The following is a 71,351-nucleotide window of genomic DNA, read 5'->3' on the forward strand; positions in this document are numbered from 1 at the left end:
AAGGAAAAGTGGAGCCTCAGCCTCTAACATTCTAAGCTATCTTTGTCAAATTCCACTGCAGGTAACGACCTACCAAAGCTATCCACTGTCCAACTCATAGGCAATGAGTACGGGCATATAAAGGCCTAAGAGAACGAATAGATTTTAATGGCTTTTAGCAGATGACCAACGGACTGTGAATTAAAAGTTTGTGACATTGCCGAGTTTATAAGAATAAGCCGTTTAAGATGATTAGTGCAACTTGCAAGTCGTCTTAGTAATTTGTAATTTGGTTCGTATGAATAACTAAAATTGGATGGATAGGACTACTATTATGCATTCATGCACGGGTAGAGGTAAGTTAACTCTCGAGGCAGTCCAAAATCGCGAGAAAACTTGATGGGAGAGCGGACTACTGTTCACTTCCATTTCAAAAGGCGACTATTCAGAGAATTCCCAGTACAGGACAAATGAATAAATAAAAATATGGATCAGATCATCATATGTCCATATTTTACACTAAATTGTTTGTTAGGATTGAGAAGGTTATCGAATAAAATCGTACAAGAATGAATTAAATAACAGGCAGGGCATTAATTTTTAAATTTATGAGACAAAAAATTTAAATCACGTTAGTTAGTGAGGTTGGTTTACCCAGAACCTCGACTGCTGGATGATTTGGTGTACTGAGTTACGAACTCTTAACAATTTAGATACTAGGGCCTCCAAGTTCGTCAGCTCGACATCACAGTCTCACCTTGTCAACTATGTAGGCAGCTGGGTCCGAATTCAGAGCCAAATTGACACTCGGCTGATGACAGATAATACTCACAGGCGTTCCACCCTTCTACCTATCTAATCGCCTTGTCCATCGCATGGCTATGCTTTTACGGTGAGCTGAAATATAATTGAATAATTTAAAATGGGGAATATTAAAGCCCTACTTGAAAATGAACAGGACTACATTACATTACGATAATTTTCGATATTGAACAAGTTCGGTACAAAGTAGTTGATTGGTGAAAATACGCATACTTGAGTGTGAATGATTTATAGAACTTAATGTAATTTTTATAGGCAAAATGCTCTGCGCGATATTAATTATTTTATTTGAATTTACTGCAATAATATAGAAAGGATGTGAATAAATTCGGCTATTCATACGCCACCTTACACCGAGTCAGGCTTGTGTTTAATTAGGTCTAATGATAACATCACAGACAAAACCTGGCATTCACGGCCGTTGAATCATTAAAATTAAAATTAACAGAATTAACTTAACTATTTCAGTATATAAACCTGTCATCAAGTCAGGCCAGTCGTTGAAATCAGCAATATAAAAGGAAAAATACCACGAAAATACACCTGTCCTTCTCGGAAGGTTAGATTCTTACATTAATTAAATTGAGTATCAATCATAAAGTTAACCAGGACCTTACGGCAGATAGTCATTGACATGAAGGTAATGAACTAACAAGTAACAAGTTTGCCGAGTTAATCTCATACTCTCTGTCAGACAGATAGTTAACGATTAAAAAGTAATATACATGCCTACTTCAACACAATTATGCAAATGCTCTTTCAGTAACAGCTACACGCCAGGCAAATGCCATCCACCTAATGGCAACTTTATCCAATTTTTGAATAACCTACGTTAGCAAAAGAACAAATCACAACTGCATCCGTGATTGTTGTACTGCCTGTGTCTTCACAAGTTGTTTCTGAAGCTGCCGCCTCGGAAAAAGAAGTCTCTAACAAAATCTGGTGTATGCCGAGTGTTGTCTGGAGTTGTGGTTATGGTTCCCCGGTCCATTTTCATAAGAGACCCCCCTCGCGCAAGTACGACACCACCGACAGGGGGTCGCTCCAGAGCTGTAGGGTCGAGGTTGTGTGGTGGTGTTGTCTGAGGTCCTGCCAGAGCGGACATTCCAGGAGAATGTGGTGATTGTGTGGGGAGCTCCCTGGCAGGATGGGCAGGTGTCTGTGTCTGCTTGGCCTATTCTGTTTGCATATGTTTGTAGTGAGGGGTGGTGGCCGCAGCGCAGCCTGGCTAGGCATACTCTCTCCAGTCTAGAGAGCTGTGTTTCTGTGCTGCTTATGTCAGGTGGTGGGTGTCCAAGGACTTAGTTTTTACCGGCCAGCTCCAGCGTTCTAAGTGTCATAATTGTGTGCAAGTGTTTTTTTGTGCTGGTGTTGCCTTGGGGTGGGGGTACTCCCGGTACTGTATTTAGTATGTTGGTGTAGTATCTGTGTGGTGTTTGCGCTATTTGTCTGTGTGTAGGTGGGTGGTTTAGTTTATGGCTGTGGCTATGAATTGTGTTCCTCTCATGTCGAGGTGTGCTTTTATGCGAAGTATTTTTGTTTCTGCATGAATTTGTTCGATGGGGGTGCTTAGTGCGCAGCCTGTGACTATCCTGAGTGCTTTGTTTTGTAGTGTTTGGAGTTTCTGTATGTTTGTGCTGGATAGTGCGGGCGCCCAGGCGGGGCTGGCATAGGCCAGCACTGTTCTGATGAACTGTTTGTATGTTGGTGCTAGTGTTTCTTTGTTTTTGCCGTATTTGGCACCGCCTAGGGCCCGAAGTGAGTTGAGTCTGATGTTTGCGTTCACTATGTTGGTGATGTGAGGGCCGAATGTCATGGAGGTGTTGTGAGTGACCCCTAATATTTTTGTTTCGTGGATGTGCGGGATCGGGGTGTTGTTTAGTGTGATGTTTGGTCTGTATTGGTGCTCCTTTGTGTGGACGTCTGTAGTAGACGTCCTCGATGAGGTCATTAGTGTGTCCGAGGTGGGTTATCTGGAGTAGACGTCTTCGATGAGGTCATTAGTGTGTCCGATGTTGGTTATCTGGAGTAGACGTCCTCGGTGAGGTCATTAGTGTGTCCGAACTGGGTTATCTGGAGTAGACGTCCTCGATGAGGTCATTAGTGTGTCCGATGTTGGTTATCTGGAGTAGACGTCCTCGGTGAGGTCATTAGTGTGTCCGAGGTGGGTTATCTGGAGTAGACGTCCTCGATGAGGTCATTAGTGTGTCCGAACTGGGTTATCTGGAGTAGACGTCCTCGATGAGGTCATTAGTGTGTCCGAGGTGGGTTATNTGTTACGGAACTGCCCAAGCCACGCAGCCAGTCGAGCGCGGGAGCGGACAGACTGTTGTGCGGGACCATTGTGTCCGGATCAACGGAACAGCAGAAGGTCAGCAGCATCGAGAGATACCTGAGTGTAAAGACGAAGCTGCTACTACACGGAATAAAGACGAACAACGCCAGCAGCAAATTTTCAAGAAATGTTCATAACAATCGCAACAGTGCTTCCGGACCACAATTACTCGACGTAAATTACAATAATAACTACTTTATAGCATGCTGCCAGCATCTTACCATACATTAGAAACCTCACATCTTCTTATTCCTCCCCTGCCTAGGCGTCGACTCACTTCTTGCCGTCGCCCACAACTACGGCGTTAGCCACAGCAGGAATTAGCTTCTTGACGGCAGCTTCAATGGGCAGCGGCGCAATATTTTCACCTCCTGCAGTGATGATAATCTCCTTCGCCCTCCCGCTCACGTACAGGAAGCCGTCCTCGTCCATGTGACCAAGGTCGCCCGTACGCATCCAACCATCGTCCTGAATCTGAACAAAGGAGAGTCCTGCTGGCACATCAAGAAGCTTCTCTCAATTCAACGTCTGAATTAGTAACATATTTCCCCTGCTGATAATAATTGTGAAGCTTAGATGCTCTTTCAAAATGGTCTAGTATTACTCTGATTTCCTTTGACGATATGAGAGGCTCAATAACACCTCAATTCTTCTGTTGGTTGTATAGTAGACGGTGAAGGGCATGATAAATATTTTATAGAACATGTGGCATCTCCGTCTCTCTAAGTATTAGTTTCAATGTTTAACCAAATGAGGGCCAAAAATGGGACTCGTAGAAGCGCCTGACGGGTCTTACCATTCACTAAGTGTCAGTAATTAGTGGCATTTTGATGGTCTTGCAGCTACAATCACAGCTCACCAAATGTGCTACCTCATTTGTAACCTGGATTCCCTCACTCACAGTAACCTGGATACCTTCACTCACAGTAACCTGGATACCTTCACTCACGGTAACCTGGATACCTTCACTCACAGTAACCTGGATACCTTCACTCACGGTAACCTGGATACCAGAGTAAACCTGCTGCTCACGGCAGGTTAGTCACTGACAGTTATTGAACAACATAAAATTACGGAGTAAACCTGCTGCTCACAACAGATTAGTCACTGACAGTAATAGTAAAAAAATAAGATTACCTAGTAAATCTGCTGCTCACGGCAGGTTAGTCATCGACAGTAATAGTAAAAAAATAAGATTACCTAGTAAATCTGCTACTCACGGCAGGTTAGTCATTTACAGGATTTGAACAAAATAATAGGATTACACAGTAAACCTGTTGCCCACGACAGGTTAGTCATTGAAAGAAATTGAACAAAGTAACGAGATCGCATAAAATAAACCCGGGCTTGGTATTAGGTTCTCCAAGTTAAAGAAGAAAATTACAACTGACGCAACTGGTCTCATTCTTTCCCACGATACATTCCCTTAGTACGAGTGAATGGGTTCAGTAACGCATCAACACTGCTTGCTCGCGCACGAAGAACTGAACTAAACTCCAGCGAGGAGTCAAGTCATTGTCATCATCCTGAAGGATATAGGCATCTTAAAATAACAAACAGTATCCTTGGCAGGTGAACAGAGACGAAGGCAATCTAACAGGAGGTCTCAGTCACGACACGTCGGTCGAGAGGGAAAACGAGAATTTGAAGTGTCAGGCACTAAACAGGGCGTCAGATACACAGAGCTCTATACTGGGGAGCTCCAGACCGAGCCTCGGAAGAGCACATCCAATGGGTCTGCTGAGAAGCTTTCCGATGCCTCCTGAGGGAGGAAGTTTCTAAATCAAATTCCTTCTATTAATTTCAATGCCTCGACGGCAAGAGAGTTTACGTTCATAGAACTAACTAATTTGCGACGAGTTCTATCAACGTTTCGATGATACCTGCATAACTCGACGGCAATAATATTCGACAGCATTTAGCAACTGCCACATTTTTTTGTTTTCTACCGGCACATTCATTAACAAAGTATATTTACGTCAGGGAAACTATTTCACTCGAATGCTGAGCTACAGCTGCAGCTAACTGTCACGCGTTGTTCAGAACTCTCGTTGCGTCTGCGGAGCGTTATCTGGAGTAGATCTTTTCTATGAGGTCATTAGTGTGTTCGAGGCGCGTTATCTGGAGTAGATCTCTTCGATGAGGTCATTAGTGTGTCCGAGGTGCGTTATCTGGAGTAGATTTCTTCGATGAGGTCATTAGTGTGTCCGAGGTGCGTTATCTGGAGCAGACGTCCTCGATGAAGTCATTAGTGTGTCCGAGGTGGGTTATCTGGAGTAGATCTCTTCTATGAGGTATTAGTGTGTCCGAGGTGCGTTATCTGGAGTAGATTTCTTCGATGAGGTCATTAGTGTGTTCGAGGTGCGTTATCTGGAGTAGCTCTCTTCGATGAGGTCATAAGTGTGTCCGAGGTGCGTTATCTGGAGTAGATCTCTTCTATGAGGTCATTAGTGTGTAGGAGGTAGGTTATCTGGAGTAGACGTCCTCGATGAGGTCATTAGTGTGTCCGAGGTAGGTTATCTGGAGTAGACGTCCTTGATGAGGTCATTAGTGTGTCCGAGGTAGGTTATCTGGATTAGATCTTTTCTATGAGGTCATTAGTGTGTTCGAGGTGCGTTATCTGGAGTAGATCTCTTCGATGAGGTCACTGTACTTTTCAGTGACGTAGCTGCGCTTGAGCTTCAGTGTGTTGTTGAGCTCGCCGGTGGCAAGGGAGAAGTCGTGCGGCAGCACCGACCAGCGCTTCAGTTGGTGGATGCGGGAGATTGCGTGCTCTGAGTTGTACCTGCAAGCATAAATTAGTTTAGTTACTATAGTAGAAATGGATAATTAATTTAGTCCGCTGATATCGCATGTTCACAAAGAATTTAAATGCAAAGAAAACGCCAATTAAATTCACCATACCTTATTTAAAAACAATTTGGAGACCAGCTGCAGCATCAGTGTAAAAAAATTGTATAGAATACACGTACAATGAGAAGGTAAAATATAAGATAAACGAAAGAGATTAAAACCTAAGTAACGATAAACGACAATGGAACATAAAAACCTATAGATTTCCAATTTCAAAAGGATAAGAACTGTACGCGTTATTAGAACAAAAAATATAAAACGACAAATAAAATCCTTAAACCCGAACCACCAGAGGTTCGGGTTCGAGAATAACCGGACTGGCTCCCAACGTCGAAGTGAGACCTCCAAAATTGTGACGTATTACAACGAAAGGAGGGGGAGACTGTGCAGGTTTCCCCCCATTCAATAACCGTTCCGCAGCCAGAGTACAGACTCTTTGTGAGGGATCACTGTCCGTGGTAGGACCAAGGCTGTTTAACACCTTACCAGAGGTGCTGAGAGGAAAGGAGTTTACCCTTGCTACTTTCAAGCGACAACTGGATAAGTTTCTGAAGAAGATCCCGGATTGTCCAGTTAAGGGAAACTACCCTCAGCAAGTGACAAGCAACAGCATCTTGCGTCAGATGGTTCAAAGGAGGGCAAATAGACGGAACATGTCCAACGTTACATCCGGGACCCGAGGGCGGGGTGACCTGCCAACCGACGACTCGAAGACGGAGGACGACGAAGGCGGAGTATCAGCTTGACCTTGGACTACAAAGTCCTAAACTCATCATAAATTAAGGTGGAACCGAGTTACGTTGCACTGTTCAGCATGAAGCCGCCGAGCAGCGTGAGAAGAACTTGACAGGATTAACTTACACGTCGATGGCTGCCTGAATGGCGGCAGCGATGATGCCGTTGGGCTGCTGCTGCACCTCATCCCTGAGCTGCGTGACGGTTGTTACGGAACTGCCCAAGCCACGCAGCCAGTCGAGCGCGGGAGCGGACAGACTGTCATGCGGGACCATTGTGTCCGGATCAACGGAACAGCAGAAGGTCAGCAGCATCGAGAGATACCTGAGTGTAAAGACGAAGCTGCTACTACACGGAATAAAGACGAATAACGCCAGCAGCAAATTCTCACGAAATGTTCATAACAACATGCAACAGTGCTTCAGGACCACAATTACTCGACGTAAAATACAATAATAACTACTTTATAGCATGCAGCCGACATCTTACCAGACATTAGAAACCTCACATCTTCCTATTCCTCCCCTTCCTAGGCGTCGACTCACTTCTTGCCGTCGCCCACAACTACGGCGTTAGCCACAGCAGGAATTAGCTTCTTGACGGCAGCTTCAATGGGCAGCGGCGCAATATTTTCACCTCCTGCAGTGATGAACTCAAACTTGGTCCCGTTGAACTGCATGTTGTTCACTAGGGCCCAGTCATATATTGCAGAGAGGTCTTCTTGCAACCTCTCACTGTCCGTCCAGTCCGTGATGGTCATTTAATATCCTGGTGTCGTCAGCGAATGTCGATGCAGTGGCGTGGTTCACTGCCACATCTACATATGTCGGCGATGTGGATGAGGAAGAGGATTGGGCCGAGTACCGTTCCCTGTGGTGCTCCACTCTTCACCTTAGCCACGCTCGATCTCGAGCCTCTAACAACTACAGCTTGTAGTCTTTCTGTTAGGAAGCTGTGGATCCATGCCAGCAATTCACCTCCGACTCCCAGCAGTCTTAATTTCCTGAAGAGCACTCCATGGTCAACTTTGTCAAACGCTTTCGCGAAGTCCAAATACACCACGTCCATCCCGGCCCCCTCCTCCATCATGGCCACGATTTGATGGTGATGCTCCAGTAACTGAGACAAACAGGAACGATTTCGTCTAAAACCGTGTTGCCTTCTGTTGAAAAGGTCAGCGCCTTCCATGTACTGCACCAATTATTTTTCTGGCAACAACCTTCTCAAATACTTTGATTACGTTTGATGTTAATCATTAATGTAACCGGCCTGTAATTTTGGGGTTTGTCTCTTGCACCTCCTTTGTAGATAGGGGGTAATTAGCAATACCTACACACCTGGATACCCTGACTCACGGTAACCTGAATACCCTGACTCACGGTAACCTGAATACCCAGACTCACGATAAGCTGGTTTCTCCGAACCCCTACGAAGCACTCACGGTTTCGTCGGTTTTCTCTTTGTTGTTGAAGTATCCCATGAAAACGTTGCGTCCCTTCACGCAAATTTCTCCTTCTCCCTGGCGGCTGCTCACGTCAGACTTTTGAATAGAAATTTTTACACCAGGAGCGGCCTGCAACGAACGACATTAAATTATATGTTTAGTATAGTATAGTATCTTCGGCATTGAAGAATAGGCCTGGATAGGCCTGTTATCTCTAAATGTCAGCACCATTCTCTCCTCGGCCGTTCGTGCGATGTCGGTATTCATTTTTACGAAGCTTCTAAAACGGCTTATTTCTGAGTCAGGTAAAATGTTGCTTGAACAATAATTTGTAGATAACGAGAGCTTAATATTACTTTTCAAATAGAGAGACAGAGGCATAATGCTTTGATCCAAGAAAAGAAATTTTATGTTCACTTTCATGTGACAAGAGAAGTTCTCATCACATCGCCAATTACGGCACGAACGTTGTTTTGTTTACATAATCATGAAAGTTAAGAGTGTTAGTGAGTGAAAATAACGTTACCTTGCCAACGCTGCCGCTGCGGTACTGAAGGTTGTTTATCGTCCCAACACCGCACGACTCAGACAGTCCCCACGTGTTAGAGAAGGTCATGTCCAGCGAGGAGAAAAACTCAGACAACGCAGTGCTCAGAGGCGCGGATCCTGAAATAAATTAGTTCTCGAAATACACACTCACAGTCAATTAACTTTATAACTTTAAAAGTTACTCTGCCGGCTTCGCTATGAGTGGTAAACCATTGCTGTAAAAAACGACTGAAAATGAATGCATAGACGAGAATTTATTATAGAACCAAGAGTTTGGAAACGTCGTGTGGTCACCGAAATTTGAAAAAGACAAAAATTTAATAGAGAATGTTCAAGGACGAGCAACAATGATGATTCCTGGCTTGAAAGGCAAGTCCTATGAGGAAAGATTGAAGGTTATGAAGCTTCCAAGCCTCAGTTATCGACGTCTGCGTGGGGACCTAATTGAACCATAAAAGTATACTTATGGCTTATACAAGGTCCCAAAAGGATTACTAGAATTTGAAACAAAAACCAACACCAGGGGCCACGGCTATAAACTAAAAAAACTGCGTTGTAACACATACATGCCACAACATTTCTTCTCGCTTCGAGTCACCGACATGTGGAACAGCCTCCCTGATAGCATCGTTGACGCTCCGAGTATGAACGCCTTCAAGAACAGACTAGACGAAGCTATGCAGGAGCATATGTTCAGTCTTAAACTGTCTAGCAAATTACGGACCAGGCAATAAGTCCAGCAGCTATCTCAATCAATCGTCAGTTATGGAAAGGTCGGGTTCCAAAGGCCAGATCCCTTGTGAATCAAGTCACGAAAAGTACAAGAATTGGCAACAGGCCATGGGCCTATTTCTTCAGTGCCGACACTTCTATTCTATTCTATTATTGAAGCTAAATGATAAGATAAGCAACTCTGTCTTGATAGATATAGAGCACACGATGGGATAAGGCTAAATCGTGATTAATTGATGATGGGCGCGGGGGAAGGGTTAAATTTTGAGGAATTGATGATAATTATTGAGCCCATGGAAAAATGGTGCTAATCGTTACTAACTGACGTAAAGTTTTCCATGTATCCATGTTGAAGATTCCTAACATTGAAGCAAATAATGAGGCACTAACCATTACAAAGAACTCGACCTTTGCTGAGACCCAGAGCGCTTCTGACTTTATTGAAGACCAGCATTTTGGCGAGGCTGTAGCTTAGCAGCTCAAAGGGTGTCAGTCTCCTGTTATGGATTAAATTAATAGAAAATAATGACACTTATTAGAGAGAATTTAGTAATGCTGGCCGTAGTAAAATGACGATGATGGAAAATAGAGCAAATATTATTCGTTGTTTATTGCCTAAAGATTGCTTTTAGTTCAAAATTATTAAAACTTATGACCGTCGCGAGATAATTTCGATCACAATCCGAGTTACCTAAGGAACTGGTAGGTGCATGCGAGATATCATCTAGACAGCAAGGTTTTTGGTATTTACAAGACTTTTTCGCCACCGACCGCTTAAAAAAGATAAATCATCAATCGCTTGATGCACTCGAAGCAAAATTGTCCGCTGATGCCGTATGAGTCCGACCAACACAGGGATAGGATCAATAAGACGGAACTTTAGATACCCTTTGGCCGGGACTGGAGACGCTCAATCCACAACAGTTAGCCGGCAACAAACCTTCCTTGCAACAGCGCCTGGTGGTGGTTGGTTCCCTGCTTCTTAGCCCACGAGACCACGGCTCTCTTAGCAGGAGAAGACTTGGCTGACGTCATCGTGAGCTGCTCGTGTATCTTCTCCAGCAGGCGAGGCACCGCCAAGAACTCCGTGGGTCGTGCCTGGAGCAACTATAGCCTATTATAGGTAACTAAAGGTTGAAAGATTCTGCAATGGCCAATCAGCGAGCTCCTTGTGTTAAGGTTTTATTTCAGTGCTTATATCATAATCCTGCCTTAATCATAAGTTAACCAATGATTTTAAAGGCGAGAAAACGCTAAATAAATTCACCATATTTTCATCGAAAGCTTTTCGTAGACCAGCTCATTCATCAGTTTAAAAAATCAAAGAATTGAAGTTCAGTCAACAGAGAAATGCTATGTAACGGTAGAGCATACGATGATATCTGATACAGAACACAAACATATACGATACTTCCCACGAATTAAAAAATTATTCGATAGAAGTTATTGATGGTCTCAACGTCAAGGGCTACAACCATAACAAAAGTGGGGGACAGTCTAGGGTTCGGCCGAATAGTTGCTACACTCGGCGCAGAGTCATTCTTTGTCTACTTGGCCATCCGATCGAAATTAGTTTCTGGTCAGAATCTCCTTTCTGACTTTATAGTCGCCTCAGAGTATGAGAAGAGTTGGCCGAGCCGAGTCATATAGTGAGCTAGCAAGCTGCCCATAGGCTGGCTCTTCGAATCCTGAGCCGAAGCGGACATAGGGAAGCTAATTTACATGCGGTCCGAGTCCTAGGCGGTTCCTAATTAAGGGTCGCATCCAACTCAAAATTTTGATAGGAAAATTGTCTGCAGTTAAAAAATTGACTATAACTCCTCATCAATTCAATTCAACGGTTCTACTATTATAATTGTTTCCACTATTTCTACTAGTAAATATGTTATTTTTCTTTTTCAATTATAAGGAAATTCATGACTTCAAGATGGTGTGCACATTGACAGCTTAGTCAATTTCAGTTTTAAATCCTACAAATCTTTAATTAAAAATTTATTTATATCAGCGAACAATAAAATTTAAATCGTTAACTCGAATCAAAGGTGGGAGATGTGGAGAGGAGGCGCAAGGCTCCGTTAGTCTGCAAACAAAAATATAATCGTTACGCTTAACTAGTGTTTCTAATTCACTAATTGTACTTCCACCTCTTTGAGGGTGTCGAAGAGTGAGCCTTTGAGCGCGTCCGGCTTGGCAAAGTAGACGGTGCCGGCAGCTGGCATGGCCACGTACAAGTCCACCATCTGCGCCGCGATGTGGTTCAGCGGTAGGTAGGATACGATCGAGTCGTCTGTGGACAACCAAAGTTCATCAATGAAACTGAAAATTATTACTTAATAGACCAATAGTATCGTAGATATTATAATGAAAGTCTACATAGTTTAGTCCTGCCTCGCACCCACCGTGCCTGAGGCTGATAGACCAATAGTGTCGTAGATATTATGATGAAAGGCTACATAGTTTAGTCCTGCCTCGCACCCACCGTGCCTGAGGCTGATAGACCAATAGTGTCGTAGATATTATGATGAAAGGCTACATAGTTTAGTCCTGCCTCGCACTCACCGTGCTTGAGTCTGAAGAAGTCAGCGAAGGCGCGAGCGCTCCAAGTGATGTTGTCCTGGGAACACATCACGCCTTTAGGAGGACCGGTCGTGCCTGTTGAGTACAGTAAATTGTTTAGTGAAATATTTGTAATCAGTGTCCACATCGTTTGTCCTTTTTACTTTCTTATGTACGAATGTTTAAGGGGAATTGACTTCGCTATCATGAGCTAGGGACAGATCACCATTATTGAAGCAGTGAGTTGAGGGTTCTCAACGCACGATATTTGAAAAATTCTGGTTGAAATCATCAAAGCGATAGGGTGGTTAAAAATCGGCAATGGGCCAACACGGCATAAACAACGCTGTCACCACAATATTATTATCTACCTAACTATGTTAGAAAAAAAATTTTCCATTGATATCTCTCCTGTTCATGGTTCACCTGGTAACGTGCTCCAGGCTTACTCTTCTCTGTTATATGAACTTAACTCGTCTAGATCGAAGCGCTACTTGGAATGCTTTAATTGTGGTGGAATAAACATATAATTTATTTGTACTTCTTACAGATATATATCGGTTTCTACCGTAATTTTTATATTCCTCGCCCTAATTTCCTTAATGAGGAAGCACCCGCTTCTCCCATTGATCTCTAGTTTCTTGTCTTCGGCTTGAGCAGGTTCTAGCCGCTCTTACGGTGATAAAATAAAATAAATGAAGGCTGAGATCATACAGAGGGCGCGACCTGAAGTGTAGATCAGAGTGCAGCACTGGTTGACCGCCTGCAGGCTGAGTCGTTGTTGCAGTTCGTCGTCGGGCGTCGAGGCGCCGAGGTGCATGAACTCCGCCCAAGACATCACGCCGCGCTCCCTGGGCTGCCCAAGCCACTGCACGATCGCCTGCAATAGTCAAGAGTGTCAGCAAGTAAACTAACCTAACCTACATCACGCCGCGCTCCCTGGGCTGCCCAAGCCACTGCACGATCGCCTGTAATAGTCAAGAGTGTCAGCAAGTAAACACAATGAATGGGCATTGATAGGTGTACATTTTTGATTGCAAGTATCCTAGTTTTGATGCCAGGTAAGGAGACAATGGTATGTTTCACGAGTTTTTTCAAGTTGATCTAACAAGGCAGCAATTAATTAAGCAGATAAGTTAGCCGGAAAAACATGGGCGAAGCATGTGCTCACCTTGACATGCGGCAGCTTGTGTCGGACGGTCATGATGCTGCTGACGGTGTGGTGGTTGTCCAAGACCAGCACCTGCGCACGGCAGTCGTTGGCGATGCCACAGCTCGCCTCCGCCGAGTTGTTGTTGTACAGCCCCGTTGACAGCCCCCCCGCCATGATGGCCCCTGAACACCACCAAAAAATTGTACGTAGGTAATAGGTTCAATACAAATCACCCTAATACACTCACGGCACTGTAGATAGAACTGTTAGAGAACTATACTTGTACTCGATCATTTGTTCTTCAGTTCCACTCCACAGTAACGGCTTTTGGCTACTTAACGTTCTTGGCATTGAACCACTTAGGGCTATTGGCACCCTGGATGTTATAGCTACTTACTGTTGTTGGCAATGAACCATTCGGGGCTGTTGCACCCAGTGACTATACATACCGTTGTTGGCAATGAACCACTCGGGGCTGTTGGCACCCAGGAAGTTTTAGTCACTTACCGTTGTTGGCACTGAACCACTCGGGGCTGTTGGCACCCAGGATGTTTTGGTCACTTACCGTTGTTGGCAATCACCCACTAGGGGCTGTTGGAACCCAACATGTTGCGGCTACTTACCGTTGTTGGAAATGAACCACTCGGGACTTTTGACATCAAGGATGTTTTAGTCACTTACCGTTGTTGGCAATCACCCACTCGGAGCTGTTGGCAGCCAGGATGTCTTAGCCACTTACCGTTGTTGGCAATCACCCACTCGGGGCTATTGGCACCCATGATGCACACGCTGTGGAAGCGTTCCAGTCCCAGCCTGATCAACGCCTTGGCAGCGGTCGCGCTGGCTGCGTAGTACTCCGCGTAGTTCCAGTACCTGGTAAGCGGAGTCAACTCTCATTTGTATTGTCACTTGCCACCCGTTCGCTTGCAGTCATTGAGAAGTTTCGATCCTGACCACAGACTGTATATACCGGCACGTTTCCGATGTATCAGAGTTGAAAACCTCTACGAAACAAAGGTCCAGAGATTTAAACAGCTTGAGTCATCTACTTCTGTAGACCAAAAATAATTTAATAGTATTTAGGAACTCGTGGCCAAGTTAGAAAACAGATAACAGGAGGTTTGTTTGAGCCAAGACGATTTCGAAACAGAGCTGGGTGCGAGGGTTGGGATATACGCATGATAAATTTGATATCATAGAACAAGTTGGACGAAGTTTAGTGTTGAGATAGTAGCGTTGTCAACGTGCTCACTTCCAAGCATTATCTCTGTGGACGGCGAGGGCAGGCTGTTGGGGGTGGGTGAGGGCTGCGGTGTGCAGGACGCTATGGACAGACATGGGCGCCCGTGCCCCTGGGCCTTCTTCGTCCATTGTGATGGTCACGGCACAGTCAGGAAGCCAACATTTGTGTGACCTCGCAGGCAGCACCTGACATCAGCCCATTCAGTGGCATACACTCGCGTTCCGTGTCAATATAACACGTGCAATGACAATAGAAAACTTTGAGACATCCAGTTCATTCATTATTATTTTCATTGCAATTGGAATCCAGAAAAAAGAGCTTGAATAATAGAGGTTCAGTGACAATATTAGAGTTAAGATAATTCATGAATTTATTTTTGATAAAATACGATGTTAATATACCAACTTATTATTATATCATACACATTGATATGCACTAGGCAATAATGATAAGCAACGTACTATATATACAGCACACCAGATTACCGCACTGATAAAGAACTCGTACCATGAAAAAACGAAACTCTTGTAATATGTTTTGCTGATCACCTGACGTCTATCAGTTGGCTTGCAAAACATGGAGAATAAAATTTCAATATCCAAAATTGAATGTCCTTATCAGCTCAATTTGTTTACTTGTATAGCTAAAGAATTTTATCTTCAAGCCACTTGATGATATGGAGCCGTGTTATCACAGATGTGTCCTCGAGATTTCTGCCTAAATCATTGACCAACAAAATGTAACATATGGTAACATAATAGCGTACGAAGATAACGGTTTTGATTGGTCCAAGATGGCAAACGAAACCTTGAGATAATACGCATACTGAGGCAAAAATAAGATTATCGCTCCCAAAGAGGCTGACTAAAATAACTTACTTACTTTGTTAAGATACGGCGCAGCACCGACGAAGGTATTAGCGCCCTACTAAAATAACGACCGGCGCCTTAGTCTTGCTTGCGCATTTTAGTTTGTATCGTCAAAAAATTGTATAAGTTAGGAAATTATAGTGAGAGGAATTTGATCAAAAAGAAAACGCACTGGACGGTGAAATTAACTGCGAAGCCGCTCGGTTTTGCCTCCACGAGAGAGATGACAAAGGTTTCGCCCGCAGCAGCATGTTTTTTGCTCTCCGAATTAAAGAATACGGCAGAAAATCTAAGTGCAAAAGTTCAAGCAAGTATGAATATCCCATTATTCGAATACCAAATAGATTTACTTTAAAGTACAATAGGATATCAACATACCGTGACGATGACGTACGTATGTCTTGCTAAAAGTAATAAATTCGTCCAGATGCGTGACTCGTTCACATGTGACCGAAGCCTCCAACCATCCCATGAAACTACGAACTAATATGAATAAAATCTTTTCATAGCTATTATTAAAGTCATCGATAGCTTTATTTTAGGCGCAGGGAAAAGCAGCCACGACCGAAACCTTGCACCCATACCCAGATACCGTCGCCTAAAGCTCGTTACCGCGCGGCCCCTAGCTGCACTCAAAAGTTATCAATAGTCAACAGTTACTAAATGAAGCAAGATGGATGGCCTTGCGCCTTCAACATTAATATCAGAGCTTGGGTTGTCAACTTTTGCTGATATTGAAGATCGCGGCTCTCCTTTCAGACTATTATGTCCTACCTGTTCGCGCGGTAGCGGCAAAACTTCAAGAAAATATATACTAAAACTAGTCATGTTGCATGTTGTTATAACAGCAACGATAAAAATGTTCTCCAGTGTGGTGAAGCTCTAGGTTACAATATCATGTAAACATAATTTGTAACTAACCTGGTCCGGACCGTGGGATGGTTCAAAGAGTTCCTCCTCCTGAGGAGTAGCTAGAGCGGCGTGCACTCTCCTGTGGGAGGCTGGGGACCTGAAGGAGGTTATGGTCTCAGCGTTGAGGGGCGTCGACCCCGCGCCGAGGCCCTGCAGCGCTGGGGCCCCGCAGTGCAGCGACTGCAGCCCAGCGCCCCGCTCGGGACCCACGAGGCGCCCACTCGGGGCCGCATTTCTGGGAACATCGGAAAATACAAAATGAAGCTGTAACATGGGGAACATTTATATTCCTAGTTTATAGAATAGAAGTGTCGGCACTGAAGGCCCAGGTCCATGGCCTGTTGCCGATTCTTGAATTTTTCGTGACTTGATTCACAAGGGATCCGGCCTTTGAAATAACCCGATCTTTATATACAGTATAAGTAGCTAGTATTCCTGCAAATCAAGCGCACGCACGGTGCGTAAATATCATTTTCTTAACTCTGAATTAAACTCAATGAAATACATTTTCTTATTTCTTTAATAATCTAGCGTCGAAATGAGAAACTTGAGCTAGAAATATATAGGCAAATTTTAGTTCACAACTGGACTCACCTAGTAACTTTAATAAGCTAGCGTCGAAATGAGAAACTTGAGCTAGAAAGATAATAGTTAAATTTTAGTTCACAACGGGACTCGCCTACTAAAGTGGTGAAGGAATCTCTTGACGAGATGACTGTCAAGTTCCTGGACGAGCAACAAACTTCTCGCGACGCTCATGTTTGTCGTCCGATGGCTGACACGATTACACGTAAATTAAATACCACTTCTTCGCCCGAGTTCCTGCGTAATAGATTAATTATCAGTCGACGATAAGCTAGGTAGTCACATATTACTATTTTACCCTACGCTAGCTCAATGTATGGATATGAAGTTTGGGTCTGTCGACTCGTAGATCAAGAGGTTTTCGATTTTCAACGAATGCTTGGAATGCACGAGAAGGAATGACTCAACCATATTTAACAATTAATAATAAGAATAGTCGTCAGTAACGTGGATTAGGACTTTTTATTTCATTTATAATCGTAACAAATTTTTAATGTTTTTTACCAGTCAGAACTTGAGTGAGTGGCGCAAAGTTTGATGATGATTAATACATTTTCTTAGAAGATGACATAAATGGAATATTATCCTTGACTTACAAATCAAATAGCGATGTCGTATGGGACTTGCCAGTGCGCCTGCTCACTACACGGAGGGCAGCAACTCACTGAGATCAGGAAGAGGAACCTCAACCACCAGGCAGGCTGCAGCACCTGCTGCTGATTGGTTGGTGTCACGCGGCACCTCATCGGGGCCTCATGTCATGCTGGGGACATTTTTTTCATCCACATTTGTTGGAATTAGTTTTTAATTGTTTACTCTGCATTTTTTTCATCCAAATTCGTTGGAATTAGTTTTCAATTGTTTACTCTGCATTTTTTTTTCATCAAGATTTGTTGGAATTAGTTTTTAATTGTTTACTCTGCAATTTTTCATCCAGATTCATTGGAATTAGTTTTTAATTGTTTACTCTGCATTTCTTTTCATCCAGATTCGTTAGAATTAGTTTTTAATTGTTTACTCTGCATTTTTTTTCATCCAGATTAGTTGGAATTAGTTTTCAATTGTTTACTCTGCATTTTTTTCATCAAGATTTGTTGGAATTAGTTTTCAATTGTTTACTCTGCAATTTGCTGGTCGAGTTTTCATCGAACACTAGAAGTGTCGGCGCTGAAGAAATAGGCCCATGGCCTGTTGCCGACTAATGTAACATTACGACAAATCTTGAAGCTGGCTTACACCTCGAATACAGACAACGTTTCAGATTGGTTAAGTGGCTTCTCTGCATTGATCACCATACTAGGTGATGAATAATATTCAAGATATTTAAAATTCAGATAAATAATGCATTTTCAGAAATTTACTTAGCTCTGATTAACTTTAATATTTCGTGAAATTTAATTTGACAATGCTATGTTAGATTATTTTAATCACGTATTTTATTGAACAATTAAAACAGGTTCGGCTTTGAAAAACAGAATAGTGTTTTCATTTACATACCCTTATTCCCTTGTTCATATATCAAGTACGATGGTTTTTTAAACAACCTTGACGTAATCCACAAACCTAGATATTAATAAGCCAGAAATAATTATCAATCTGAATATTGTTAATTATATCTGGCTCCTGCCTGAAATAATTAAAAATTCTATGATTGAGCAACGGCACTTATAATTTTTGTGACCGTTATTTTACCTCTTCCAAGTTTCAGAAGCTCGACAAATTATCTGGGTTCAGACCTTGTCAAATTCGTCTCCTTAAACTAATTTACTCTGAAAATGTCAGCCTTGTTTACCCAAATCGTAATCACACAGGGCATTAAGAACTCAATTTTATTTCCATTGTTCTATAAAGTTAAACTGAACATAAGCAGTTCGTTAGAAAATGCTGTAGACTGTCAGAGCAGAGATTTGGATCACCATGAGAGCCTAGAGTGGGGGATTGTAGCTGTCGAGGAGTCAGTCTGTCTTTTTGATTTCTTTATTTAAAATTAAAAATGATCTTAAAAATCACTTAACATCAAATCCTATCCGAAATAAATTAAATTTTGAAAGATCCTTCTGCAATTATTCTCGTCCCCATACGTCCAGCTGTTGATCCGTTGTACAACCTTTCCTGGAACCCCACAATTTGCGCCACATGTAACCTAGCCACCCTGCACCTATGGCTTCGTGCTGCTGAGGTCAAAGTAGAGGCTATTGTTGAAATCATTATCCACATTATTGACCGAAACGAAGTTTTCTTGAGAATTTCCATTGCTTTCGGCAGAAAAAAGTCGAAGGAGATTCGTGTGAAAGAAAATTAGAGAAATAGCTAATGTAGGCGACCGTTTACGCATGCACAGTGGGCGATCTAAGGCTCAAGTTAGGTTGGGAAGCGCAGGCCCAAATCTATTTTGAGTGACGCGTTGATAAGTTAGCCGCCAACTAGTCCATCCTCCTTGAGATTGAACGGTTTGCGTGATGATATGAAATAACGATATAGACGAACGCACTATTGTTAACTCGGGCATATTTTCTGATGTTAGGTCACTGAAGACGTATTTCTAAACTTCTTAAAACACGGATTTTTAATTTGTCATAATTATTAATTTCTGATAAAAGTCTATCGGTTTTTCGTTGCTAAATAATTAGAACGTTTTTCTAAGCGAAGGTCTTCGTTGTTGCAGCGCGAGTTGATTTTCCGTAATCGCAGACCTTGAAGCCGAGGTAACACAAGTAACGCAAGTCACGGACTCACGGTGTGGCATCACACAAACAACACAGTTATGATATATCGTCACACGGTCTTAACCTCTAGTCCACATTCATTTTACTGGTATCAATTCACAGTTACTGGTTGTAGTACCTTTGAAGTTCTGCCAATCCCAAGCATTCCATTTTCTGAAACTTCCACAACGCTTTTCGCAGAGCAGTAAACTTCAAAACGTGTGTCTGTAGAGGATCGAAATTAAGTCTTGGCGCGATTGGCAGCTCCAAAATGACAGTCCTTGACGCGTTATCGACGATCTTATACTAGCCAGCCTGCATCCTCATCTCCAAGACACGCATTTCACTGAAGTTGAGCAGGTCATCGGTCTGTGCTACAGCTTGGATAGGCAAAGAAGGGTAACTCGGGAAGTACAAGCGAGCATGTTGAACAGTCAGCATGGACCTGTGATCGCCCTCGTCTAACAAGACGTGCATTCTCTGCGGATACTCGAAATGCAACGCGGCGTCGCGCTGCGTCATCACGGCAAAGCGGATTACGTCCCCGCAAACGGTCACGTTCTTAACTTGTCCTGGCAAAGTTTTGATCCAGTCAATTTCTTAAAATAAATCTTGATCGGGCCTGCGTACAGGTTAGCTTTCCATCATGGCCTCTCGGTGAAGGTTTATCGTTCTACGGGACTTACACTCGCACGCTTATCGCTCCACTTCCATGATCAATAAAAAAAGAACAAGCTTCACCGAAATCCTAACTTCAAATTTCATATTGACTGTTTTTTTGCATCACTTAACTCTCAATTAACGAATGTTGTTCAAAGATCTATGTTATTACCAGCAAACGCTGACATAATAAGTGGCAGTGCGTATCATGAATACAAGTGCAGCGTACGCAAGGTTGGTGCGAACGCAACGGGTTCCCAACAGATTATTTGAATGCACCTTACATAAAATAGAAGTGTCGGCACTGGAAAAATAGGCCCAAGGCCTGTTACCGATTCTTGTACTTTTAGTGACTTGATTCACAAGGGATCCGGCCTTTGAAACCCGATCTTTCCATAACTGACGATTGATTGAGATAGCTGCTGGACTTATTGCCTGGTCCGTAAGTTGCTAGGTAACAGTAAGTTTGAAAATGTACGATAAAATTGGGTTTAACCAACAGGGAACAATCAAGTAGATCCGAAGCGAGAAGTATTTCAGTGGGACAGTAAATCAACTGCAGAAAATACTCACAAATATTTAAATGAAGTGATTCATAACTGACTATAGTACTGTACGGATTCGCATAACAAAGCGTTAGATGACGGAAGTTGATGCAAATGAAGGGAAGACTGTGGAATTGGTGTTCAGATAGAAATAAACGACGTGGAGTTTGTTTATAATTAAGAATGAAAATTAATAAGCCATTGAACAGAAAACAACTGATAAGCTGCACTTTCAACGTTATGAAATGAAACAATTCAGTTATTCAACAATCCTGAGTACTTGTCAATATATATAAAAGAACTCAATAAAACATTGTCGTTAAGTCCGTAAAATTCAGGGACCGGGGCTTAGTCTACCTCCGGATTTCTCTCTTCTGCCCAACGTGTTAATTCTGTAGCGGCCTCCTTCTTTTAACGTCGCCCATACGCCGACAGCATTACCATCTTCGTCTCCTCTCCAAGGCTCGATACGGCAGAGGCATGATTGACGGAGCTTTTCTCAGTTATTCACGTCTGGTATCCTGTCGCCTCTTGCACTGTCATCCAAACTCTCCAAACCATTCCCATAGAACTACGTTGTGGCTTGCCACCGGCAGCCTCAATATGTCATTCATAAACAAACTCCGTCAGCGCCCTTCGGAAACTGCACTGCTCAGTTCCACATGAATTTACCGAATATTGATGCTAATTTACGGCGCTAAGTGAGAGCTGCCCTTCATAATTCAAACCATAGTGTAACTAATAAAAAGATAATGAAACAAAATCAAAAGAATAAATCAATAAATATTCTAGAAAAGCTGAGCGATGCGTTAAATAACACAGAAGCAAAAATAAATTATGCATATATTGACCGACGACACCCACAGAGCATTATTATCATATAGAAAAGCTGAAATAAAATGGCAATAGCATACATACGATGCAAGAAGTAGACAACATTGGTAAGTACCTGTAGAGTAAGCACCTCTACCTATACCCGCAACAAAACATTGGCGTGATGTTCGACTAAGGTGACCTGCAAGGAAAAACCCACAGTGAGTATAAAGTTATGCAGCGCACCAGCCTAGAGAAAATGCAAAGACCAATGAGGTTTCTTTCTTACGAATCGCAGAGAGGATTGCTTGGAAATTTAACATAATGTTAACAAATTTCATAACTCAAAGAGGGTTAAATTAGTTCTGTTATAATCTTGACGAAGAATAGAATTGACGATTTCGGTACTTCTTTAGCAGAAATCGGTTTTATTAAAACAAATATACATAAATAAGAAACTTTCAGCCAACAGTAATAAAGATAGTCACGCCAGGAACAATGCATAAAGCGTTTTTAAAAATTCAATAAGTTCTAAACACACAAAACATACTGGCTCTGAATAGGATGTGCAGCATGGCGAAAATTCTGCAATAAAGTACAGATATTGGGCACCATCATTTGAGTTGAATAATCACGACCTAAAACATGAAGCAACGCCTGCTTGGGAGAAGACGGCTCTGGTCAGTCATGGACTCGAGTATTTTACCGCTAAAGGTCCCTAATAATCAATTAGTACAAAATATATTCAATACATAAATGTTGAAAGTCGTAAATTACTCATGAATTACATACGAAAGATAGTCAACTAGTTGACCAACTAGCCTACAACTTTATTCTAAGAATATAATTTCTAAGGCCATGTTCATACATTTAGACCTAATTATCATTGCAAATTTATACCAGCATCATAACTGTTTTCATCTCCGTTTATAATAGGAGCAGAATATTTCATGCATAGATAAGCTCTAGGGCAAAACGAGTGGCTGTCAATGATAGACTTAGCAGCAGAGCTGGCGGGTAACAATGTAGGTTACGGTATCAAATAAATGTGAAGTTTTATCACTAAAATACAAATACGTTGTCATTGCAATTATTGAGGTAATTCTTGCGGGATTAGTGACGCACATAAATCACTTGCCTTATCTCAAAACTTAGTTTGCAATTTTACAAGTGTTTTTATAAAGTATTATTTTTCTTTACGGTAGGTTCCGTCATATCATAAACAAAACGAGTATTCAAAAGAAACATAAAATGCTTACTGTGAACGCGTGAGAACATTTCCACTCAATCACAGGAATATGTTGGAAGACATATAATAATTTAGAATCAAGATAACCATTACCATAAAATCATTGAATGAGGACATGTAATTGGCCTTATAAAATAATTGATCCTAATTTGTACCAAAAAATTCAGTCACGAAAAGAGCAGTAGCTTAAAAAGCAGTGAGAGTTTAACTGAAAGTTTATCTAGATTAAGGGCCCAAGCATGTTATCCTATTACAGCTAAGGAAAATCTTAGAATGCATGATCATCATAACATGATATCAGCAATGACTACATATATTAAGGAATTCGCTTATATTTGTGAAAAGTTATCACTTGGATGGCAGAATATTAACTGAAGATTCAATTTTGAGTTCGAAACTTGAAAAAAAATACCATAAACTGTGTCAAAATTTCAGTCCAAATATGTGAATAATTTTACAACGAACTAACGATTTACCACATGTAAGTTAACATGAAAAATGTATTGAGAATGAAGGACAACAGGAGAGTTGGAGCAGTGAAATGCATCAGGAATTAACTGATGCTTCAGAGAGTTTCAAGCTCGGCTGGCAGAGGGATAGAGTTCTGGTAGGCAAAAGTTTTGAGGGCTTCATAGTACTGATAGACTTTATCAATCTCAATGCGCATGCTGGTGTTGTCGGAGGCCATCTTCTCCATCTCGCGCTGTTCATCTGTCTTCTCAGACTCCAAGTCCCCTACTTGCTCAATGCGCTTAACACGGCAACTGCAAACAAAGACAGAGCTCACTACTTGTAAGGGACTAAGAATCATTTGTTTAGTGAGCCACATCAGCCCATTTACATACAATAATAATTAAACTTGTATTTCATGATTAAAAAGATATTGCTAGTTGACAGTGACTAGGGAAAATCGTTTGGTAGTCATAAGACTCCTATTCTTTTGGTGAAAACGAATCCTCTTGACCAGTAATACAATCTGAGTTGCTTATTGAGATGAGGAAAACTCATCAGTTGGTGAATTAGAAGAACTTATTTGCAGTGAACAACAACAAATGTTTGTTGCAGTGAGTTATAATACATCCTATTTAGTGATGAGCAATAAAAACTTTCTGACACTTGATTTGTTAAATCCTACCTGTGAAAAGGTCAAAAAACCTTTCATTTTAACAAGATGCAAGTACTCTCTCCATGAAGAGGAATAATATGAGAAAGGGATATAAAAATGTCATCATCCTAAAACAAATGTGCAAGTCTCATTAAGTAAATTATTAGTTAGAATGACCAGTTATGTTTTGAGCATCTCAGTACTAATTAGTCATAATTTGTCTTTGTTCCAAGAGAATCACAGCAAGCACTAATGCAGCAGTGGAAAGTTAGTCTATTACCATTTTAGAATTGGCCACCATGAGGTGACTTTTGGCATTGATTCTTTCATTGTGCAACACTTGACACAAACCAGTGCCTTGCTGGCTTCCCAAACACCTCAGGTTGCAATTGTAGACCACACAGCAAACCAAACCACAACTACCACAACTATCATCATTGTTAATATTCCTTCTAATTAAGAGATGCATACAATAATACAATAAGAACCAAATGTTCATGGGTAAAACATCTTCAATTCTAAAGAAGCAGTATGAAGGGCCCGGAAATACAATACAATACTTAGTAAAATAAGCTATAAAAATTATCATTATCCTATGATTGCCATGACAACACTATGATTAGGAAACTTGAGTATGGGAATGCCTTTTTTAATGATCACATAACAAGAACGTATAAAAATTATATTATTTCATAGCAACTACATATTTGTGGCCATTCTACAAACCCTGTGAATTACCTGGCAGCATATCCACGATTTTTCAGAGTTCGCCTCCTCTGTTTCATCTTCACAATATCCTCCCGGTTGAGACCGCGCAGTTTTAGTTGTCTGTTAAGGTCTCTCACAGAGATGGTGACCAGCTCATCATCACTGATATCCACTGGAGGTGGAGACAGAGGCAGGTCCTGTTTATAAGACATTTTTTAAATGAAAGATGAATATAATTGCTTGTTGCAATCATTTTCATTGTAAGCAAAATGTATCTGCTAGAGTTCAACTACACAGGTCTGCAACCAAAAACACGTCCTCAGTTGCATCCTATGTTGTCCTTAGTTGTATCCTTTTTAAATCAGTGCAATGTTGAAATGCTTATCTTTAGTAACAGGATGTTATACATTTCATGGGAGTCTTGTTTTATATTAATGCATTCATTTTAATTGGTAACTTTCTGTTTTATCATTATTGGACTATCATTTGATAGAGTTATATACCACCTTTGTTGTCTGAGAAGCTTCTTAGCTTATATGGGAAGTCACAGGAAAGCTTTCGAAATTCTTATTATTTTTTACTTCTTAGAAAGAAAGTAAATACAATTATTAGAGTAGTTTAACTCTACAATATCAGATTTTGTGAAGATTTATTCATGGCAATCATTCTATATAGGTACTTCAAGGAAACACACCAAAAATTTGAATGGGTTTTATAAAACTTTCAGTAAAATTAAAAAATGATTTTTTGATTGTTATATTTAGTCTTCTACACTTCTCTCTCTGAAATATTCACATTTATTAGATTTTACACAAAATACTTGTAATTTACCATACAAGAATATTATATTTTATATCAAATGCTAGAATTCAGATACCTGCACTGCTGCACAATATTCTCCATTACCTTTGGATCTTAGTTGGAAACAAGCATGGAAAACTTCTACCATTAGGGCTGCCACTTACGACGACTAGAGCTTTCCTGCGATTTCTGGTCTGGAACCGCAAGATTTCCACCAGATGAATTAACTCCTATCCAATTTTTAACAAAAGTGCACGATCAGGCCACAAGATTCCAAATGTATTAAAAATTTGTGATGTTGGAGCCTCAAGATTTCAGAAAAAGTAGGAAAACTCTAATCCTGGTTAGAAAAAGTCCTACTTCTTTCCATAGTGGCAAAGCAGAGAGTTTTTTAGACTCTCCTTCAAGTTCAATTTTGAGTCCTATAAGTACACCAGCAAAGTATCATGGATACCAGCATCATCATACATAAGATATTGATTTAAATCATGAGTAAATGGGCAAATTAAAAATGAACTGATTCTAAAAAATCACTGGTTTGCCACTATGCTTCTTTCTGAAATATTGTGGCTCTAATATCACATAATTTCAGAAGGTTAGAAATCTCACAGTTCTAATAAGATGTAGCTATTTTTGTTTGATAAAAATTTTTTGCAGTTAACTAATATGTCATTTTACAAAATTTTTAACTTTTGCAGTTCAGTAGTCACTAGTCAGTAGGACTGTAGGACTACAATAGCTACTCTTGCCAAAATATCCTGCATAATGATAATGATAATGAGTGAACTTAAAACATTTTGTTGGTGATTTGCATACAGGCAAACATGGGATTTTTTAGACTAAGTTCAGCTCAAATTGTAGTAAATACTAGATTTGTATACCAGATTACCAGGGAGCAGGGATGGTATTATTGCAGAATAACTACATCCAAAAAAAAGGGTGGTTTTTTTTTTTTTTGAATTATATGTTTTTTGGGGTGTAGATTACGAATCTGAAATCCATTTTTGGCGGTCGGCATCGGAAAACCGATTTTTTTCCGAACCAGGTTCCTTTTAGATCAAAATGCTATCTAAAAAAAGGAACTTGGCTGACTTAACCCAACCTAAGAGCTTTTTGTAAAATTTCGATGAACAATCCGACCCTTTATATAAAGGTGAGTGGGTAACGTAACTTACGTAAGTTACGTAACCCCCATGTTAGTAAATAAAGGCGAGTGGGTAACGTAAGTTATGTAACCCCCATGTTAGTAAGTCGCGAAAAAAATCGGTTTTCCGATGCCGACCGCCAAAAATGGATTTCAGATTCGTAATCTACACCCCAAAAAACATATAATTCAAAAAAAAAACACCCTTTTTTTTTGGATGTAGTTAATCTGCAATAATACCGCAGGGATAATACCTACTTTAATAGTTTTTAGCAACTTTAGTCTAGGCATCTAATCTGAAGTTGTAAGTTAAGACTTAAGAGAACATTAACCATTATTTCACTCACATTCTTCCCCATTTTATCGATGACTTAAAACAAGGCACCGCAGCTCGTCACTGAGCCAGTCAGTATAGAAGGCAACAATTCGACGCTAACGATCGAGCTCAAGAAAGCGCTGAGTCATTGTGAAAATCAGCTTGAGATCTGCTCACACGGCTGCGAGGCTACACTGCGAGAACCAACGTAAACATTGAAGAGGGCTATAGATAACAAAAATATGTCAGCTAAAACTATAGATACATGAAACAAAATGAATTCTTAATTTTGAACGAAAAGATTCTGGCCTTAGTCTTATTGTACTGTATGCGACATGCGTACTAAACTTCTATGTATATAGTTAAGCTGTAATAAAATATAGATGAATATTTTAAAAAATAGTTGAAAAGAGAAAAAGTTTGCAGGCGAGTTCGGAGAAGTGTCGATTCTGATCAAACAAATTTTGAACGGGATCGAATTCTTATGTCGCCAGTTGTTCACGAATCACGACATGGACAGATAAGATAGATAAGCGGTCAGTGGAGTTACTGTTACTACGCCATTGACCGGTTGGTGCCAATCGACGAATCGTTTTGGTGCCTAGTGTCTTGTGAGTTGTGACCATGTCACTGAGTCAGTTTCTGTTGTGTGATGAATTGATGCTCGCTCTATGATAATAGAAATAATGATGAGGAAAAATGAACGTGTCCGGTGTCATTGTGTAATTTTTTTTTATCATTCAGAACTTCTTTTATATTGTTCACTCTATATTTAGGTATATTGTCTCTATTCATAGCGTTTGCTTTCAACTTTTCAAGTAGGCTAGCCCGTAACAGTAGGTTAGGTTAGGTTGGATGTGGATTTCTATTTCTAGTAGGCTGTAGTGTAGGCATAATGCCACTACCTACTACCTAGGTATACCAGTCCAATAACCAATTGAATGGTGGTTTAATTACTTTAATATGTGTATAAGACGAATCAGTGTCTGGTCTGCAAGTTACTGAACTCTGAAGTTCCTTGAGTTCCAGATTTTTTTACCATAACATAAGTCCTTTCATAATAGAATTTTAATAATTATAAATTAGTCATGAATAGGCTAGGTATTGCTAACCTTCTCTGATATAGCCTATGTCTGACAGTCTGATCATCTGATGGGTTCCAGATTCAGTGCTTTACAATAACACTTGATTAAAATTTTGTGTCTATATTTAGTTTTCCTCTACCTCTAGTCTAGTCCTCTTACTCCTCTACCATACTGGCATATCCATAGCTGCCTGTAGAACAATCTTGCCTCAAATGCAGATTGCAGGATATAAAATTAATATTAAGGAATAAGGGACATGTGTCAGTGATGTGTGCAAGTGCATAGTTATGTTTGTTTTTTAATCTGTGAGACTGTAAGTGGTATAGGTATATTTGTTAATAAACATTCTAAAATCATTTAAACCTTGTTTTAGGCCTATGTGTCATTTTTCATCCACAATGCCAAATATAATATGACATATTTTAATCATGTTAGGTATGAAAAAACAGCTCAGTTTTGTTGGGAAAATAGATTGTTTCCTCTGAAGTCTGGTGAGTAACCAGACTTCAGAGGAAACCACCTTCACTAGTTCACCACGACACCACCAGACTTCAGTGGTGACTGTCAACTGTCAAGTGTCAGCTGTTGCCACTTGCCAGCCTAAGCCTTCAAATGAAACAATCTTTGACAAAAAAATCCATAGCACTTATCATGACTTATGTGTCACAGTTGCAGTGCAACATAAGTGCTGTGAGTGTGGTGTAGTTAGTGGCATTGAGGGTCTGGAGAATGATAATCCTTAGCACAGGATTGGAATTTTTCTACTTTTTCCTGATATCTGGCAGCTCCAATGTGACAAATTTTTAATACAATGGGAATCTTGTGGCCCGATCATTCACTTTTGGTAACAATTAGACAGGAGATAATTAATCTGGCAGAAATTTCATGGTTCTGGAAATGGACAGAGAGTTCTAGTTGCGTCTCTAAAGGTAGATGTTTTCTACGCTTGCATTAGCAGGTGACAGAACAGTCACACTTGCTCAATGAACTCCACTTAAATTCTTACTTTCGGCACAACTCCACACAAGCTTGTATTTTTTGTAATAAACTTGTATGTCAGGATTTTAAGGGTTAAAAATCATTATTTCTCTAAATGAAAGGCATTTAAGTACATGAAAATGCATTGCCTAAAGCAATCTGAGCACTGCCTGTGCTGGCGCAGCTGCTATTTCAATGAAGTGTTGCCTTTTGAGTTGAGCCAGTCTGGTCACTGTAGTATTTAATGGATGCTGTAGCAAAGATGCCACACTACCAGCTTTAAACTTCAGTTTGATTCAGGGGTTATCTCAAACTGAAACCTGAGAGTCCATAAATTTGGAAAATGATGATCCTGAACTTTATTTTATTGTTTTTTTTTTTTCTTGCAGGTCAATGTAAGAGACAAATATTTACATCATTTGTCACACTGATTAGCGTTTTTAAAGAAGTCTTATTATAGTTGCTATGGCAAACTCAGAACTCATGCACAACATGGGCCCTGACCAGGTAAGTGGAAGTATTAGCGTGATGGTGAAATAACTTTTGTCATAATTAACTATTCAATGTCTTGACTTTTTATGTAGATGCCAGACAGTGTTGATTAAATGCTTCTAAAATGTATTAGGATTTGGATTATTATATCCATTCTATTTCAAGCTGAATTCATGAAATATCATTCATGATAATTTCTTGGATTCTATCAATATAATAATAGTTTATTAAAATTTCATATGAAGCAAAAACTTCCTATGAAGTAATTACATTTATATTACACAGATTTTGCCTGCCAGCAGTCACAAAGGTTGGGAGGCAAATTCTGCCGTGACGCTGCAGATGAAAGCGTCTGGCCCCACGTCAGCCAAACCTATCTCTGTGTACAGCTTCCTGCATAAAATAGCTGATCAGTACCCCACTCAGAAGGCCCTGGCAGTCAAAAGAGATGGAGATTGGAAGTGAGTTCCTGTGTGAATTGTTGGATTCTTTGATTCAATTTTTTATTTTGTTAGTTGAAAAGAAACCGCTCGTCCTTGGGTATGCTCAGGTTAGGTCAAATGCAAATGACTAATTAGTGCAATTATTTTCTTTTATTTGTCTTGATTTTGCATGTTGAAAATCACTTGAAAGCTGCAACTGAAGAAGTAGGTATGCTATTTAAGATTCTTGTCCCAGGTACTGGACATATGAAGAATACTTCAGGGACAGCTGCACCATAGCTCGAGCTTTCATCAAACTGGGGCTCGAGCAACATGGCGGTGTTTGTATTATGGGCTTCAATGCTCCTGAGTGGCTGCTTGCTAACTTTGGTGGGTAACTTGTTTACTGTGAATATATTTCTTTCTACCAACCAGGATTTGTATGTGATACACGGTATGGTACTGGATATCTCTACAGAACTTTAAGGTCTAACAAATTTTTTAATAGAAATGTGTAGATGATATAAGTTCTATTGTCATATTTGAATATTCACCTGCCATGGCTTTCTGAAGTTCAAATTAATGTGGACCAAAAGCCGAATTTTGGCTTCAAAGTTGTGTTGGCTCAGGAGGTTTGCCATATTTATTGCTATGCATCTGGTACAGAAGCCCTCAATTGTCCTCTATATTTGGAACAGTTGAATTTTATGAAGTAGTCATGTGTGTCTGAAGAAAGCATTTGTTTCTGAATTTGCCTGTTATCTCTCAGAGATGTAAATATGTTACAAATAAATAACTGTCAGGATTCTGTACATTCTGTATTCCTGTAATCTTTTTGAAGTTCATTTTATCCTATACTGCACGAAATTTTATTTACCGAATTTATTTCTTCAATGATATCTTTGTGTGCAGGAGGCATTTTTGCTGGAGGCATCACTGCTGGCGTGTACACCACCAACTCCCCTGAGGCGTGCCTACACCTTGCTAAAGATTGTCGTGCACAGATCATTGTTGTGGAGAATGACAAATATCTGGAGAAATTCCTGGCTATCAAGCAGCAACTTCCTGAACTCAAAGTGAGTGTCTGCTCACCAAGGTTTGGGGGGAGAACTTTTGGGTGAATAACTGCAGGGGTGAATAAAATAGAACTGCTGATCTATGTTATTACATCTTACTTGAAAATTAACAATGAAAATGTATTGTAGTACCGGTACTCTGCCTGAATAGCTCTACAACTACCTTGTTGTTTCAATGCCTACAGTAGGTATCAATTGAAAGGGTATTCATAAATAAATGTATCAGTTTTTTCATGCAGATAAGAACATGATTACATCAGAGTTTAGTCTGTTCATTTACGCTGTGGAATGCTCTTTATCTTGTAAATTGACACTCGCAATGCTTTATGATGCGCAGGCCCTGATTCAGTGGAGCGGCACCCCCACTGCCCCTGGAGCGCTGTCATGGCAGGAGCTCCTGCAGCTTGGCTACGATGAGCCTGAGGAGCCGCTGCAGGAGCGACTCAAGCGCATGGCGGTCAACCAGTGCTGCACTCTCATATACACCTCAGGTATGTCACGTACTGCAACAGCGTTTAAAATATGTCAACCAGTGCTGCACTCTCATCTACACCTCAGGTATGTCACGTACTGCAACAGCATTTAAAATATCATGTCAACCAGTGCTGCACAACCTCAGGTATGTCACATACTGCAACAGCATTTAAAATATGTCAACCAGTGCTGTACTCTCATATACACCTCAGGTATGTCACATACTGCAACAGTGTTTAAAATATCATGTCAACCAGTGCTGCACTCTCATATATGCCTCAGGTATGTCACGTACTGCAACAGCATTTCACGTACTACAACAGGTCGGTCACGTACCTCAACAGCACAATATTATTAAAATATCATTAAACTCAGAATTCATTCAGAATTCTCACGGAAATAAAATTAATAATATTCCACGGTCCACGTGGTCCACGGTCTGTGGACAACGTTTTATGCTCCCTTGAGTAGAAACATTTGCTTGAAAAATAACTGCTTGCGCGGTGGACAATTTGCCCGCGGCGTACAAACTTCTTAAGAAGTACTGCCAGCGATGGATAATTGTTTCATTTCTTCCAACGAATTTTTAATGTGTAAAGTAAATTCTTTGTGTGGCTGTGGTTGATATGATCAATGCTAAGCTCTAATGCTTGTATTGGGAAATACTGTATGGCCAAAAAAGTATTTTGGGCATTGTAGTTTGGGTCATTATTGTCATGCAGCCCAGCCATTGGTTTTAGGAATAAACATTTTGGGGCTCAATATTCTGGCATTTGATGCATTGTAAAGTGTGTACTAGGGATCTTTCCAATCAATTATAAAAGAGCAGTGCTTTTTAACGTTTTCTGTTATCTCTGCGATGGGTAAAGCTTCAGCTTTCATTTATTTTTTTGTCCACTCAGGAACGACTGGCCCTCCTAAAGGGGTGATGTGCTCTCATGACAACCTCACCTGGACCGGCCAGCAGTACGGACTGTTCACTTTTGACCTCAAGATATGTGGTAATATTGTCTCCTTTTCCTTACTTAATATACCTAGTTCTTGAATTATATTCCTGTGGTCAAATTGATTGGTTGGTCTTAATGGTTGGTCTTAATCTTAATTTCTTAATCCAATATGATGGCAATAAATAATCATATTATTCTTTTTAAAAATGTTAAAATGTATTTACTGCAGTTGTTGAATATCATTTTCATGCTATCACTGCGTTAATAAGTTGAAACAAAATTCTCTGCTAGTAACAGAATGCAGACTTCAAGCGAGCGAAAAAAAAAAATAAAATAAAATAAAAATTTTCACCAATTGTCATCTTACACAATTGTTATCTTAATATTTTGAAATGAGAATTAATTAATAAGTAATGATATTTAAGCATGTTAGGTTTTAGTACTTATGTGATGTTGTATCAACAGAGGAACGCTTCGTGTCATACCTTCCGCTGAGTCACCTCGCCGCCCAGATGACGGAGATCTACATGGCTGTCAGCATTGCGGCCACCATCTACTTCGCCCTCCCTGACGCACTCAAGGGTTCCCTGGGCGTCACCATGAAGGAGGTGTGCCTGAGTGATGCAACTTGTTTTGGCTTGTTACAGTGGCTGTCAAACATTTTAATTTAATTACTGATATGGAATCCAGGACTTGATTTCAAGCAAAGCTAACTTGCGTTGAATTTGTGGGGTTAGTTTGTATCCTGCCCTCTCCTGACTGCCATAACTCATGCCTCGCCTCTCCTACTGGCTTCCTGGGGGTGCATCGCGTGTGGGATAACTGCCCATCCTGACTGTCGTCACTCACGCCTCTTGCCCCACAGGTGCAGCCCACGGGGTTCTTGGGGGTTGCCCCGCGTGTGGGACAACCGCCCATCCTGACTCGTCACTCAATCCCTTCCCCCCACAGGTGCAGCCCTCGGGGTTCTTGGGGGTGCCCCGCGTGTGGGATAACCGCCCATCCTGACTGTCGTCACTCACGCCCCTTCCCCCACAGGTGCAGCCCACGGGGTTCTTGGGGGTGCCCCGCGTGTGGGATAACCGCCCATCCTGACTGTCGTCACTCACACCCCTTCCCCCACAGGTGCAGCCCGCGGGGTTCTTGGGGGTGCCCCGCGTGTGGGATAACCGCCCATCCTGACTGTCGTCACTCACACCCCTTCCCCCACAGGTGCAGCCCACGGGGTTCCTGGGTGTGCCCCGTGTGTGGGAAAAGATACACGAGAAGATGGTGGAGGCTGGGCGCTCCAGCGGGGGCCTGACGCTCCTGGCCGCAGGCTGGGCTAAGTACCACGGCCTCAACTACTACAAGGCCCTGCAGGCAGGCAGGTGCGCAGCGCACGTGTCTTAACGAGAGTGTCGAGCGTCGAGGTTATCCGATGCTTTTAGCTCATTTCTTTTGAGTAAACGTTGCACCGCTCGTTTCTAGCTGGGTATGCAATTGCCGACTGATGACTTAAGCTAATTTTTATATAATATTGCTTACTACATTATACTTACTATATTATTACTATTATATAATACTATATTAAGTTATGGTATTTCTATTATAGTGTAATATTATAGTATTCCTATAGTAGTAGTATAGTTGTAGTATCTATAGTATTTCTTCATTTCTCCTATGAACAATTGCCTAATTCACTTATTTAATTGTGGTTGTTTGATCTGACTGCGCATCATAGTTAGAAGCAATCTTACGAAACAGGTCCTAAAGTCAATGGAGGAAGTCCCTATGCAATAACATAATCAGAGGTATTATTTTATTTCTGAGAAATGGTATAAGGAATCGGTCTCATTGTAGTTACATGTAGGGTCCTGTAATGTCTTGTGTAATTTTTTGAACACTGATGAGTGATGAATGGAGCAGCCTGCAAATTTTCTTGCAGGATTGCTCATTAAAAGCAATGCAGAAACTTGCACAACTGAGGTCCACTTATCTAATTTGCACGTCTCTCCATTAAAACCCTTTATTCCACCTTTAATATGTAGGTGTGTCAATGTTGATTGAATCTCATGTTCAGGTCACTCATGTCGCTCATGTGTCGCCTCATGTCGCTCATGTACCGTCTCACGTGCAGGTCGCTCTCTTGGTACGAGTGGCTGCAATACAACCTCGCCAGGACGCTGGTGCTCAACAGAGTCAAGGAAGCCCTGGGCCTCTACCACGCGCACAACTTCGTGTCCGGTGAGCTAAATTCTGTGTTTTTCTTTGTGGTGTTCAAAATAGATCTTACATTATCTTCACAATTATCAAGATATTTCTTATATAAGCACGTCTACTGCGGAGAACAATACTTCTAGATAATTAATTGGGGCTCCTCCCTGAAGTGGAACTCATTCGTGGTCTCATTGTACTGGTTATTACTTGAATTTTAAGAGGCATCAAGAGGTTTTCCTTGTTAATGTTCCAGATGTTGTGGGGGTTATGTACTTGATTGCTGTGTGCACCATGCTGTGCTGTGGTGTGTGCACCATGCTGTGCTGTGGTGTGTGCACCATGCTGTGCTGTGGTGTGTGCACCATGCTGTGCTGTAATTTGCATTTGAAGAGAAGAGTTCCATGATATGAATGCAAAGGAAATTTACACAAGACTGCGGTATGTGAGAAACTAGCGTAGATTTGTGTTCGTCATACCCTAAGGAAAACGGGCCGTAAAGTACCCAGCATTCCGGGAGATCAACAAATAATAAGAAAACGCACACGATTGAATAACCAATTAGCTATATCTACTAGTAATCTAAGGAGACAGAGACTAGTAGTGCTTCACAAGGAAACTGAACGCAGTATACTGGACTAACACAAGACTGAGGAATTAGCTACCAAGGAACGAGTTCTTATGACCTTATGAATTAGGACTTCTCAGTCCATGGTTAAGCTGATGCTTCGCCTTCGTCCTCCTCCGTGTCCGATTCGTCAATAGGCAAGGCCATCGGGTCCCAGATGTAACGTTGTAATTGAGGTCATCAGAGAGAACCCTAAGTTATTCTTTAAATACGCCCAGTCCAAGGCTAAAATAAAGACGCCAATGAGCCCGCTGAAGGATAACTATGTCCTTGTCGTAGATGACCAGGACATGTGTGAGTTACTGGGATCACAGTTTGAATCAGCAGTCTTCAGTAACCCCCGCTACTCAAGGGAGAAGAATGAAATCGAAGTTCTCCGGGAGCTGCCAGGGCAGCCAGGCAGAAGTCCTTTGTGTCAATCCACAAAGGAGGTCCGAATGACGGACTCCATAATTAGAGACCTATAACCTTCATCACATTGGTGATCAAGGATTTTGAAAAGGTAGTGGCCAGGAGGCTTGTCCATTATATAGATTAGGCTGAACTGTAAAATAATGGACAACATGGTTTCCGGCGAAATCGTTCCTGTTTTGTCACAGCTATTAGAGCACCATCAGCGCCTTATGGCCCTACTGAAGGAGGGAGCTGGCGTGAATGTAGTATACCTGGACTTTGATAAAGCTTTTAACAAAGTTGACCATGGGGGGCTCTTCAGAAAGCTGAGGCTGTTGGAGGTAAGAGGAAGCCTGTTAGGGTGGATCTTCAACATCCTTGCAGAGAGAGTACAAGCTGTCGCAATTCGAAACTCGAATTCGAGAGAAAGGGAGGGTAGTTTTCCACCGAGCCCCACAATACTCGGTGCTTGGATCGATCCTCTTTCTCATCCACATTGTCGACATCGACGCGGAACGACTACATCTACATCGCATCTACATCGTCATCTACATCACGCATCTACATCGTCATTTGCGGACGATACACGAGTGCTGATGAAGATCATAGATGACCTAGACTGCGAGAGGTTACTGTATGACTTTACAATCTACGATTGGGCTTTGATGAATAATGATTCAATTTAACGACACCAAGTTCGGAGTAATGAGATACAAGGTCGGTACAAAGACCAGGATTCCATATCGCTACATGGCATCGGATGGCACAAAAATTTAGGAGAAGCAACTTGTTCGAGTTCTTGGAGTGTTGCTGAGTACCAATACCAAGTTCCACATCGTGGAAATAGTCGCGCGCAGCCGGCAACGGATGGGATGGATCTGGCGGATATTTCGAACGTGAAAATCGGCATCAATGATTACATCCTTCAGAGCCCTTGTGCTCCCCAATCTTGATAAGTCCTGCCAGCTTTGGGCCCTGCTCAAGGCGGGCGCGGTGCGGAAACTGGAGTCAGTCCAGCAGACCTTCACGTCCAGGATCAGCGGTATGAGGGAGCTGGAGCTGAACTACTGGGGCAGGTTGAAACACTTGGGACTGTACTCACTGGAGAGGAGTAGAGAGAGATGTATCATACTGTACACTTGGAAGATGATAACCGGACTGGCTCCCATCTCTAAGAGAGAGATCTCCAAAATAGTGACATATTTACCACGAAAGGAAGGGGAGACTGTACAGGATTCCCCCATTTTAAAACACCGCCGCGGCCAGAGTACAAATTCTTCGTCGGCCTGTTTATTGCTTTGCCAGAAGTGCTGAAAGGCGGGAAGTTCACCCTTGCGACATTCTCCCTTGTTGACGCTTGCGATAAGTTTTTGAGCAAGATCCCGGATAGTCCGGTTATGGGAGACGGTATCCTCAGCAACTCACGACAGCAAGTGACAAGCAACAGCATTTTGCATCAGCCGTTCAAAGGATTGCAGATAAACGGAACACGCCCAACTTTACATGCACCCAAGGGCAGGGCGACCTGGCTATCGACGACTGGAGGTGGAGGATGACGAAGGCGGCGCATCAGCATAGCCGTGGGCTAAGAAGTCCTAAACTCGCCATAAGGTCATTAGGTCCATGCTGTGCTTAGGTGAGGTGCAGATTACTTTGTTGTGTTTGCCTTCGTGTTTGTGGAATATCTTTACGTGGATTGGAGTACAAAGCTTGGATTGGAAGTGATACAATTAGATATTTCTTTTATCTTTGAGATGCTCTCGCTTTAGAATTAATTAATCCGAGATTAATTACATTTTAATGCTGTTCTGACTTGCTTGATCAATAATCAGTTAAGGCTTGCGACAGTTATGCTGTGGATGCTTGTGGTTTGTTCGTAGCTGTAGCATCCAAATAATCTGGACCTGTTTCTGTATGAATGTTTGGCTTTACGCAGCGCTTCTCTAAATTCTTTGTTCCACCACAAAGTACAGGGAGGCTACGAAGCCCTATATGCATATGTCCATGTCCATGTCCATGCACTTGTATGAATTCTATACATCTCAACTTTCCCTATCGTTTGTGCTCCTGTCACCTGCAACATGTCGGGCACTCCCCACTCTAGCAGGACTCTTGTCCTCGTCCCGAATACATTAACAAATTATATTACAAATTCCTTAATTTGTAATATAATAATATCTAATGTAATAATATAATTTTTATAATATAATAAAATATAATATAATTTTCTATTACTTTCCTTGCCCCGCACTTTGAGAAGATCAGCGTAATATTTGTTGATGTATGGCAGGCAAGATATCGAAAGCGCAGCCTCCAACCTGTATTTCATCAACTGATCAGCTGGTCCGTGAATTTCTCTAATGAATTTTGTAGCTTATGTATGCTGGATTGATGGGAGGTTATACGTGTTAAGGATTGTCTTGACATCAAGTAACTTGAGCAATTGTAATCCTAAGATTGTTTTAATAATCATTTGTGGTGATGATTGCTTCCATTTCTTGCTCACAGGCGACGTTGTGTAGCCACTGCGTTCAGGTGAGATCCTGCATTCGCTGTTGGGTTTATTGGTGCAATGGAGTGGCTTCATTTATGTGTGTTATTTTTATCGGTTTCATTTAGTGGTGTAATTTTCTGTTTTTGTTAGTGGCAACTTTTGTTTGTGTAGCTTAGTGGCTTTACGAATTGGTATAATTTTGTGTTTTTCTTTATGTAATTTGGTGGTTTTCTTTGTTGATTTTGATCGCTGGTGTTACTTGCCTGGTCTATACTTTCAAAAAAAGTTAAGAGATCGTAAGTTCATCCGCCAATCATTGATGGCCTTTCAAGCCAAATCCACCAATCATAGATAAGAAAATAGTGCGTAAGTAGTTACGTTCACTTAGCGAGTTTTGAAAGTATTGCCCCTGGTCTCATCTATAAGCTCTTCCCCGCCCCGCACCTCTTGTGTTGCCGTCCTTCACGTCACTTGCTTGCTTGTTGCCAGCCTGCGCTGTGTCAGTAATTTTGTGCATGATTTTACTTCTTTGTTTTCATTGAATTCATGACGAGTGTGATTGCCTTTGTCACTATGTGTCACAAGTGTGATGCATTTTTTGTCACAAGTGTGATTGCATTTTTTTGTACATTGCTTCTTTTATTAGTACATGATTTTTAAGCAGTAATGTTTTGTATGAGATGTATTTTCCCTGTTTTTGTTGCTCTACATCTCATCTCTATTGTTGCAGTATTTGATTAAATTGGTTGTTACATCAGTAATATTTTCACATCCTACGCACAAACTTTAACCTGCAGGATTCTCTTCAGAGTATTTTTTCTACAAAACAGTATAATTTAGAGTCTTGCAACGCTCTGCATCAAATACTATTGCTGCTTGGATTTAACCAGTCTCATACGCAACAGCCTTCTGTCATCAGACTAAGCTGGTTGGATGTTGTTGTGTGCCAGCAAGTAACAATCCATCTTATAATATACAAATTAATGGACTTACTAGCTCCAGTACTAGGAGAAAGTTTGTTCGGAGTTTAGAAGCAAATTCGATTTCAATGAGTCGCTTCTAAACTTGATTCACTCTCGTACATACTCTCATTTTACGCCATACTTATATGACTGAATAATTTTTAATATATCTGCACGAGATATTATGTGGCAATGAGACAGGTATTATAGTATGATTATATAGTGGACGTGCCTTGATTCTAAATTTTGCCATGCTTGAGAGTTGTGTGTGCAATGAACCTGCAGTTTGTTGAGTTATAGCTCTCTTGTCCCCAGCTGTTATTATGCAGCACCTTTTCATCCGTATGCGGTTCATCCGTATGATGGCGTTGCGTGTGCACCAATGAACCTGCAGTTTGTTGAGTTATAGCTCTCGTGTCCCAGCTGTTATTATGCAGCACCTTTTCATCCGTATGATGGCGTAGTACTTGTGTTATCATCTACACGTAACTTGCACGACTTTGTTGTGTTCAATTGAACCTCCCTAACAACTCATCACTTATCACTTTCTTGATATGGCAATTATCTTCATTGGATAACTCAGATCTCAGCTAATTACATTAGTTTGAAATTAACGTGCAGATAACAGCACACAGCGTTTTAACCTTAGTATCAAATAAAGGCTAATTAGTTAGCAGCGACCGCGCCGCCTTGGCTGGGTCCAAATCTTGTTGTCTCTTTCAGGTGTATTGATATCTTCACTCTTGAGCTGTAATTTAATGTCTAGCCTGTAGGCTGGGATACATGGTATTGTGATGGCGATTTCACGGCTTCTGTCCAGTTGAAAATTCACAGTTCACATCAAATTTTTGTTCATTATTATGTTTGTAAAATATTTTCTGTAAAACAGAAATAGGAAATGGGACTTGTTGCGAGAAAGCTACCAATATAATACTACTGTTCACACCATTAACGGTCTCATGCGACACAGGCAGCGCACCCATCGGCCTGGATGTGCTGGAGTTCTTCCAGTCGCTGGACATGCCCATCATGGAAGGCTATGGGCTGTCGGAAAGCCTCAGCATCGGCACCATGGGACTCCTCAAGACGGGATATTTCAAGCCTGGCACCGTCGGCAAGGTCCGTTGCTCATCTTACCTTATTAATTTCTGTTTGTTCGTTATAGTCAACTTAATTGCTTAGCTGTCTCTTGATGTCTGTTTGTTCGTTATAGTCAACTTAAATCCTGCACAGCAGCGCCCCCTGTACGCTTGTGATATATCCTTCACAGCAGCGTTAATTGACATGTCTCTTGACAAGTTGACCTGAACATGTGAACTCTCGCGAAAGATGATGGACAAATCTAAAATACAAATAATATAAATTGAGCCATACAAGTTACAACGTAGGATATTTAGTGGACAATGAAATTTCATGTTGAGTATGGCAGGATGGTTGAATGATCTAATGAATCACTACCCGAAGTCTGTCTACGTGACAGACTAGTTATTCCTGACAGCGTTTCTACTAAATGGATGTTCGTTAAGAGAACAACCGTAACTAACTGGAATTTCTTGAAATAAAGTTCCATAAGAAAGTTAGATGAGTTTGAAGTGATCTTCCTGTATGAACTTGGTGTACTAGTGATCTTTAGCTTGCATTGTGATCTCTCAGAAGCAATCTTCTGGAAGTGTGTGATGCACCTCACTGAATCTCATTAGAGTGTCTTCACTGAAGTTCTTTACCTTGCTTCCTTCTTACCTGCATGCTCCTCCCAACTCCTACCATCTTTGGAACTATAACAATGGAATTTGGAAATACAAGAAATTTATTCATCGTAATATAATCGCTACCGTACACAAATAAAAGTTAATAGCAGTTAATACAATCGTTCACTGAAGTTCTTTTTAGCGCATTTTCTCATTTATGGAAAAAAATACACTATTGTGCTCGCCATGTCCGTCTGTCTGTCTGTCCGTCCGTCTGTCCGTCCGTCCGTGACCTCAAGTTTTCGTCGACGAGAAAATGCGCTCTCTGTCACTCACTGCAGTGCGTAATGAGTTATCTTTTTTTACCTATGTTTTGTCCCCGCTCCTACCCTCTCTGAAACTAGAACAATCCACGTGAACTACGCTTGAGTCGAGACGCTCCAAGTCAGGTTAACATTGCTGGCTATGGCCCCACAAGCCCACGATCTTTGGCGCGCGTAGGCAACCCGCCGGCAACATGCGCGCCAGAAGACGTACACCACCTTTTCTTTAGGTCCAAAATCCTGGTCATTCCTGATCTTTTTTCATTCCTTTGGTTGCCTTCTGTTCCAAGTAGCTGCAATTGGCCCTTCTGCCTCTTCTGCTCCCCACCTCTCGGTTCTTCCTCTCCTCTTGCCCGCCGTCCTCTCTTCCGATCGTCCCCTCATGTCTGCTAACTGAGCCATGCTCCTGACTTGCAAAAAAAAAAACTGACGTGTCGATTAGAAACAATGTCCTCACCAACCAGGATTACCAAAAAAATACCAGGGCAAAAAAATTTTGTTGTAATAGCTCTGAGTTCATTATAACTAAGAAATGTAGGTCCTTCTGCCATGTTTCCCTGAACTCTTGACAAGTCTGCATTGACAGTTGCACGTCTCTCGTGATCCTAGGTGCTGTCGGAGCTGACATCGATGAAGCTGCGTCCAAGCGACATGGCAAACAAGAAGCAGGAAGGCGAGGGCGAGATTTGCTTCAAAGGCCGCAACGTCTTCATGGGCTACCTCAACCTGCCTGACAAGACTCACGAGACGGTCAGTGTAATAAAGGATAGAATTCATTAGTTATTTGAATAATTAGTGGGATTATGAATTATAATAGTAACTTAATATTTGTAACGTTTCTGTACGTTAATTTTGTTATGTGTTCTCACTCTTCCGTCATTTGTACTGTTTATATTGTACTTAACCCGTGTTATCTATGCAGATCGACGATGATGGGTGGCTGGCGTCAGGCGACCTGGGGTGGCTAGACGCTGACGGCTTCCTGCACATCAGCGGCCGAGTAAAGGAACTTGTGATCACCGCCGGTGGAGAGAACATCCCGCCTGTCATTATTGAGGAGTGCATCAAGAAGGAGCTGCCCATCCTGTCCAACGCTATGGTTATTGGAGACAGGAGGAAGTGAGTCTTGTATTATATTGAGGAGTGCATCAAGATGTTCACTGTAATTTGTGATTATTTTTGGCTGTCTCTCTTCAATTTTTCACTTTCACGCGTCGTTCATGCCTGACATTTTCGGAAAAATGACCTGCAGGTTCCTGAGCATCCTGCTGACCGTCAAGTCGTGTAGAATGTAATGACTATTAACCTTCAGGTCCTGAATAATTATTATTATTTTCCTGCAGGTTCCTGAGCATCCTGCTGACCGTCAAGTGCCACATGGACGAGACGACGGGCGCCCCGCTGGAGACACTCGCCTCGCCCGTCAGGTCCTGGTGCTCGGAGCGCGGCCTTCAGATCGCAACCGTGGCGCAGTTCAAGAAGGCGTCCGAGGACAGACGAGGCCTCGTGGCCCAGGCTATCCAAGCGGCTATTGACAAGTAACTTCCTAAGCAAGCTTAGAAACTTTGAGTTGTGAGGGAATTTATTGATTGTTAACCAAATAAATCATATTTATGACATGATCTAGTGGCTTCACAATTTTTGCAGTACTGTAATTTATTGAAAGTTTATTAAACGATTAATATTTAAGGCATGTTCCAGTGGGAGGCATAGTTGCCGGGCTCATGTGAGCCCATTGAAGAAGCGGAATTACCCAATGCCTCGTTGATGTTGCAGGTACAACAGAGACCACGCCATCTCTAATGCCCAGAAGGTGCAGCGCAGGATGGTTTTGTCACACCAATTCTTGCCAAATTAAAGTCTGGTTGATGTTGCAGGTACAACAGGGACCACGCCATCTCTAATGCCCAGAAGGTGCAGCGCTGAGATGCTTACATCGGCAACCAGTGACAGCAGCCGTGTATGATAAACTCGTGTCTCCGCTCAGTTTCCCCTAATCCATGACAGGATCTTGACAGCAATAATACTCTACCAACTGCTTGCTCTTCAGCTCTCTCTCATTAGCTCTCCGGAATGAAGATTTACAGATGTTGTTGTGTTAGCTTCATACTAGAACAGTTTCTTGTTTCAACCGTTATCGTTATGGTTTTATTGTCCTTTACTGGAATATTATATGTTTTTAATATGTACGCTAATCATATATTCATTACGTCTGTAGAATACAAACTATTCGCATCTTTAGTGTTGTTTGTGGGTGGCTCACTACCCCTTTTTACTTCTACTACCATTGGTGCATCAGCGCAATCTCGAGGGTGACGCTAATTTTCCCTGCCCCGAGTACGCTTGTTAGTCTCCTTCTATAGGAGCGGTTTTGGGTTTGTTTTTGTTAAGTATAAGTTCATCAGTTAGTAAACTTGGTATTGTTGAAGTAATTACAATGACTTGAGTACTTTAAAACTAATGTATGTCAACTTTAAATAATAGAAAATTCATTGAACTCGTCTAAATAATTTATTGGTTAGTAGCGTTCAGACCAATTTTTACTGTAATCCGTTGTTGTTGCACAGCTAGTAAGTAAATTTACTTTTCTTGGCAGTTTACTTCACAATACTTGCATCTCTATGGCAGTTAAGTTGTCTGCAATAGTATTTCCCCTTGTATAAATGCTTATCGAGGCGCAGCTTCGCAACTTTGAACTGCAGCTTCGCAAACTTTCCATACCTCAAATGTGTGCAGCTTTTTATTCAATGTTCCATAGAATGTTTTCTTCAAAATAGTGTTTTATCTAAGATTCAAGGTAATTTTATTTAATTTGTTGCATTCACAATAAATTAATTTTGCTGTTTTTAAGGGTTTATACTAATTCCCGGAACTCGCAATGGATGAAATATTTCTTTGTTTTAGATTTCATGTGGTATGTACGGATCAATTATCCAGTTATTGTTATCAAAAATGTTTTTGTTAAACCAAAGTTTTTATGATAAAAGAGAGAATCTTCGCACTGACATAGAAGTCTGATGGATCTAAACAAGCCATGTCAATTTCTAAGCTTAAATATAGTTTTGTTACTAGTGCCGTTGTTATTTGTAGTTTTAATGCATGGTGGCTGAATTTATTAGCTTTTAGAGTTTTTTTTACAATATTTTTGTGTGTGTTAACTTGTTGAAGCTGCTGCTTTATTGGGCATGAGATTTTTCATGTATAACGGAACATTTGTTCTGCATTTATTTACTGTGGTGGTTGAATATCATTAGAAAGCTACTAGGTTCGTTCGCGTCACTGACGTGGCATTTGATTAGTTATAGGTAACTTCTGTGTTCTCTACGTTTTCTCTGCATCTATGCGTGTATTGTTAGAGTTTATGATTAAGTGATGAAAGTTGTCTGCCGGTGTCGTAAGCATGTGTTCTCTTAATTTTTTGAAAATTTCATTTGATTTCCCGGCTCGCTATTTCCCGACGCAGGATCTTGACTGTGCCAATATTCCACCCTCGTCCTGATGTAACCCGCCGGATCTTGGCTTTAGTCATTAGATGAAATGCCTGCCAAGTTCTGAAACGTTCTGCTGCCATATAAAATCTGCTCAACTTTTCGTTCAGTTGATCAAATGATCTGAGAGAAAGTTATGCTTGCTCTGTCACACTGCCTATAAATTTCATGAATCAGGTTGAGTTTAAAGTATTTCCCGAGCCACGAACTAGTATAAATCAGCGTCCATAGGCTTGATTTTCCCCTGCAAATTCAATTAAGAAATTTACATGAGTGTCATTGAATTCATGTTATTCGTTCAAGCAATTTTGTGTGCCATGTTATCTGTATTCTTGTCGACGTCGAGTTTATTTCCATACTTCGCCAGTGGTCTTGTTTTATATAATAAAATATTTCTGTGGCCAGCTGTGGTATTACTTCAACCAATTAATTCATTTGCTGACTGTTGAATTTTAGATTTAGAGAACCATCGAGAGACTTGGCATTAAATCTTGCTTCTTTAATGCACTGACGAAAACCGCCTGTCGTCACTATCATTCCCTGTGAAGATCGGCCTTTTAAAGGAAAGCCCCCCCGTGCCATCTCGCCCTTGTCGTGGGGGGGGGGGCTTGCGTGTCTCGATGAGACCCGAGGCTGTGCGGTCTCAGATGCAATCATGGCCGAGTGGCTCGGGTGGAGAGTCCAGACTAACAGAGATGGCAAAACGCCCTTCTGGTAACGACCTGGCTCTCTTACGGATACGCAAAGACCTTTCGCTGGATTGACGAACCCTGGCGGGTACCTAGACCCGACCCGCTAGCTTTAATAGTCACGTGTGGCAACGGTTAGCCGAGGGACTCCCTGGCAGGCGGGGGGCTGTTTAAACGTCGCGCAGATGGAGTGGCGCCCGTCTTGCAACACTAGTCAAGCGCATAACCTGCTGAGCTCGGGACAATCGGAGCTATATTCGAGCGTATGAGTGGTCCCGTCGGGACTGCGTGTGCCCGACAGCAGGGATCCCCTTGTTGGAGGCCATTAAATTGGGTGCCTGCTCAGCGTATCGGACGAAGGCAAACATCTTGATAACTGAAATGAACTCTCCCAAGAACGCGCCCCTCGTAACGAGCTCTCCGGCAACGACCCAGCTCTCCACAATGGGACCCACCACGACCTCTCTAACTGCCGAAACGGCCGAGCCGCTGCCCTCGCAGGAGCAGGAGGAATCAGCGGACAGATGAATATAGACTGACTACAGAACCATACGAACCTGAAAGGAACCGAGAATATCATGATAGCGTGAAACCAGGAACGAGGACCAGACGAACGAATACTCGCCCACCCCGGAGATCCAGCACCTTGGAAAATCCGATTCAGCCCTCTGGACAAGCTCCCAAACAGCAGATAAAATTTTTCACGATATCAGCCAATGACGGCCGCCACCTCTCCGGTATCGACGTTATAAGAGCCAACAGAGAAATACAAAGAACTCTAAAAGGCAAACCAATTAAGATCACTGAGACCAGGAATGGAGCGCTCCTTGTTGAAGTCGCTAACTACCAACAGAGCCAAACCATAACTACTAAAATGACTTTAGCCAATGTGCCAGTTACAGCTGCCCCCCACGAGAAACTCAATGAGACTCGCGGCACGATCTGGTACCCTAACCGCCCGAACTATACAGACGAAGATTTACTAGCAGAGTTGAGTCAGTACGGAGTCAAGGCTGTGTATCGTGCAAGGAAAAGGGAGGAGGGTGTACTGGTGCCCACCCCGGTCTATATACTGACCTTCGATGGCTGTCAGCTCCCGTCGCACGTTGCAGTTGGCTGGACGCGCTGTCAGGTACGACTTCACATCCCGAGGCCTCGTCGATGCTTCAGATGTCAGGGCTATGGCCACGGAGTGGCGGCATGTCGCCGGCCCGCTGCCATTTGCGCCAACTACGCTCAGAATCAACATGAACTGCCCTGCACTAAGCCAATCAAATGCACCAATTGCGGAAAACCACATCCTGCCAGCTCCATCACATGTCCTATTTACAAAATGGAAGAAGAAATAATAGCCACCCAAACAAAAGAACGCATAAGCTACGGGGAAGCCAGGCAAATGGTAAGGAGCCGAAAATACATTTTAACACTTGATAATCTCAAAGGAATTACAATATCTCAGGCTTGGAGATCCTACACTAGAATCTTACCTAGTCACTACAAATCCACACTTCTTATAGATTGACTTTTTCTTCCTTCGTTAGTTCAGTTACCAGTCACTTCACTTCAGCCTTGTCCGCCAACGTTTGAGGTGCAAAATTTACATTACTCACAAAAACACTTTATAACATCCGGTGCTTAATCACTAGGATTACCTGTTCGCACTCCATTAGCTTACAGCGGTACCGACATACTTCGCTATACAATCACAGGCCTGCTTAAGCATAGCATATCAGGGTAGTTGTCTAATGCTCACAGCTTAGGTTTTTTCGATAATGGCATTGTGTCTCAGAAAGAGCAAAAAGATTATGCTCACATAAGTTGTTTTAAGAAATTATCTCGTGTGTGTTACGTGTTGTGTGTATATCGATTTGATATGCAATTGGATACGGGGTTCAGTAGGAATAATAATAATAAATAATTATAGCGGTTTCAGCGTTTAGTAGGCCGTAGGCCTGACGCTGATTCCTAACATGGCCGAACATCCACAGCATTTTGCGGTCTCGAACTCGCAACTCACTGCTACAATTCTGCTGTGCTTAACCGCCCGGCCTCCTTGCCGATTCTGATCAGAAACTGGCGCACAGAGCTGGGATCGAACCCGCGCCTCTCTGCTCCAATCTTGGTACTCTGAACGGTAACCACTGGGCCACACTGTCACATCGATCCCAATATCGATCCCCTGTCAATAGATCCCAACCATCCGTGCTTGTATTTGGACTTATTTTCCAACATATTTTGTTAAGTCTCGATATGAGAGATTCTGGACGGCCCAACCTGTGGAAGAGAAGAGAGTTCGCTAACAACACCCGATCATTTTTCTCAGTCACCACGCCCCAAACCCTATAATAGTGGTTACTTTCTATGAAACCAGGGGTTTGAAACCCAGGGATCGAAGTGTTGCGTAATTAAGTAGAACCAATTAATAAACCGTACAATTTCTCGTATGAATTTCAGCTGGCGGATGCAATGAAGGAAATTAGCCGGCTGAGTGTGGAGAACGGCAAATTGAAGTTGTCGCTTCAGGACGTCCCAGTGAGTTAAATTCGCCACTAAGTCGCAGACAATTGATGAATCAATTGACAAAGTAATCCATTTCAGGGATGGAAATACTGATCCTAATCATGTGAAATTTTACGTTTTATACCATATGATGACGATGGTGTGCTGGGGGTCGTGCCAGAAATTCGTGTTAAGACCACCCCCATGCCGCCAGCTGTCCAGTGAGTAACATGAAAATAATTGCCTTCTTATAGTAACCACGATAAAAAAATGGAATTTCGAATCTATTATCTGTAAGAGGAATGTTTAAATTTTTTGTTTTAAATTTAAAAGCAAAGAAAACAGTCAAAAGGTCCAGGAGTCCAGCTCCACCTTCTGTTCAAAACCTATGAGACAAGCATAATCAATCAGATAACTAAAAGAGCACTGTGACAACCCTCTTATTCACCTGTGCGCGTCCATGCCGAGCTGAACAATTTTCCAGTGCCCGATAGTCATTTGAGTTTTAGCTGCCAAGACCGCTGTCTCTGACCCAGGAATTTTATAATCTATATATATATATATATATATATATATATTGTTAAAAAAAACTATTATAAATGCAGCCTTCGGCTCCTATCCCCTTGAAATTGTAAATAGATAGGGGCAGTCACCTCGTGTGTCACCTCATTAATGATAATCTTGCGATGTAAGCAATCAAGTGATCTTGATGCTTATGTGTCTTACTTGCAGAGGGCCACGACGTGCAGCCCGGTCGCGGTCGCCGCCGGTGTATAAATGCACGTACTGCGGGTACACGACTTATAGAACTATTATATAATCACTACGGAACTTATTTATAACAGTTACATCCAGTGCAACCTAGGGGAACATGCTTTATTGCACGTATTTCTACTGGGAGCCTTTTTTTCTTGCAACCAATGTAACCAACTCTCAATAAAGCATGTTCCCCAGTGTATAGAACCAATTACTAAACCGTACATTTTCTAGTATGAATTTCAGCTGGCTGATGCGATGACCCAACTTGAGCTGCTGCGAAAGGAGAACGATGAATTGAAGCTTCAAGTCGTTCCAGTGAGTTAAATTCTCTATTTGAATGAATTTAAATGCTTTCAATGTTTTTTAACAACGTTAAGTCGGAGACAACGGATGAATTAATTATAAAGTAAATAATTGTAAAAATTTGAATTTTTTTTCATATATTGAAAAAGTGAAAAATTATTTTTTTAATATTTAAAAAATAGAATATAAAAATAGACACTCCTTCCTTATAAAAGTGTGGTCTTCAGAAAGAACTTTTTAAACCATGTTATTCGGAACCATGTTATTTCCATAAACCATGTTATTCATGTTATTTATTCTCAAGAATAAACGTACGGTGCTGCAGGCATGCGCGACTTGCGTTGAGCGTGCAGAACGAGACAACCTGGAGGTCGTCTCGATGACAACCGAGACGACCTGGCGGTCGAGACAACCTGGAGGTCGAGACGAGACAACCTGGAGGTCGTCTCGATGGACCTGGAGGAGTCGGAGCGGCAGCTCGAGGCAGGCGATAATTGCAGAGGGCCACGACGTTCAGCCCGGTTGCGGTCGCCGCCGGTCTATAAATGCACGTACTGCGGATACACGACTTGCAACAGGACGCATTTCGATGAGCACGTGAACGCGCTCCATACCAAGCTCGTCAAATACGTGTGCGCCAACGGGTTTTCGAGCTATCGGCGCAGCAAGTATTTGAAGCACATAAAAACTTGTAAGTATGCCTAAATTAAATTGAGGAGTGTAATTTGATGGGTGTTGTCCGGCTAAATTTGAATATCATAGGTTCTTCTACTTGACAATGATGTAAGCAAGTAATGCCAACGTTAAATCACAGGTGGATTGGTTTTTACTATTGTACAAATGCGGCTTAAGTTTGAAGCACTTGATTAATTATTATTCCTTATCTATACAGATCTTGTTAACGAAAATATTTGTCTACTGCTATTAGTAGGTTATCTTTAAATTAAATGGTTAACTAACTAACCCTTAGTATTGAAAAGAATCATTCAGATTGAATATAATTCAGATTAGATTTATTATTGACAGTTTTTTGTGTGAACTGAAGTTTCTATTGTCGACAGATCTGCAGATGAATGTGAAAATTTATCTAGTTTTGATATTCCGTATGCACAGGTAATGCAGATCACACGGTGATTACCAAGGGATCCTGGTCGTGCAACTATCTACATCTAGCGCCGTGAACATGGTTTGTACGGAAATTTAGACGAACCCACGAGTTTCTCGGTCCCGCCACCTATTAAGAGTCCCAGAGATTCCAATGGGAACGAAGAACGGCGTCTACCATAATGGTAGGGCGTCGACGATGCCTCCTCACCCTCTATATTCTACCGGCATCAGGGCTCCTAGCGACGGCCCTTCACCTCCATATTTTCCACGCTCTTCTCCCGTCCAGTATCTGCCAGCATACTCTAATGCAGCTGCTCCTGTGCCAAGTTCAGCACCAGATAAAGCTAATGCTAGTCATCTTTCTGGGCGACCATGTATGGCGCCGAAACACCGGCGTGGACACTGGCAGTGCTGAGCTGCAAGCCTCCGAAGCCTAGGAAATGCTGCATTACAATGCCCGGAACTGTGGATATGCTGATAGAAGTATATAGATGTGAACAGCTACCTATCTCATTTCTCAGAGTGCATGCATGTTCGATTATTTAGACTTGTCTGAATAAAATGAACATTCTGATGAAGTTACTTGTTACTTTTCCAAGTTCCTTTAAGACTACGGCAGGAGAGAGAAAATCATGTCGACCGAGACTAGTTCACTTTAAAGAAGCTCGGCGAGTAACGGGTTGCTACGTTGCCGGGATCAGCACGAGTACATGCGAATAATCCGTGTGACCGTCTAAATAAACTTCAGATTCGCTGACAATAGCAGTATCCACTATTCATAGTATCACGTTCTTCTAATGCTACACCAACGCATGGGAGTTCCAAGCGCATCTGAAATTTTCGTCCAACCTTCAACATTTAAAAAGCGCGTTAAATCTGGTGATGTTCATAACGCTACGTAAACTAACGAGACTTCGCTGGGATTCTTACGGTTAGATATGCATGCGTGTCTGTCATCAAGTCCAAATACCGAATTGTTTTAAAGCAATAATTAAATTGCTATACATGGAGCTTGAATAGATACTTCAACCGGCTGCTCAGATAAAAACCTACCGAAGTGCTCCAAATTGTGGGCAGAGCCAGAAGATAAACTTGAAAAAGCGCCACACATGTGGGTACTTAGGAGTTAGGCGAGTCAGCGTACGTCGCCTATTCCAACAAGGCGACGCATGCTAATAAGAAACCGAAGTCCTATCATCAATGCAGGTTCTTCACCACTGTCGGCGGATTTTTATGATCCCCCAGTTATTCTTGCTCACAAGTTAACCGAAAAAAGCAGTCGAGATTTTCACTTTCCTTGAAGTCTGTACTAGACGCGATCTTTCATGGTAAAGTGAAACATTCCAACAAGTTTAGGTCAACTTTCCTGCCTGCGAATGCTGCCTGGATTGTGCGCCGGTGCGGCAGGGAACAAGTACAGGCTATGTGAAAGTATGGCGATCGTTCTACTTCTAATGTTCAGTTATCCAAGCAGTGTTTAGACAAATTAGAGCCTGGTGATCACTTCGGCTCTATGCTATTTTAGACAGGAAAATTTAGATGATCACCGTTGACTGGAGCCATCACTTTTCTAAATGATCCTCCGCCACGAAATTTCGCTCCAACGCACAATTGAAAAATCTGCGTAGCTTGGACAAAGTTGCACGTCATCTCGAGTCTATGACTAATATCCATGACAAGTATTACTATTTTTCGCCGCGTTCCCCATGTACGAATCGCTAGCCATCAAAACCTCTGGCCTTATCATGTTGACGCGATAATAGTTACCGACCTCAAATTTCTTCATATTCTAGGAAGAGAGATTTACGCTCCTCAGACGAGCTGTCCGCACCCTCTGATGCTGAGCCTGAAAGGCTGAAACGAGACCGACTGATGAATAAGTTTAAGATCGTGGAGCTGGCAGCTCTTGTGTAGTTGCAGGCTGAAGTCATTCAAGTCAAATCGTGTAGCAGTTCTGAGTTCTCTCTTGTAAAGTCGAGCGGCTTAGTGGCAAAAATGACGCCCTGTCGCAGCTAGGAGAAACAATTATTTACTAGTATGTAGCTCTTACATACTAACCCTTACTAGTACGTAGCGAACTACGAGAGTTGACAATTTTAGTCACATACCGTCCGCGGGAACCTAGAGTGGAGAACCGCGGCCCCGCGCGTAAGTAGAAGTAACTAGTTTTACTAGTGCTGTAACTTCGAACGTACAAATCTCTTTCAGTCGAGCAGTGTGATATTCATCCAACAAATATTCTAAACTAATGCCCAGCACGTTCATTACGAGACGTTACGGTCAACGCACAATTAATTTTCTTGGGTTAACGACTCCAGCAGCCCCTACCTAGTTCACTTCGAGCTTAATAATTCGAGGTCCAACGTTCAAACTTCGAAAATTTCAACATTGCTGCTTTCCGATTTTAAAGATCTTGAGCTGAAGAAGAAGAGGCAAGCGAAGTCGATCAAAGCTCAGGTGGTACTGAGGATTTCGAGGTTGCGGCGTCGTTTTTATAGCTTTGCCTCGACTAGTCTGCTTCGAAAATGTGCGGCCTATACATAGTTACATACTACCCCGGCCGTACAGGGAGCGCATTTTCGGCAATTATATGATTGTTAGGCGGTTTATCGTAAAGCTAGAAGTTAGTATAAAGCATATTTCCACGGTACCTATTTTCTTACCAAACACGTAGTATTTTACAAATAGTACATATTTTGCAAGTTACGATTGCAACGACTCTAGTCACTCTAACAAACTTGAAATTCTCAATGAAAACCTATTACAGCTACGCAATTCGGCCGTCCGATTAAAATTGGAATGCAGATGAAGGGAATTCTCGAGTTTTTACCCAGTGTTGATATTTCATCTCGTGTGCTAGTGGAGGTGACCTGCAAATATGCATGGGCTGGATGTCCGGGGGAGCGCAGCCGTGCACCACCAATTTTGTGCACCAATAAGCCTTGAATCGAACGCCTTGGATCTCTCCGGACCTACACCAATCAGCCGTGCACCATGTTAACATTTAACAAAAGTGCTTAGTGCAATATGAGCACGAGAGTGATGATCCTCGATTGATTACTGATCAGTGATGAACTGATGATATGGCCTAGGACGAGTGAGGTTGTCGAACCGATCTCTGCGACGCAAGCTCCACCATTTTTCATGATTTTTTGTTTGGTGGTTTTGAATTCTAGAGTGCCACTTATTGGAGTGCCACTTGAATTCTGGGGTGTCATTCAATATTTCACTGATCTTGACAATTATCATCCATTCAGGGAACTGGCTGCCTACTGCATCACTTGCCTACTTTGGCCTGTCTCCAAAGCATTCGTGGTGCAAGCGTTTTCACAAGTCAACTATGTGAAAAAACAAGCAACGGAATAAAATTTCAACTAAGGTACTGGAGTCCCTTATTTGAACCAAAAGCTATCTGCTCAACCGCAACAAGCGATCACACCCGAAATGTTAGATTAATGCAATATGCAAGCATGTACAAAAATAAGCAAAAGGAAGATGACCTGTCTCCGTGGCTTGCTCATGTTGAGCGAAGACGAAAAAGTGCCACAATGACACTGATAAAAAAAGGAAAAAGTGTCAATGTAATCAAACACAGGAAAAGAAAAGTTTCAAAATGTTCCAGAGGGGAAAAAATATAACGTGTTCAATTTGGCTAATTATCGTCAAGCCAGATAACTGCGCAGTACATAAGATGATTTTTTTTCTAACCAACGTTTCTGACGAATAATTTCATTAAATTTGGAGGTATTAGTCTGTTTTTGAACGAAAGAATTTCTGGTATATTTCTGGTATTTTGAACTAGGCAATCTGGTATTCTCGCCAAGAAAAAACCTGGCAACACTGCGGACCGGCCCTTAGTTAAGTACTGATTAGTGGTTATCTGGTACGACCGTACCGACTACGACGTACATAGGTTGTAATGTTCTATTGTTCTTATCCTAATGACCTAATCCATGGTCATTTTTAATTGTCAAAGTCTCATACACCTTGAATTATTTTTTTTACAGATTTATTTGGAATGAAAATTGACCAATGAAGTAGCTAACAAATAAACAATTATTCCAATTTAGGTACTAGCTAATCTCCTAATCATTTACCAATCATTTATTTCAATTTAGCATTGAGCATTTAGCTACCAAATACCCAATCAAACCAATTGAAGATGAATTTTTGTCTATCTCAAATGCAGACTAGGCTTCATTGTGAGTCTCCATCAGCTGATGAGTATAATCTTGAAAACTTGGTGAGTTGTAAACAGACAGACTAACAGTAAAGTTTATAGTGTTAACTGTTAACCATCATTAATGGTAAATTGGTAATTAACAATGAAATGAAGTATGACTATGAATGGCTTATAGTTATAAGGTTTCTTAATTGTACACAAATTCATAATAAGATTATTAGTTCAAATTTAATTGCTCCTAGAGACCAATGAGACCTACCGGTAGACAATAAATAGACATGGAGGCTGGAGCCATTTACAGCCTTACAGGAACAGGAGATAGGGTAAACGTGGTATATTCCGACATCGTAGGTAATTACGTCACCTCTCCAGCTTTTCCTTTATATTAAGCTTTGTTTTAGTTCCATCATCACTTCCATGCATTCATTGATGGTTGAAATTGTGACGTCATACATTTGCGTGTTGGAATACTGCAAAAACACTAGGTCTTGGCCATCTAGTGGGAAAATATTGAGATCCAAAGAGAGACAATGCATGCCACGTTGTGAGATCATCAAAAAATGTGTCAAATTTGACAGTTGACATGGCTCTACCAAATAGTGAATAACTGTTTTTATAGGAAGAATATTATGGTTTGAGACTTTTAAATACATCTGTGAGACTGTGAATATATTAGGAATCCTTCAAGTATACTTGTAGTTGCTGATTTCAAGTCGTAAATAAATTAATAGATGATTAAGTTGAGATGTTGGATTTAGACACATGAAAACTAATTCTGACACAACTTGAATTGGACACACACAGATCGTTCAAAGCTTTGTACAAAAATTGAAATTTGCTTAATTAAAAGCCTAATAGCTGTTAATTAAAAAACCAAGAGAATGAAAGCAAACAGAGATCAGTAGCTGCCGAAAAATTATTTTCTACTTTTGAGTCCACATGAAAAACGTGGTCTTTAAAAATTTTTTTTATACATTTTATTTAGGGGTGCAAATTCCGTCAATCACGTTTTTAAGCAAACACCTTTGTGTAACTTTTATGTTAGTAAAATTTTGAATATGGCGAATATTTTTTTGCTACAGACCTTAGCATAGGTACTTTTCCAAAATTTCAAGTGCTATTTCACACTTTATTATTCAGGGAATTTTTAGAGGTAGTAAACGTATGATTTTTTAATTTGCTTTATGCTACATAGACAGTAAAAATGTTGAACTTTACGCTACTATTTTTAGTTTTGCAATGTTTTGATTAGCTGCTACAACATTTCTACGAAATGTGATTATGTGAGACAACTGTCCCGATTACCCCATCCGTCCCTTGTTACCCGTTTGATGATACCTGAAACAGAAAAGAATATTTTAGTGACAACCATTATATTTTTTGAAAAAATAAATCAGAGCTTAGGTTAATAGCTTTTCATTTTATGTTGCCTGGTGCAAAATTCTCTTAATGACATTTTATGCACAATTTTGTGATTACCAATGATGCATTAATTTTCTGTTAGGTGAAATTTTTCCGCCGAGTGTGCTAAATGTAATCAAGATTTTTTTACTATTTAACAATTTATTAATTTTTCTGTTAACTGGAGCCTTTGCTAATCAAGGTTTTACTGTAAATGCATTTTCAGTGGTGTCCTTTATTACCCCGTTTTACAATTTCTTAACATGCTTTATGCTACATAGATAAGAAAAATGTTGAACTTTGTGCCACTGTTTTTTGTTTTGCCAAATATCAATTAGTTTAGCTGCTACAGCATTTCTATGAAATGTTGGAGGACTGTCCCTTTTTACTACACCAGTCCCTTATTACCCAGTTTGATGGTATGCTCTGGTCATCAATCAAACCTGCATAAATGAAGAACTTATGCCTAACTACCCTAATAAGGCATATATAATTGCATGGTGACAAACAAGAGAGTTTTTTGTTGACCTCATTATCTGGGCATGCCCCAAGCTAGTATGGAAAACCTCTACCTTTCAAGGCAGGACTTGGGCTCTGCCATTTTTGGAGCAGCCAGATATGAATTACAGTACCAGTTACCACCTATCTAATTGTTAAAAAAAGAGCACAATCAAGCTGCAAGATTCAAAATGTAGTGAAAATTTGCCACTTTGAAGTCCTGAGATTTCTTTAACAAGAAGGAAAAAAAGTTCCAATCCTGCCCCTGAGCGTTTACTCCCATAGGATAGTGAACAAAATTTCAAACTAGATCAGTTTGAAAGTTTGAGCTATGCATGTTTGTACATGTAGCATGTTTGAGCTATGTTTCAATTTCATTTAGTTTCACTTTCTTCCTGTGAACTATGAAGCTTTGCAATTTTTCTTTTGATTTGAATTTCAAGTCAGTTAATTTAATTTTTTATTTATTTCACTTATGCACTCCTTGCAATTGAAGTCCTGTTATCATTTCTGAGTAGAAAATTGGCAGAACTTGAAAATTTGTGCACATTGTAGAGTGCAAATTAAATTATTAACTGTATTATTGATGTATTAATAGCAGTAATGATGTAATTTGTTTTCACATTTGCAGATACACAATCAAGCATCAATACGCTCAAAGGGATTCTTGACAGAGGGATTTGTACGACCTCCTGTAAACATAGACTTCATTTTCAAAGTACCTGTTGATGTATTCCATATATTTTTTGATACCAAAGTCTTCTATAAACAATGTTGCGCCTTTGCTGTGTTTATGAACTGTCATCCCAGAGATGAAGCCAGTTTTGTCAAAGTTGGCTGGTACAACACAAACAATGAAGAATGCATTCACCTCACCAGTGCCCACTGTGATAAGTGGCACCAATATCCAGCAGGTAGAAAGAGATGGAGATTGTCACAGACAGTCTCAGTATTTGAAGGGAGGCTCAGGAGTCCAGACAGAAGAGATCTGAAGAATGTAAGATGCCTGAGGATTCGTCTGTTGAGAAACGTCAGCACAGGAGGATCAGGACTAAGAAATGTAGAAGTGTGGGGGCAAGTTGGGGACCTGGCATCATTGGCTGAAAAACAGGCACTTCTTAATTGTTGGCAAGTTCATCTAAAGTCACAACTGCCAAATGAGCTGAAACTGGCTCCAAGTTCTGACTTGCTGCAGCACTCTACCTCTTCTTCTATAAGCAATGGTCCCTTTACCACAAAAAGTGAGCGATTAGAGTTTCATCTTGGTTATTTTATTTTGTAACTTCATTCTAATTATTGCTGACTCTTATCTATCACTGCTACTACAGAATGTATGTTGACACTACTGATACTCTATCTAGATTATTTTTTGCTAAATCTTGGTTGATTTTTATTTGTGTTTGGCATCAGAACCTATCATTGAGACAAAATATTTATGTGTAACCCACTGTCTTCAGATAGTAAGTCCAGGCACTAGAGTTTATAATAACGAACTGCCTTAATTACAATTAATTATTCATCCAATCACAAAGAGATAACTTTTGATCCTATTTTACAGATATTGATGACGATGACATTCCTGAAGAGTTCCTGGACCCAATCACTTGTGAGGTGATGGTTACTCCAATGCTCCTTCCATCAGGGCACTCCGTGGACATAAGCACACTTGACAAGTGGGATTTGAGAAGAAAGCACATGCTGCATACATTTGCCACTGCTATAAACTTTGATGAATTGATTGAACTTGAGCATTAAAGCTAAGTAGGTAGAGAGATATGGAAAGCTTTTTTTTTAAGTTAACCACACATGAATTTGCTTTTCATCAATATTTTCAAATGTTCTGGGTTTATTTATTTTGGTCAAACTTGGTCAAAAAACGCAATAAAATGAAATGAAAAGTTATAAAACGCTTTCTGGGGATGGTCTCCAAATTGTTATGTTGCATGAATTGACTGAATACAATCTCCCAAAGATACCACTCCAGCTGGTTGAAAAGTCTTAATGACAATTTGCTCACATTTGATTTAAATTTGAAGTAAATGTTGCTGTTGTGTTTTACAGATTCAATGCCGCTGAGATGTGCTACAATCGGCCTCCCTCTAACCCGTTTACGGGCATAGCTTACACGAGTGACAGGAAGCCTATACCAAATGTTGGCCTCAAAACCAGGATTGACAGGTACTAACAAAATCATTTTGTCACTTGAATCGCAAATTAGCAATGAATTTATGACAAGAAAATTTTCAAGTAAATTAGCCGTATTTTTATGGATGAGTTACATTGACTGGTCAAAGGCGACAACGCTCCTTCTTGAGTGAAGATGAACTGTCATTGATAAATAGCAGCGGGATCATCAGTTGAAAATTTTCAAGAGTACACCGAGCCTGTATATTTAGACTAGGAGTTTATTATAACTGCTTGCTTGACATTTCCAACTAATGCTGGTCTCATTTAAATGATCTACATGTAGTTGACGTGTGTGCAAGTACGATGGCTGAAGAAAGATTTTGTCAACATTCTTCTTTTTGCAACACTTCTCTTCAACTTCACTTCTTGTTTGTCTGCTTGTTTGTCTGTCTGCTACAAATCTTGTAATCAAAATTTAACACGCTTTTACTTATCCTATCAATCTGAAATTTTGCACACTTGCGTGAAGTTGGAGGCAATGCATGAATCAATTGACAGAATGAATAATTTTGAACAATATTTATGTATTAAAAAATTGAAAAATTAATTTATTTAATATTTGAAAAATAAAATTAGAAATTCATTGTACATCTGTAACATTGGAAACACTGGAATCTTTAGAAGTGTTGTCTTTAAAAAGTAATTTTTAAACGTATTTTATTTTCTTGGCTGCTTTAGCATTGCATATTAATTAAAATGATGCAAAAATTGTAAAAAATTATGCTTCATTAATGGAATACAAGTTGGAATTTAATTTTTTTGAGAGATGAAAGGAAATGTCTTCTAACACTTTAAAAATCTATACTAGAAAGATTTATTCATTTTACTTGACAGGGGCATTAATTTTCGGGATGCAAATTGAAAATATCGGCAACTCGTGCTTCATCAACATGTTCCTTAGAATGTAATTTGTTCAGTATTAATGTTTTTTAACATGACTTATTGTCACGAATACACGAATATGATCTGTGGTAATAGTATTGAAAACATAGGGATCGAATCAGCAGCGAGTAACCTTATTGGATGATATAGCTACTCAATGGAAAAATTAATCAGAACGGTGATTTTGAATATTGATTAATATTATTATGCCGTTATTCCTTTCGTTAAAGAAAATGACAATCATATGGGGTTTAAATACTGAAATTAGAGTGGCAAGATATACCAACGTTGCTGTATCGAACAACAGCATGTGATAGACTGTAAACAATGGGAGATAAATAGCTCCTTGTGTGATAATGTCAACCGCAATAGCATGAAAATGTCTCGATAAAAAAATCTCCACATTACTTTACAGATTCATGACCTTGCATCACTGCTCATCAGCTGGTGGCTGCATCTCTTTGACAAAGAAGTCAACTGCAACATCTGGGAGCGCGAGAAATAATTTCTCAGTTGCATCTGCTTCTGGTGATACGGAGCAGGCTACCAACGCTGGCCTTGTTACATTGACTGGTCAAAAGCGACAACGCTCCTTCGAGAGTGAAGATGGACCGTCATTGAAAAGCTTAAGTTCAACAAAACGTGCTTGTAGTTCGGTCCTGTCGACTCCTGCTAACACGAACAGTAACAACGGAGGGCATCAAGGTTTGCCTCGCTTGGTGTCCCGGCCATCAAGTTGTGTAACTGTAAAGAAATATCTTTCTACAACTTCAGAGTCTTACGTCTCGAATCCTTGTAATTCAAATCGTGGCGTAGTTCCTATAACTCGAGGACTTTTGAATGTGAAGCCAGCAAAATTGATCCGAGGAGACGGCTTAAAACCAGAATTCACTGATTTCAGCAGCGAACGTCTGTTGCAAGGCTCGGACGAGTGTGCCAAGTGCCTGTCTCGGGGGCATCAACTCTACATTTTATCGCCATGCGAGCATCTGATGTGCAGGAGCTGTCTGACTGGTACGGAAGCGGGTCGTGATGTAATATGTAGTCAATGTGAGACAGCCGTCCCTAAGTCGCAAATAAGCAAATATTACAGCCAGAGCGCTTTTGCATCTTGAAACTTTTCGTGTTAAGGTGCTGATGTATTCGTCAAATCGATCATAATGTGACTACTTTGTACTTGTGGTACTAATTGTTAACGTTAAGAAATATTCAACTATTTTTTCAATAAAACAGGTATTTATTAATATTTATTAATACTCCAAACTGATATCCAAGCAGCAATATTTAATTAGCTAGAACGAATCGAAGGAAATAGACTGACTCATTAAACAAGGTTGCTTGGATTACCTACCTGAAAACGGGGGCTATAGTTAAACATTCCAGTCACTTAATCTACGTGGCAGCTGGAACAAAATTACTTACTGTAACTTGGCGTTGACTAGAATACTGATGCATCAGAAATGCTACTCTTAAATAGTCTACTTTCTATCGTAACAAGACATAACTCTGCACCGAGCTTCAATCCTAGATTGAATTTTGAATGGATATTGGAATATATGTATATATTGGCACTGAACTTTCCACACACCTTTGGCACTGAACTACAGATACTACAGTTAATATTACCTACCGTTACCACCAGATAGGCAGTTTACAATAAGATTTTAAAGCATTGCTACATGACGCAAGACGATACATACAATAATATAACATACCAGAGGCACAGAATTTCAAATGATTCAAAATATAATTGTGCAAAGTTAGAATAACTTTATGAATTGTGCATTGCTGCCTGGAAACAATCTCAATTTTTCATAACCTTCAAAAAAACTCTGAATTCTAACATGCAGACATGGGTTGGCCTATCCAAAAAATTCTTCGCACACTAACTACTAAAAACTATTTTCTACGTATCATCACTTGGCGTTTCGTAAATAAGTATAACTTCTGAGTACTTGGTGGTTTTGTTAAGTGCAAACATGACATTGAACGCGCGATTGCTAAATATTCGTTGTTTTCAAAAGGACACAGCACACGTGTCCCTACTACTTTGTGAAAAAAGGGTTATGCTTGGGATCCCTTACGCGAGTTATCTAGTTGACAATAATTACATGAAAATGTAAGAGAGGACATTCGTCAGCAATGCAAGGTAAGTTCTGCCCCATGTAACATATTCGTAATTATTGCGAATCCTTTCTAGCGTCTGCACGTTTTATACTACTCAGGACTAGGGAAGAAACGATCTTTTTGAGCCCTTTATCACGCCGCATAATTTCACGGAATAATCGTACTAAGTATAGGTGCAGTTGTTCGTGTGCAGAAAGGCAAGAGTTAAACGAGGTGAGTAGAAATGATGGGATAAAAAGTTACATCGCAATAGTTTGGGGGAAAATGTGACCACTTAATATCTTGTATCACCTCGTAGTTAACTAAAAATTATACTACTCCTACTAAGTAATTTATTCAGATTTGTAAGTCAACGGGCATTCTAATAGGACACTTAAATCATACATAAATTACAGAACCAGAATGTTCCAATCACCCCCTACATTTTAATATCAATACCAATAGTATAATTCTATCGTCGCACATCCCACGATGTCTACAATAATGTGCTTAAGCAGCGTCTTCCATTTTAACATGGGACTCGGCGTCAAAGACCCAACGTAAAACGATTTACCTCCATCCCGATTTTCCTGGTACTGAGTATAAAGTTGTTCGGATACAAGTATCAATACGCGTACTGAGAGCGCGGGGTAAAACCCGGGGGTGGCCCCCCCAATTTTACTACAACAGCAATAAAATAAATATGAGAATCCATGAGGAATGTTAAGTTAAGAACACAGAGATGTTGACATATACCCTGGCTAAGCAAGGTCTTGGCGAGGACTAGACTAGAGTCACTAGAAATTAGAAATGCTCACAAATCTTAGCTATACTACCTCAATGCTAGATATCTTAACCTCTAAATAAAACATTAGTATACGCAATTGAGATCAGTTTTTGAGTGGTTCAAAAATACAAATTACCTTTAGGTAATGTACAGAGAACAAATCCCTCTGCGTTGTTTTATATGAAACTTATCCTGTTTATATGAAGCTTATGAAGGCAACGCAACGCTGTCCATTAAAAATTTCACAAACCAATAAATTAATATTAAAAATATGATGCATGACACGAAATTTAAAAATATTCAAAAATTTACGTTCAACATCGAGCGAGGACAATATTCCCAATTGCTGGAAATGTTAGAGAGGGGGTAATGAGCTATGGTTTTTGGTTTACTGACGGCTGCTGTAGTTATGCGGGTTTTAAAATAAAAATATAATGGACGACAGTTAATCTACCCATTGTCGGAGCGTTAGAGTCGCGAGCAAATGAGCATCATTGATAATTGGTGCTCATTTGTTTTACAACTCTCAGGTGATGCTGGAACCTTCATTCTTGGCCTCAAGTTTGAGCACGAGTGACTTATCACACTCGAGCTCACCATGCTTAGCTCTCATGTGATCAACAACAGGGCCTTTAGTGATGGAGCGATAGCTGCAGTACGGACAGCCGTACGGCATCTCTCCCGTGTGCCGTCTCACGTGGCGGTCGAGGTTCTGCCGTGACGAGGAACAATATGTGCAGTGAGGACATTTAAAAGGCTTTTCACCAGTGTGGCGGCGCATGTGATACGTCACGCTCTGTTTCTGAGCAGCTCGGTAGTCACACAGGTTACATTTAAAAGGTTTTTCGCCGGTGTGCCGCCTGATGTGCTGGGTTATGTATTGCTTCACGGGAGTTGAGTAGTCGCATTGAGGGCACTGCCACTGCTGCCTCAATATTGGAGACTTTTGACTGGTTAGACTATCTGCACCAGGCACGCTAGCAAAACCTTTGAGCAACATGGACGAGAAGTCCACTTCTTTGTTATTTGTAGCATCATCATAATGCAGATCAAGCATGCTATAAATATCAAAAGATATGGAAGTGTCGACATTGTCACTTGCATAAGAAGTGTTAGAGGCTGGGCCATTTTCCGTGTACACAGGCAAGCCGTGAGCATTCTCTTCACACTCGCCAGCCACTCGAGGTGTAGACACTGCAGAGCACTCACTACTTCCTCCTTGGCCGTCAGTTTGGTGATCAGGCCGCTGTAAAATATCATGCTTTATGTCCACTCAAAGTCTCACAAGAGAGATTACGTACGTTACTTACAAAAGTAATGGGGATCACTGCACACCTATCATTGCAAATGAGGTGATGGTTATAACAATAGAGGAACTGCAATAGGAAAACACAAACTAATAGATTTGACAGAAAATCAAGCATGGACAGACATTATATCACTCACAATGTAGGGCAGTGTAGCTGATATTAGTATTAATGAACTGACCCTACATGGCTTAATATTCAATTTTACCAAGAACTTAGAGTCAATTATAGGTAAACATTTGCAATCAATTTAATGGTGATCAAATTTGTACAATGGAACGAACCTTTTTATCAAAGAGTTTGAGGCTGCGTAGTTCATGCTGGTTAGACTCAGCTTCCATCATCTCAGCTCTCTCAGCATCAGAGGTGCTCGCTTCAAAATCAAAGATGGCAGCACTTGCCCTTGACTGGCTGCATGACTCCTGGCTTAGAACTTCATGGCTTTCCTCAGCTTCAAACTGAAAAATAATAGGAATCTTATGCAGAAGATTGACACATTCATGATTTGAGGCAAATGACACAAAATTTTAGAGCCATCAAAAGATAAAATCAATAAAAATTTAAACCATAGAGAATTTTACCAGCTTTCAAACCAAAGATGAAATTTTTATATGTCACGAACTTTGGCAAAAAGCATTAGCATTTTATGAAAAATTTATACATTATGTAGCATTAACTCACTTTGACATCATATTCTTGAGTAGTAACAATAGAGTCATCATCTTCATCCTCACATACAATGGCATAATCATGCAGTTCTTCCTGGACGCTCTCCATATTGTTGACACTAAATTCTTCTTGTGCTTCATCATGGCCCTTAGTGATGAGATTTGACCTCTCCTTCCCACAGACTGATTCTTCAAAATTTATTGATGGAATGCGTTTCACTTTAGGAAACTGGCTAGAGTCATCACTGTCATCATGCAGGTCATGTAAGTGATCCCCCTTTCTTTTCAGCCCTGCCATTCCTTCTGAGGCACTGCTATTGATAGCAGATACTCCTTCATACTCTTCAGAAACTGCCAAGCCTTTGATTTCCAAGCAAGCTGCAGCATTGATAAGTTCCCCAAGGTTTTCCTTTTTCACTTCAACTCGGCCGACATACATGTAGCTTAAGAGAGCCTCGAAAACGTCACAAGTGATATCCTTGAGCACAATCATGGGATGTTTGTCATGCATCAGAGCAAAAATTTGCTCAAAATAGCTGCTGCAGCCTGACAGCACAATCCTGTGCACGGGATAGAACTTTCCCCCACAGGAAACAGTAGCATCTTCATAGCGGCACTGCAAAGAAGTCAAGAAATAACTAAATTATTTTGGAATAGAAATTTTAAAGCTTTTGATGAAGAATACAACCCCCTAGGTAAATGACATTGAATCAACATTACTATATCAATATCAATTCAATGAAATAATGTTTAATTCAATGTTGATTCAATGCAAGATGTCTGGTGGGAATGGTTGAAGACATATAGAAAACAAATACAAATCATAGGTAATCTAAATGTAGAAGCAATGAGCAGGAAAAAAGTAAAAGAAGTAATTAATCCATATCAGTAAAAATGTAAAAAATGTAACTCAGTACTCACAACAGTGAGTGACAGAGAGCGCATTTTCTCGTTGACAAAAACTTGAGGTCATGGACAGACAGACGACGGACAGACACAGACGGACATGGCGAGCACAATAGTGTATTTTTTTCCATAAATTAGAGAATGCGCTAAAAAATATTTTTTTATATTTCTAAATGATGAATGTGGAATGACACACACTGACTAATGAGGGAGGCACAGAGGGCTAGGACAGCATTTTGATCCCAAGTTAGATGCTACCTTGAGGTTTAAAGAAAGCTTTGCAAAATTGCATGTATGATGTGTTGAGTTAATTAAAGTTAATTGCTCTACTAGTGCTGCACACAAAAGTGTGTGTTGAATGACATATGTTGAGATGCTTAATTGAAGTGGAACAACATTAAATTGCATGAAAGTTGGTTTCAAACTGAAAATTATTTTTCATTATGACAAGATGAAATCAGCGCATTAATAAACAAATGATTAAATTTTCACTTTCAAAGGTAAAACCTCCATTCAGTTTATTTTATTATTTGTGAAATATTCATACCAAATTTATTAAATTTGTCTACCCTGCTCTAGTCTAAGACTCTAAGTTACTATCCAGGACTGCAAACTTGCTAAATAATTTGAACAATGAACACAAAATGGTACATGTGCAAGATTCCCATAGGGTAAACGCGGTATATTCCGACACTTTAAGGACGCATCGAGAAATGAAAAACTATAAAAAAAAACCGTATGCGTTACATAAGTTCTGTTGCCTTCACATGACTCTCAAAACACTTCACTACGCGTCAGCAACAATGAAACATCACAAAATGTTGATCTCAGACGTATTTAAAAGTCTCAAACCATAATATTCTTCCTATAAAAACAGTTATTCACTATTTGGTAGAGCCATGTCAACTGTCAAATTTGACACATTTTGCAATGATCTCACCACGTGGCATGCATTGTCTCTCTTTGGATCTCAATATTTTCCCTCTAGATGGCCAAGACCTAGTGTTTTTGCAGTATTTTGACACGCAAACGTATGACGTCACCATTTCAACCATCAATGAACGCATGGAACTAAAACAAAGCTTAATATAAAGGAAAAACTAGAGAAGTGACGGAATTACCTACGATGTCGGAATATACCGCGTTTACCCTAGTTTGAAAGAAGCTGCAATTGCACACACAAAATTTTCAATAATGTAAAAAATAGTGAATGAATTCATCAATCATATCAAATTGAAAGCTAACCCACAAATATGAAATTTAAAAGAACCTAGATGCCCAAGAAAGGGGTCTTGACTGATATAATAGCTTTGCACTATTACAAATTTACGGCATAGAAATATAAGGGTCACAGTTTTGAACCTACTTTGTTTTGCAGATCAGTCAAGAGCTGCAGGAGAGTGGAATCATGTTTGTTCCATTTTAACGAGAGCAGTCCAGAAGTGGCAGAAGACATGCTTCCACCTTTACCTGCAACCTGGAATTGAGTCTGAGAGTAGACTCTAAAATATAATAACCAAATCTTTTAAATTTGCTTCATCTTTCTTCCAGAAAATAGAAGGATCAAGTAGGTATTTCTGTCTGGCACTGGCAACTCCTGCACATTTCACGCAAAGCCGGCATAGAGAATATCAATATTGGGAGCCAGATCTATAGTTATCTCATTAGTTATGGAGCTGCCTGCTCACGCCCTGATGCAAGATTCCAACAGGATCTCCAGTCAATTTGTTTACAAAACAAAAGTGCACAATAGAAGCACAAGATTCCCAATATAATAAAAATTTATCAATCTAGAGCAGTGAGATTTTAGTAATAAGTACCAATACCATCAATGTCATTTATGTCAGTAATGTCACCAGACACCAGAGCATTTAGCCTTTAGGCTACCTGGTATGTTGTTGCTACCTGTTGCTACCTTTAGCCTTTAGGCTATGTTGCTGCTGGTAATGCTGGCCTTCATCTTCAAGTTACTTCAACAGGCCTGATCCATTTTGTAAACAAATCTAAGCAACAAATTTATAGCACAACCAAAAATGCTGTCATTAAGAGTTAATTAGTCATTAGGAGTTAATTAAACACAACAAATTATAGTTATGCAGTTTTTGTTAACCCATTAATGCCGAGCGGTCCCATTTGAATGGAACCAGGGGAGAAAAATAGATTCATAATAAAATTGTAGCTTTTGTAAGGTATGATAAAATAAATATACTACAAAAGGACGATTGTCACTTCTATATTAGTTAGCACGCTATATGCCAAGTTTTAGTCTGATTTTTCACGCACAGTTTAGTAAAATTGAAACCGAACTTGATTTATTATGAGCGAAGCCTGCGAAGGTATTTGTTGACATAAGGCCTACGCTCAAATTCTCAATAGACGTTGTCAGAATCTATTGTCCGCTTCCATTTTAATTAGCACACTAAACCGTAAAAGACATCGCCAAGTTTCAAAATCGAAACCGATTTTAACCTTATTAACAGCGGTGTTATTTATTGGCATTACGCTCATGTAAACAAGGTCTGGATTATTTCTGATTGCACTGTTTTCACGGGGTGCGCAGCCGTAGACCAGCAAATTAACGCTCAAATCAGCCCTGGAGCCAAAATCAACCATCTAAATGCTATAGATATTGTCATCCTGGCACCTAAGCAGCTGTAGTCAATTGACCTATCTCACCACATGAACTTTAAATCAACGCTGCTTCAGCACACAAGTTGCTACTCCACATAGTTAACGGTCAATACGTTGTTCTCCAATGCTTTATAACCCATACCATCACTTCTTACACATACTGTTATCCTAAGTGTCCGCTGACCACACTGCATTGCTGCAAATGTGAACTGTACCAAACGGTAATGCGTCATCACCTTACTTAATCCGCAAGACGTTAACCCCGCGTCACTGTTTCTCTGCCTTACTATCCCCCAGCATCTTCTTCCCCCCACACTTACTCCGACTCTCCACCATTATCGCATGACTAACTGGAGGCTTTTCTCGCAGACTTTTGATGCTTATCCGAATTAGGTTAGGTTAGTTAGGTTAGGTTCACAATCTAGGAGTTAGGTTAGTTTACAACTCCTAGAGATCCTCTTTTCATAGCGTAATGCAGTCAAGTGAGCATAAACTAAGAAAAGCCGTCCGGCAGTCAGTGAAAAAAGGCGGGGAGACGGGGTATGCGTGGAGGTAGAGTGATGCCGGGGGAAAACAGCTGCGACGAACGGACGGGCTGGAGTGCTGGCTGTGTATCAACAGCGGTATGGCGTAGGGAGTTGCTTACCGAAAATCGTGATTAGGTTAGACGGCATGGGATAGAGCTGTTGGAAATACGGCGTAGAGCGATTGTATTGGTGGCTTACTTCTCATTAGCTCGCTGGTTAATTTCCATGAAGGGGATTTGTACTATTGGCTTTTAACATACAATCCCTTAGTCTACTCTGCCCTTTAGCAGGCTTACGCACGGAAAGGAGGATGAAAGATAGGCTGGTCTTGGGCAATGCTGGCCTCTGGCATGCATCCCCCCGCGAGGTGACACTCGTACGTGTCGGACACCCTGAATACTGGGAACTGCAAGGCACTGCGACGTCCCTGGCTGGGCGCCTGGCTGCGCCTGGCTGCGCCTGGCGGGTCTGCCTGCGGGCCCGCCCGCAGTCTGCTCATTGACCTGCTTTGGCCGCAGCTCCTCGAGCGTCTCGATGTAGTTCTGCGGGAGTGGGGGGTGAGAGGTGGGGGTGAGAGGTGGGCATAGCCACTCATTTCAGCAAGAAAAAAATAAGAGTTGATGTTACTTACAGCTTGTTGCTGCAGGAGCGTTTCACGCTCCTGCAGAGCTTCCTCGAGTAGCCCGTGGCGCATCTGCCAGTAGTCCCGCTCTCTGCGAGCAGCCTCCACCTCAGCAGTGGCGCGGGTAAGGAGTGCGCTATGCCGCTGCTCCTGCAATGACTTAAGTTGCTAAGATATCTGGGAGATTATCGACTACATCTGGGGAGACCTATCGACTACATCATTATTTACTGCATTGTTTGTCTTATATATGGGGGGAGGGCAGGGAAAAAGTGGAAAAATGGGAAAAACGCGCATAAAAAAACCAATGTCTCGATGTTGTACATAGTACGATATTTAAAGGAGATAGATTTTCTAAAATACCCCTTTTTGCCGTTTTCTTTAAATTTTACGTTTTATTACATAACCAAACCAAGCCAAAAACGTTCAAAACCTGCGCTTATGAAATTAAGCTAGACTGACTATCAGTTAGTGCAACCGTGTTACATACCACCACTACAGCAACATTCAATGTAACATGCAACATTCAATACCTGTTCATATGCGCACTCTTCGGCGTGCTCCTTTAAGCTGCGGCAATCCAGCAGGCGTTTTTTCCAGTCACGACCTTCTCGTAGAGAGGAAAAAAATTGGTTAGGGAATCTGCGACTTAACTGAAAACCTTTAATTTTTAGAGGTTGGGTGTAACATCCAAGACACGGGATTATTCAAAAGTAATTGAGTAATTTTTAAACTTCAAAATCTCTAATGCAACAAAAAAAAATATGTACAACACGCGAGTACAGTTGGCGGATAATCACTTACTTTGCCGGGCAGCTTCCTTCTCCAGCAAGGCATTTGCGCGCAGCAACTCTTCATTGGAGCTCTCGAGAGCGTTGACCCTCATGATGAGGCGCTCTCTTTCCTCCCACATGCGTTGAAAAACGGAATCGGGACTCTGCAACACAGCCATTTATGAACTGAAGCACAGTCGTGGCATCTCTCGTGTAATCTTCTCATAAGCATCAAACACAATCACAATCTACCCATACATGTAAGTGAATGATATATTCCTAATATCACTTGACCATGATTAATTTTACCTATAATTGTGAGGGAAAATTTTAGCCTATAAATGTGAGAGAACAATTTTACCTATACATTATTCATGAGAGAGAATGCTTTCACCTATGCTTTGGATGGAATATTTTCACCGCAACATGCGTGAAAATAAATTTCATCTAAACAACTAAGAAAAAATCGCCTATAAGTGTGGGCGTGATGCAAGTAAAAGAAGTTAATTTTTGTCAGAATTATTGATGAACTCGAACGAACAAACAAATGAAGAAGCTAGATCGAAAAGGATTGGCACGATACGGTATTAGGAACTGGACTTCGCCTTGCTTCACTCCATTTTGAAGGACGTAAAAATCCGTTAGGTTTTTGAATTTCTACTTGTCGAGCCAAATTTGTCGACTGAGTAGCCGCAGGCCGATAAAGCAAGTCGAACGACGGTTGCCAAGTGGGTCGATGAATGACCAATTCATATAAGAGGGTTGACGATACGCTTGACGGTTGATCAAGTCGTACAATTGCGAACAGGTTGATTGCCGAGGCATGAAGTCATTGGGCGTTTGTCGAACCAACGGGCGTTAGATACAATCGAGATTAGGTGGAGGATTCGTCGTCGAACTAGGCACCAACGCGGGAGACTGCTGGCCCGAGTTGGTTAGGTTTGGCGTCGGGCGCACATTGCGCTCGAGGGATTGTCGAATCCCTACCGAATTCCGTTTCAAATCGATCGATGCTTGGCTTGCTATAACACAATGGCCATATGACAATGGTTCTGCCCCAAAATTATCAGGGTTGAATATGCGATCCATTAGTTTCACTTGATGTGTATCAGTTTTACGCCGGTTTACATCCAAATTTAGGTGAATGACCGAGTGCCTGGTCTAATAGCGTTTTTACTCCGCTACAAAAATTATAACTGATCGCTGGCGACGTTCACGATAACATGTACACGCCAATCGACAAGCTCGTCGCACAAATAGCCTCAACAGAATTGTGCAACGATATTTTCGTTAAACGGTGTTGACAATTTTTGGCTTCGCTGGAGTACTGACTATACACACTTGAAATCCAACACGTCCAGGAATATGCTTCTCTTCCATCAACGGCTGCTAGAGTGTTCATGCTGGAATAGAGTGACCCCTCATGGTCTACCTCATTTAAATGCCACCCTACGCCCGATACTGATCTCATCTGGTGCATTAAATGTAGGGCTGGCGATAATAAATATTTTTTAACGAGTCACTGACTGACCACTCAATCGACGAATAATTTGATAAATAACTCATGGGTGGAGCTTGGTTAAAATGGCCGATATGTTCATGTCGCCTGACAATATATGGTATCCAATGGGCTTGGTTTTAGAAATCGATCTGTACGAGTTCCAAATACGAAAATTATCAGCTCGATCAGCTATGAACGAAGGAGCGTACACTTCTGACGTAGCAAGCGACGATCGCCGGAATGACTCCAGATTGGAACAACAATGCCTCTATGGCAATTAATTAATGAACCCTAGTCAAGCAACGTCATTTTTGTACACAAATTGAGTTTCAAATGAAAATCCAACGTGACAATCGTTAACTAGGCTAAGTGGCGCTACTTCATCCTAAACACCGGCCGTCCAACTACATGTAAGCTGATAAGCGTGCACGCCTAATAACTGAAGCGTGGCGTTCACCGGTCAATATTCCTTCATATATTGAAACGTTTTCGCATCAACTTAGCGTATCAAATTAGCAATTACTATTAGTGTAGTCAATCAAGTCGAATGTAAAGT

At 41.0% G+C, this 71,351-nt stretch overlaps 5 protein-coding genes across 7 annotated transcripts; 2 read left to right on the forward strand and 3 right to left on the reverse strand.

Moving 5' to 3' along the window:
• Positions 1-2,770: 2,770 nt before the first annotated feature.
• LOC108675755 (long-chain-fatty-acid--CoA ligase ACSBG2-like) lies at positions 2,771-16,455 on the reverse strand. Its single transcript, XM_047882107.1, has 15 exons — positions 16,192-16,455; positions 14,411-14,586; positions 13,898-14,031; positions 13,177-13,340; positions 12,935-12,973; positions 12,732-12,885; positions 12,009-12,101; positions 11,594-11,736; positions 10,390-10,547; positions 9,840-9,946; positions 8,695-8,834; positions 8,166-8,297; positions 3,414-3,610; positions 3,082-3,193; positions 2,771-2,824 (listed from the first exon to the last, which is right to left on the reverse strand). Exons 1-15 carry the CDS (start codon positions 16,453-16,455, stop codon positions 2,771-2,773), a joined length of 2,067 nt encoding a protein of 688 aa, XP_047738063.1.
• A 6,402-nt stretch (positions 16,456-22,857) lies between these two features.
• Positions 22,858-27,035, reverse strand: LOC108675765 (transcription factor MafG). The gene is made up of 3 exons (XM_018163793.2): positions 26,845-27,035; positions 24,583-24,749; positions 22,858-23,503 (listed from the first exon to the last, which is right to left on the reverse strand). Exons 1-3 carry the CDS (start codon positions 26,854-26,856, stop codon positions 23,305-23,307), a joined length of 378 nt encoding a protein of 125 aa, XP_018019282.1. The 5' UTR covers positions 26,857-27,035; the 3' UTR covers positions 22,858-23,304.
• Positions 27,036-29,256: 2,221 nt separating this feature from the next.
• On the forward strand, positions 29,257-42,904 carry LOC108675764 (long-chain-fatty-acid--CoA ligase ACSBG2). Its single transcript, XM_018163792.2, has 14 exons — positions 29,257-29,383; positions 29,654-29,829; positions 30,047-30,180; positions 30,703-30,866; positions 31,204-31,357; positions 32,243-32,341; positions 32,753-32,895; positions 33,500-33,657; positions 34,407-34,513; positions 39,931-40,079; positions 41,581-41,721; positions 41,894-42,090; positions 42,315-42,509; positions 42,849-42,904. Exons 1-14 carry the CDS (start codon positions 29,342-29,344, stop codon positions 42,895-42,897), a joined length of 1,908 nt encoding a protein of 635 aa, XP_018019281.1. The 5' UTR covers positions 29,257-29,341; the 3' UTR covers positions 42,898-42,904.
• Positions 42,905-53,801: 10,897 nt separating this feature from the next.
• Positions 53,802-60,208, forward strand: LOC108675762 (RING finger protein 37-like). Its single transcript, XM_018163788.2, has 5 exons — positions 53,802-54,059; positions 56,530-57,139; positions 57,457-57,571; positions 57,960-58,076; positions 59,383-60,208. Exons 1-5 carry the CDS (start codon positions 53,979-53,981, stop codon positions 60,080-60,082), a joined length of 1,623 nt encoding a protein of 540 aa, XP_018019277.1. The 5' UTR covers positions 53,802-53,978; the 3' UTR covers positions 60,083-60,208.
• Positions 60,209-61,806: 1,598 nt separating this feature from the next.
• On the reverse strand, positions 61,807-67,083 carry LOC108675763 (RE1-silencing transcription factor-like). Of its 3 annotated transcripts, none has more exons than XM_047882109.1 (5): positions 67,025-67,083; positions 66,108-66,218; positions 63,849-64,451; positions 63,452-63,625; positions 61,807-63,106 (listed from the first exon to the last, which is right to left on the reverse strand). In XM_047882109.1, the coding sequence occupies exons 2-5, from the start codon at positions 66,195-66,197 to the stop codon at positions 62,387-62,389; spliced, it is 1,587 nt and encodes a 528-aa protein (XP_047738065.1). In that variant the 5' UTR covers positions 66,198-66,218; positions 67,025-67,083; the 3' UTR covers positions 61,807-62,386. The 3 variants fall into 3 exon arrangements, with proteins under 3 accessions (XP_047738065.1, XP_047738064.1, XP_047738066.1); XM_047882108.1 differs by lacking the exon at positions 67,025-67,083 and adding an exon at positions 66,647-67,008; XM_047882110.1 differs by lacking the exon at positions 67,025-67,083 and adding an exon at positions 66,629-66,649.
• Positions 67,084-71,351: the final 4,268 nt, after the last annotated feature.

Source organism: Hyalella azteca, unplaced genomic scaffold (genome assembly GCF_000764305.2).
Source record: "Hyalella azteca isolate HAZT.00-mixed unplaced genomic scaffold, Hazt_2.0.2 contig9703, whole genome shotgun sequence".
Taxonomy (NCBI): domain Eukaryota; kingdom Metazoa; phylum Arthropoda; class Malacostraca; order Amphipoda; family Hyalellidae; genus Hyalella; species Hyalella azteca.

Bases quoted from the DNA above. Each gene is read 5' to 3' on its own strand.
- LOC108675755 (XM_047882107.1), bottom strand. From the start codon at position 16,455: ATGTTACAGCTTCATTTTGTATTTTCCGATGTTCCCAGAAATGCGGCC. The intron at 9,947-10,389 runs GTTTGTTGCCGG...AATCCATAACAG, and splicing joins CAGGCGCTGTTGCAAGGAAG to GAGACTGACACCCTTTGAGC. The intron at 8,298-8,694 runs GTAACGTTATTT...CGTTCGTTGCAG, and splicing joins GCAGCGGCAGCGTTGGCAAG to GCCGCTCCTGGTGTAAAAAT.
- LOC108675765 (XM_018163793.2), bottom strand. The intron at 23,504-24,582 runs GTAATTCACAGG...CTTTGTTTGCAG, and splicing joins AATCGTGGATATGCTGCCAG to TTGCCGTGTTAAGCGCATTG.
- LOC108675764 (XM_018163792.2), top strand. From the start codon at position 29,342: ATGGCAAACTCAGAACTCATGCACAACATGGGCCCTGACCAG. The intron at 41,722-41,893 runs GTCAGTGTAATA...TTATCTATGCAG, and splicing joins CTGACAAGACTCACGAGACG to ATCGACGATGATGGGTGGCT. The intron at 42,091-42,314 runs GTGAGTCTTGTA...ATTTTCCTGCAG, and splicing joins GTTATTGGAGACAGGAGGAA to GTTCCTGAGCATCCTGCTGA.
- LOC108675762 (XM_018163788.2), top strand. From the start codon at position 53,979: ATGAATTTTTGTCTATCTCAAATGCAGACTAGGCTTCATTGTGAGTCT. The intron at 57,140-57,456 runs GTGAGCGATTAG...CCTATTTTACAG, and splicing joins TGGTCCCTTTACCACAAAAA to ATATTGATGACGATGACATT. The intron at 57,572-57,959 runs GTGGGATTTGAG...TGTGTTTTACAG, and splicing joins GACATAAGCACACTTGACAA to ATTCAATGCCGCTGAGATGT.
- LOC108675763 (XM_047882109.1), bottom strand. From the start codon at position 66,197: ATGTCTTCTGCCACTTCTGGACTGCTCTCGTTAAAATGGAACAAACAT. The intron at 64,452-66,107 runs GTAGGTTCAAAA...ACTTCTTTGCAG, and splicing joins TGACTGATCTGCAAAACAAA to TGCCGCTATGAAGATGCTAC. The intron at 63,626-63,848 runs GTGAGTTAATGC...ATTATTTTTCAG, and splicing joins CTCAAGAATATGATGTCAAA to TTTGAAGCTGAGGAAAGCCA.